The sequence below is a fragment of the Drosophila hydei genome, unplaced genomic scaffold (assembly GCF_003285905.1).
Source record: "Drosophila hydei strain 15085-1641.00,03,60 unplaced genomic scaffold, DhydRS2 tig00000063-arrow-pilon, whole genome shotgun sequence".
NCBI classification, from domain to species: Eukaryota; Metazoa; Arthropoda; class Insecta; order Diptera; family Drosophilidae; genus Drosophila; species Drosophila hydei.
This window is the reverse complement of record NW_022045657.1, coordinates 1123165-1191569: the sequence shown is the minus strand read 5'-3', so window position 1 is coordinate 1191569 and position 68405 is coordinate 1123165. Positions and strand designations below refer to the sequence as shown.

At 42.4% G+C, this 68405-nt stretch overlaps 11 protein-coding genes and 2 non-coding genes across 14 annotated transcripts; 7 read left to right on the top strand and 6 right to left on the bottom strand.

The window, feature by feature from the left end:
- The first annotated feature begins 10571 nt into the window (after nt 1–10571).
- Nucleotides 10572–10643, top strand: Trnat-ugu. Its single transcript has one exon. It is a non-coding gene; the product is annotated as a tRNA-Thr (tRNA).
- A 2866-nt stretch (nt 10644–13509) lies between these two features.
- Nucleotides 13510–15511, bottom strand: LOC111604568 (eukaryotic translation initiation factor 3 subunit D-2). The gene is made up of 2 exons (XM_023322669.2): nt 13930–15511; nt 13510–13875 (listed from the first exon to the last, which is right to left on the bottom strand). The coding sequence occupies exons 1-2, from the start codon at nt 15311–15313 to the stop codon at nt 13607–13609; spliced, it is 1653 nt and encodes a 550-aa protein (XP_023178437.1). The 5' UTR covers nt 15314–15511; the 3' UTR covers nt 13510–13606.
- Nucleotides 15512–18633: 3122 nt separating this feature from the next.
- LOC111604573 (adenosine kinase) lies at nt 18634–20188 on the top strand. The gene has a single exon (XM_023322675.2). It carries the CDS (start codon nt 18781–18783, stop codon nt 19999–20001), a length of 1221 nt encoding a protein of 406 aa, XP_023178443.2. The 5' UTR covers nt 18634–18780; the 3' UTR covers nt 20002–20188.
- An 8419-nt stretch (nt 20189–28607) lies between these two features.
- On the top strand, nt 28608–28679 carry Trnat-ugu. The gene has a single exon. It is a non-coding gene; the product is annotated as a tRNA-Thr (tRNA).
- Nucleotides 28680–33942: 5263 nt separating this feature from the next.
- LOC115482798 (RNA-binding protein cabeza) lies at nt 33943–35071 on the top strand. 2 transcript variants are annotated; one of them, XR_003944137.1, is made up of 2 exons: nt 33943–34154; nt 34919–34996. XR_003944137.1 is itself a non-coding variant. In XM_030222891.1 (2 exons), exons 1-2 carry the CDS (start codon nt 34033–34035, stop codon nt 35054–35056), a joined length of 222 nt encoding a protein of 73 aa, XP_030078751.1. In that variant the 5' UTR covers nt 33953–34032; the 3' UTR covers nt 35057–35071. The 2 variants fall into 2 exon arrangements, 1 of the variants encoding a protein (XP_030078751.1); XM_030222891.1 differs by having other exon boundaries at nt 33953–34116; nt 34919–35071.
- Nucleotides 35072–35460: 389 nt separating this feature from the next.
- Nucleotides 35461–39885, bottom strand: LOC111604580 (conserved oligomeric Golgi complex subunit 1). The gene is made up of 5 exons (XM_023322682.2): nt 39673–39885; nt 38899–39590; nt 37780–38837; nt 37061–37720; nt 35461–35583 (listed from the first exon to the last, which is right to left on the bottom strand). Exons 1-5 carry the CDS (start codon nt 39804–39806, stop codon nt 35473–35475), a joined length of 2655 nt encoding a protein of 884 aa, XP_023178450.2. The 5' UTR covers nt 39807–39885; the 3' UTR covers nt 35461–35472.
- Nucleotides 39886–39992: 107 nt separating this feature from the next.
- LOC111604576 (short-chain specific acyl-CoA dehydrogenase, mitochondrial) lies at nt 39993–41500 on the bottom strand. Its single transcript, XM_023322679.2, has 3 exons — nt 41354–41500; nt 41079–41294; nt 39993–41018 (listed from the first exon to the last, which is right to left on the bottom strand). Exons 1-3 carry the CDS (start codon nt 41385–41387, stop codon nt 40045–40047), a joined length of 1224 nt encoding a protein of 407 aa, XP_023178447.2. The 5' UTR covers nt 41388–41500; the 3' UTR covers nt 39993–40044.
- A 1017-nt stretch (nt 41501–42517) lies between these two features.
- On the top strand, nt 42518–44291 carry LOC111604563 (protein transport protein sec31). The gene is made up of 4 exons (XM_023322662.2): nt 42518–42854; nt 42907–43466; nt 43531–43548; nt 43602–44291. The coding sequence occupies exons 1-4, from the start codon at nt 42671–42673 to the stop codon at nt 44118–44120; spliced, it is 1281 nt and encodes a 426-aa protein (XP_023178430.2). The 5' UTR covers nt 42518–42670; the 3' UTR covers nt 44121–44291.
- Nucleotides 44286–45268, bottom strand: LOC111604564 (chymotrypsin-1). The gene is made up of 3 exons (XM_023322663.2): nt 45197–45268; nt 44538–45130; nt 44286–44476 (listed from the first exon to the last, which is right to left on the bottom strand). The coding sequence occupies exons 1-3, from the start codon at nt 45261–45263 to the stop codon at nt 44312–44314; spliced, it is 825 nt and encodes a 274-aa protein (XP_023178431.2). The 5' UTR covers nt 45264–45268; the 3' UTR covers nt 44286–44311.
- Nucleotides 45269–46242: 974 nt separating this feature from the next.
- LOC115482778 (collagen alpha-1(X) chain-like) lies at nt 46243–48595 on the top strand. Its single transcript, XM_030222761.1, has 3 exons — nt 46243–46273; nt 46329–46856; nt 47892–48595. Exons 1-3 carry the CDS (start codon nt 46243–46245, stop codon nt 48593–48595), a joined length of 1263 nt encoding a protein of 420 aa, XP_030078621.1.
- Nucleotides 48596–51937: 3342 nt separating this feature from the next.
- LOC111604581 (chymotrypsin-1) lies at nt 51938–52918 on the bottom strand. Its single transcript, XM_023322684.2, has 3 exons — nt 52816–52918; nt 52154–52755; nt 51938–52098 (listed from the first exon to the last, which is right to left on the bottom strand). The coding sequence occupies exons 1-3, from the start codon at nt 52904–52906 to the stop codon at nt 51943–51945; spliced, it is 849 nt and encodes a 282-aa protein (XP_023178452.2). The 5' UTR covers nt 52907–52918; the 3' UTR covers nt 51938–51942.
- Nucleotides 52919–57498: 4580 nt separating this feature from the next.
- On the top strand, nt 57499–58666 carry LOC111604560 (phosphoglycerate mutase 2). The gene has a single exon (XM_023322660.2). It carries the CDS (start codon nt 57572–57574, stop codon nt 58442–58444), a length of 873 nt encoding a protein of 290 aa, XP_023178428.1. The 5' UTR covers nt 57499–57571; the 3' UTR covers nt 58445–58666.
- Nucleotides 58667–60499: 1833 nt separating this feature from the next.
- Nucleotides 60500–61438, bottom strand: LOC111604592 (chymotrypsin-2). The gene is made up of 2 exons (XM_023322703.2): nt 60761–61438; nt 60500–60694 (listed from the first exon to the last, which is right to left on the bottom strand). Exons 1-2 carry the CDS (start codon nt 61436–61438, stop codon nt 60500–60502), a joined length of 873 nt encoding a protein of 290 aa, XP_023178471.2.
- Nucleotides 61439–68405: the final 6967 nt, after the last annotated feature.

Below are 68405 nucleotides of genomic sequence, written 5' to 3'. Positions count from 1 at the left end.
ATTTAGTGAGAGCAACCAGGTGACATGAGACAGACACAGACACACATACACACAGCTACATATTGGTATTTTCTATATATGTACATGTATTCAGCTCTACTATGTCCAACATGTTTCTCGCTTGACTTTCCTTTTCGTACTTCTATTTTTATTTTATATAAAGTTTTCTTAGTGCTACAGTCAACTGACCCTCCTCTGGCCAGCCTCTCTTGCAGACACACACCCACTGCTTCGCCCTCCGTCCACTACTTGGCTCATTTTCGTGCGTCAGATTTATCTACTTTGCGCTCTTGTGTTTTTATTTTTTTGTCGCCTCGCACAAGAAGGTATTTAAATTCAAATTAAGCAAATGTCATGTTAAATTCAGTTGACAGGCGTCACCACCGAAACCACCACGACTCCGCAGACAACCACTCATGCCGCCGCAATGCCGTCACTCCCAAGCTCCATGCTCCCACCTGCAGGACGCGGGGTACCCAGGGGTAGCTGTCATTTTTGCTGATTAGCGTAAATTATTTAATGCTACGTCCTGTTCATAGATCCTGTCGCATGTCGTGTGTGAATATTAAATTAATTTGAATACCGAGAGTAGCAAAAAGAAAAAAAAACAAAAAGAATATGCCATATCAAGAGAGAATTCTAATTACTAATATATATATATATAAATAGTTGGATGTGATTTCAATAGCATTTTTCAATTTCATTTTTGATAAAGAATAAAACTTCATATTAGAAAACAATTATTTGATTTAATTAAATTATAATTTTGTCATACTTCTGAGCTCGCTTCGCGTCCTTTTTTAATACAAATTTAAAATTTGGTCTAATGGGCAACTACAGTTAGCTGATGTTCTTATGCAAGGAGAACAACAAGCATTTAACCAACTGCTTAATCAGTTCCGTCTTAATTGAATACTTAAGTATGTCGAGTGTATATAATGTGGTTGCATATGTATGTCACCTACATCTGAGTATGCGTTGCGTATGCGTATTATTTTGTAGTACCCGGACGTCGTGTACTTAGCACGAGTTTTGGCTTTTAATGCGCTTGTGCACATAAAATTTAATTCAAATCAGCTCATTAAACGCCCGCCACTTGACACACTCACTCATGCGTCGACAGAGACATAAATGGGTGGTAAGCTGGAGGATGGCACAGCCAAAGAGGGAGCGAGTCGGGGCATCAGTTTGTTTTGCCAAGGAGCGCAAAGCAGAGTTTATGGTGGACATTAAAGCGCGGAAGTAACTGCCGCAAGACGAAACAACACCAAAAAAAGCAGAAAATAACAAAACTAAACTAAAAATGCAGGAGAAAAGCGTATAAAAAGACGAACGAGTAGACGGAGCAGAAAGAGAATAAGAGCAAAATTCAGACACATTAAATATGATATATTTGCGAGACGGCAGCCAGGGCACAGATAAGTTTTATGGCTGGGGCTCCCGAAATAAATAGCTGCACACTCACAGGTTCATAGGTCGAAAGTATTCATGTTATGCAGGTCTTTTTATGAATTGGAAATTGGTTCAAGTCTAATTGGAGTTTTCGCCACATTAAATGCCAAGCAGCCGGCTGCACTCCGCTGTGGCCAAGATTGAATAAGAAGTAAAAAAAACTCTGCTTAAATTAATATTCCATTTATTAATAGTTTTGTTTATTTATGCCAGAGATTTACGAGCCCAACAAACAATTCTGATTAGCATTTGTTGATAAATAAATCAGGCCAATATCTGCATGAGCAGATCTTGAACTGAGCTTTAAATGGAAAAAGCGGGGACAAAGGTGAACTGGCTCAAAAAATATTAATACAAATATGTATGAGTAAACTTTAATATTCAATTAAAATATTATTTAAATTAGTAAGTTCTTAGTTTAGTTCGCATACCGAACTGTATCCATAGATCTTTATAGCTCACAATATTCAAATGTCTAAATACAGCTAACGTGTCCTGGCACAAGATGTGCAATCTCTCAAAATTGCATTTTATCTTACATAAATGGAACGCATACTCGAAAGAGAGCAAAAAGTAATGCTGAGTGGACAAATTGCAAAAATACTATTACAAGCACCTAGAAACCCTTTTTCCCATTACCAATTGCGGAAAAAACCAAAGAGTAAAGAATAGTGTGTGCCGCCGGAGAGGGGCATGGAGGAGGGTAAAAAATCTGTACAGCTGCCAAGAGCTGTTCACATCGTTCGCGTAACTTTATCAAAATCAACTTGAGATGCATTTTTGTGACGCCAACAAGTGTTGCACTTGATCTTCTTCTTGACACTGGCCAATGGCAACACCATTGAGTGTGCCCACACACATACTCCTCCACAATATATGCACACATTCATGCAGCATACAGTTGCCGTTGCATCTCACACCTTCCCATCTTGGGTCCATTTTGTTGCACTGATGGGGAAATTTGTGCCGGGCAAAGCGACTTGCAACTGCTGCAGATTGCAGTGAGATAAAGATTGAAGATTGGGTCGAATGGAATTTAATTTTGTACGAAACTTTGTGCAAATACGTCGCAAGTGTCCGGCTCCCTCTACTGCGTTAACATTGTGACCGATACGTAGACTTTGGCCAAGAACAACAGCCAACATCTATCCATCCGGGACTTTGTCATTGCATCAGCTGTTTGGCAAGGATGGGGCTCAGACAGTGGGCACGAGGATGTTTCCAAGGGGCCAGGCTGCACGGACATGGCTGGATAAAACCTAATTTGTTACAAAAAAAATAAAAATCAACAATGGCAAATTTAAATGCACTGAAGAAGAGATGCCCTAGCTGAGAGTTATGTTTTAAATAAATAAAAAAAGTATTTAATAAGCTTTCAATTTTAGTTTGTGCTCAAGTTCAAGATGTGCCAAATTTAAGAAATATCTATAAAAACTTTTAATCAATTTTAATGAATTTAATACAACATTTTGAAGTACATTTTTGCTAAGCGGACGCTAAGTAGTAAAATAGTAGTAAAATAGTAAAATATTCAATCTTTAGCCAATTGAGCTCCTTTGGACTTATGTTCACACTGAAATTCAATCATATGCTTCATATATGGATACTGATATATATACTTCTAAGATGTAACTCGTTGAAGTTCGTGGCAATTCGAATGTGCTCTTCAGCAGCGTAGAATGGCAATATAAGCCAAGTGGGCAACTGGGCAGCTGGCCAAGATGAAGTGGAAAGACAAAGGACGAGTCGAACGGCAACCAATTGAACAAAATCATTTCAAATTGTCTCCCTGCTAAGACTTTTTTCTTTCGCCCAGTTGCACTTAGAGCCCAATGTCGAAATCAACGAGTTGTATCTGATGGATTGTTGTCGGGCTGCCAGCTGCGAGTGCCGTTATTTATTGTGAGCTGGTAACGTTTGCAATGGAGCTGCCAATTGTTGGCGGTACGAAGAAAGGGAAACAAAATGAAAAAGAAAAGAAATCAAAAGGCATTTAAGCTCTTCCTCGGCCTCTGCCTCTGCCTCTGCTTTCAGTCGCATTTGCATACGCGTCAGACACCTCGAGGCGGGGGCGTAGCAATCGAATGAAATATAAATATATATGTGTATATATAGATATGTATTTTAGTATATTCGTAATTTGAATGTTGTTTTGCTCAAATGTATTCACATATTCGTTTATGCAAAGTCTACTTACTGGAAAAACAATCAGCTTTCTGCCCCCAATAAGCCAGAAACATTTGATGCGCTTCGCCACAAATACACTCGTACACCCATACACCCACGCACACATAAGTCTCCGTACATACCTGAGCATTTACTTGGGTATTTTCCATTTCGTACAGGTAATCGATTTTCATGCTTTTGGCAAAATGCACAAAATAACCGAACAACAAAATAAAAAAGAGGGAAGAGGGCAGACGCAAAGGAAAAGCAAGCAACAGAAAAAAAAACTTAAAGCAACTTTCTTCGGTTTTACCATTCTTACCTCTGCTGAATTTGGTTTTCTTTCTGCTCTTCTCCTGCTGCTGCCTTATGTATTTTTGCTTTATTTGTACTGCGTATACTTAATATTTATGTTGAAAACTTTAAGCAGTTAAGAGCCCGTCGAGCTTAAAATATTCCAACGGTGTGCATTGAAGTTCAGCAACTTGTTGATTTTCTTTTACCTCAATTTGTAGCAGCCAAGAAAAAACACAAGAAAGACCTGCCTGGCATAATCACCATATCAGATGACGTGGAATGTACAAGGTTTGCTTTTTGATCTTCTTCAAGCTAAATGACAAGAGAGGCAAAGCAGAAATTGGTCTTCGCATTTTGCCAGCAGAGTTTCTCTTAGAGTGCCGATAAGTAAAATGATGATAAAAAAAATATAAAAAAATTAGGCCGTAAGCTGAAACTAATGGACCTAAAATCACCAATATTCACTGAAATGAATTGAAAATTCTTTAGCTCTTAGATTAAGACATCAAAGATTCAGCTTTTCTCTGGCTTACTGTGTTCTTTACACTTACACATTTCAAAGATCAATCAAACTAGTTTATATGACTTTTAATTTTGTCACATTGAGTGCAAAACTTCCATCGAAAATGTGTTTGGCTTGAACTTGGCACAGTGTAAGTTCAATTACTTCTGGATTGCAATATTGGCACTCGATGACTTAACGGATTTGCAATTGAAAGAGCGCAACATTACCCCATTCCAACAACAAAAATAGTAGGAAAAAACACTGCTTCGCCCTCCGTCCACTACTTGGCTCATTTTCGTGCGTCAGATTTATCTACTTTGCGCTCTTGTGTTTTTATTTTTTTGTCGCCTCGCACAAGAAGGTATTTAAATTCAAATTAAGCAAATGTCATGTTAAATTCAGTTGACAGGCGTCACCACCGAAACCACCACGACTCCGCAGACAACCACTCATGCCGCCGCAATGCCGTCACTCCCAAGCTCCATGCTCCCACCTGCAGGACGCGGGGTACCCAGGGGTAGCTGTCATTTTTGCTGATTAGCGTAAATTATTTAATGCTACGTCCTGTTCATAGATCCTGTCGCATGTCGTGTGTGAATATTAAATTAATTTGAATACCGAGAGTAGCAAAAAGAAAAAAAAACAAAAAGAATATGCCATATCAAGAGAGAATTCTAATTACTAATATATATATATATAAATAGTTGGATGTGATTTCAATAGCATTTTTCAATTTCATTTTTGATAAAGAATAAAACTTCATATTAGAAAACAATTATTTGATTTAATTAAATTATAATTTTGTCATACTTCTGAGCTCGCTTCGCGTCCTTTTTTAATACAAATTTAAAATTTGGTCTAATGGGCAACTACAGTTAGCTGATGTTCTTATGCAAGGAGAACAACAAGCATTTAACCAACTGCTTAATCAGTTCCGTCTTAATTGAATACTTAAGTATGTCGAGTGTATATAATGTGGTTGCATATGTATGTCACCTACATCTGAGTATGCGTTGCGTATGCGTATTATTTTGTAGTACCCGGACGTCGTGTACTTAGCACGAGTTTTGGCTTTTAATGCGCTTGTGCACATAAAATTTAATTCAAATCAGCTCATTAAACGCCCGCCACTTGACACACTCACTCATGCGTCGACAGAGACATAAATGGGTGGTAAGCTGGAGGATGGCACAGCCAAAGAGGGAGCGAGTCGGGGCATCAGTTTGTTTTGCCAAGGAGCGCAAAGCAGAGTTTATGGTGGACATTAAAGCGCGGAAGTAACTGCCGCAAGACGAAACAACACCAAAAAAAGCAGAAAATAACAAAACTAAACTAAAAATGCAGGAGAAAAGCGTATAAAAAGACGAACGAGTAGACGGAGCAGAAAGAGAATAAGAGCAAAATTCAGACACATTAAATATGATATATTTGCGAGACGGCAGCCAGGGCACAGATAAGTTTTATGGCTGGGGCTCCCGAAATAAATAGCTGCACACTCACAGGTTCATAGGTCGAAAGTATTCATGTTATGCAGGTCTTTTTATGAATTGGAAATTGGTTCAAGTCTAATTGGAGTTTTCGCCACATTAAATGCCAAGCAGCCGGCTGCACTCCGCTGTGGCCAAGATTGAATAAGAAGTAAAAAAAACTCTGCTTAAATTAATATTCCATTTATTAATAGTTTTGTTTATTTATGCCAGAGATTTACGAGCCCAACAAACAATTCTGATTAGCATTTGTTGATAAATAAATCAGGCCAATATCTGCATGAGCAGATCTTGAACTGAGCTTTAAATGGAAAAAGCGGGGACAAAGGTGAACTGGCTCAAAAAATATTAATACAAATATGTATGAGTAAACTTTAATATTCAATTAAAATATTATTTAAATTAGTAAGTTCTTAGTTTAGTTCGCATACCGAACTGTATCCATAGATCTTTATAGCTCACAATATTCAAATGTCTAAATACAGCTAACGTGTCCTGGCACAAGATGTGCAATCTCTCAAAATTGCATTTTATCTTACATAAATGGAACGCATACTCGAAAGAGAGCAAAAAGTAATGCTGAGTGGACAAATTGCAAAAATACTATTACAAGCACCTAGAAACCCTTTTTCCCATTACCAATTGCGGAAAAAACCAAAGAGTAAAGAATAGTGTGTGCCGCCGGAGAGGGGCATGGAGGAGGGTAAAAAATCTGTACAGCTGCCAAGAGCTGTTCACATCGTTCGCGTAACTTTATCAAAATCAACTTGAGATGCATTTTTGTGACGCCAACAAGTGTTGCACTTGATCTTCTTCTTGACACTGGCCAATGGCAACACCATTGAGTGTGCCCACACACATACTCCTCCACAATATATGCACACATTCATGCAGCATACAGTTGCCGTTGCATCTCACACCTTCCCATCTTGGGTCCATTTTGTTGCACTGATGGGGAAATTTGTGCCGGGCAAAGCGACTTGCAACTGCTGCAGATTGCAGTGAGATAAAGATTGAAGATTGGGTCGAATGGAATTTAATTTTGTACGAAACTTTGTGCAAATACGTCGCAAGTGTCCGGCTCCCTCTACTGCGTTAACATTGTGACCGATACGTAGACTTTGGCCAAGAACAACAGCCAACATCTATCCATCCGGGACTTTGTCATTGCATCAGCTGTTTGGCAAGGATGGGGCTCAGACAGTGGGCACGAGGATGTTTCCAAGGGGCCAGGCTGCACGGACATGGCTGGATAAAACCTAATTTGTTACAAAAAAAATAAAAATCAACAATGGCAAATTTAAATGCACTGAAGAAGAGATGCCCTAGCTGAGAGTTATGTTTTAAATAAATAAAAAAAGTATTTAATAAGCTTTCAATTTTAGTTTGTGCTCAAGTTCAAGATGTGCCAAATTTAAGAAATATCTATAAAAACTTTTAATCAATTTTAATGAATTTAATACAACATTTTGAAGTACATTTTTGCTAAGCGGACGCTAAGTAGTAAAATAGTAGTAAAATAGTAAAATATTCAATCTTTAGCCAATTGAGCTCCTTTGGACTTATGTTCACACTGAAATTCAATCATATGCTTCATATATGGATACTGATATATATACTTCTAAGATGTAACTCGTTGAAGTTCGTGGCAATTCGAATGTGCTCTTCAGCAGCGTAGAATGGCAATATAAGCCAAGTGGGCAACTGGGCAGCTGGCCAAGATGAAGTGGAAAGACAAAGGACGAGTCGAACGGCAACCAATTGAACAAAATCATTTCAAATTGTCTCCCTGCTAAGACTTTTTTCTTTCGCCCAGTTGCACTTAGAGCCCAATGTCGAAATCAACGAGTTGTATCTGATGGATTGTTGTCGGGCTGCCAGCTGCGAGTGCCGTTATTTATTGTGAGCTGGTAACGTTTGCAATGGAGCTGCCAATTGTTGGCGGTACGAAGAAAGGGAAACAAAATGAAAAAGAAAAGAAATCAAAAGGCATTTAAGCTCTTCCTCGGCCTCTGCCTCTGCCTCTGCTTTCAGTCGCATTTGCATACGCGTCAGACACCTCGAGGCGGGGGCGTAGCAATCGAATGAAATATAAATATATATGTGTATATATAGATATGTATTTTAGTATATTCGTAATTTGAATGTTGTTTTGCTCAAATGTATTCACATATTCGTTTATGCAAAGTCTACTTACTGGAAAAACAATCAGCTTTCTGCCCCCAATAAGCCAGAAACATTTGATGCGCTTCGCCACAAATACACTCGTACACCCATACACCCACGCACACATAAGTCTCCGTACATACCTGAGCATTTACTTGGGTATTTTCCATTTCGTACAGGTAATCGATTTTCATGCTTTTGGCAAAATGCACAAAATAACCGAACAACAAAATAAAAAAGAGGGAAGAGGGCAGACGCAAAGGAAAAGCAAGCAACAGAAAAAAAAACTTAAAGCAACTTTCTTCGGTTTTACCATTCTTACCTCTGCTGAATTTGGTTTTCTTTCTGCTCTTCTCCTGCTGCTGCCTTATGTATTTTTGCTTTATTTGTACTGCGTATACTTAATATTTATGTTGAAAACTTTAAGCAGTTAAGAGCCCGTCGAGCTTAAAATATTCCAACGGTGTGCATTGAAGTTCAGCAACTTGTTGATTTTCTTTTACCTCAATTTGTAGCAGCCAAGAAAAAACACAAGAAAGACCTGCCTGGCATAATCACCATATCAGATGACGTGGAATGTACAAGGTTTGCTTTTTGATCTTCTTCAAGCTAAATGACAAGAGAGGCAAAGCAGAAATTGGTCTTCGCATTTTGCCAGCAGAGTTTCTCTTAGAGTGCCGATAAGTAAAATGATGATAAAAAAAATATAAAAAAATTAGGCCGTAAGCTGAAACTAATGGACCTAAAATCACCAATATTCACTGAAATGAATTGAAAATTCTTTAGCTCTTAGATTAAGACATCAAAGATTCAGCTTTTCTCTGGCTTACTGTGTTCTTTACACTTACACATTTCAAAGATCAATCAAACTAGTTTATATGACTTTTAATTTTGTCACATTGAGTGCAAAACTTCCATCGAAAATGTGTTTGGCTTGAACTTGGCACAGTGTAAGTTCAATTACTTCTGGATTGCAATATTGGCACTCGATGACTTAACGGATTTGCAATTGAAAGAGCGCAACATTACCCCATTCCAACAACAAAAATAGTAGGAAAAAACACTAAAAGAATCTCTCGAAAATTGCGTGTAAAATTATTCAAAAGTGCAAAGTGCACATGTGGCACGAACAAAAATCCAATTACGAGCATTGAGCGAACTGCGAATGGAATATTTTGACAAGTATTCAATGAATTTCATTTGAGATTTGCGAACGTTCAGGCCATCTGGCTAACAGTCTGACCCCCAGTCAAAACCAGCTGAAAGCCAGTCAATGGGCCAATGCAGACAGGGCCGGAAGGCTGGCCAAATGCAGCCCGAGTGCAGAGCCAGAAGGTGAAGTTGGGGAGGCAGGAAGTTGGGGGAAAAATGAATTAGAAATGTGTAGAACAGAAGTTACTCAATTGCCAGCTGGAGGTCCTAGCAGCAGCAGCAGCAGCAGTGACGGCGGCGGCAGCAGCGACGGCAGCTATGAAAAATGTTTTGTGGCCATAAGAAGCTGCGAACTGCCGTTAGCTGGAAAATCTGTCGGAGACGCAACCGGAAAGCAGGAATGATTTCCTGCCCTGGCGGGTGATAATTCTTAGGCCATCATGCAATGGGCGCCCGCCCATTGGCTGAAAACTTTTTGCAGCCATTGTGCCGAGTGTCAGTGCAATGATTTTGCAGAGGGTGTGACTGAATATGAATGATTTAAGCAGCTGAGCTGGCGCAACCAAGACCCTCCATGCTCCATCCACTGCCACCACCACGCCTTCTGCATGCGCTTGTCGAATTATATTCACATTTTCTTTTTGTTGTAATATTTTTCAACATTTTTCAAAACTTTGCGCGTTGAACATAAAATTTGAGCGTCCCAAAAACTTTGTCAAAATGTTGGGCAAAGTTTTATTTTTCTCCTTTTTTATTTGGGTTGGTTAAGAAAAATTATCACTATTGTTACAGATTTGCAAATGGACGGTAAAAATCGCTTGTCACTTCACTTCATGTGGTTTGACAACCTCATTTTAAAGCCAGCTTCTGCATGAATTTAAGATTGGCATGGCAAATGCTTAAGTGAAGGCTTAAAATGGCTTCATTTATGTTCTGATAAAATATGAAAAGGAATTTTATGGTAAAATTAAAAATATAAATACATATAAGAATTCATTTTGATATCAAGCACACACAAATGTTAATCATTATAATATTTTTCACACGAAATTGCTTTCAGTTAATTTTCAGTTAAAGTCTCAGTCTGGAGTCATTCAACCAATCAATCAGCTTAAGACATAAATGTGATCAACAAATATCACTCGTTATCTTCATTAATTTCTTTAACAGCAAACAGTTGTTTTTGTTTTTTTTTTTTAATGTTGCCAGCTATCTTTGAAAACAACTGTTCAAACAATTGTTTCAGAGCTTGTGTAACACATTTTTTTATCGGCGATCGCAGATCGATTGAGTGAGCTGCAGCGCAGTGCCAATATGTTGAGATATTCGGAACGGTCTTACAAGCAGCCTCTTTAGCTCAGTGGCAGAGCACTGGTCTTGTAAACCAGGGGTCGTGAGTTCAATCCTCACAGGAGGCAGAGGAAAAACGAATTTTTTTACAAATATTTTATAAAGAAAAACATAAATATAAGATAAAATATGTAACTAATTATATCTGTTTAAATGGAGCCAAAGATCTATATTTTCAAGGCTACCTTTACAGATCTAATAATATATTTATTAATATTATTATATAATGCAATATAATAATATATTTAAGGCCTGTCTCTCACTCTCTGTCTCCGACTTGTCGCGGGGGAAGGAAAAACAAAACCACCAAATACCTTAAGCCACTTTTCAAACCATTAAGTGGCCACCTTCTGCCAATATCAATCGACAATTTAGCAAGGCGAACTGCCACGCCCAGCTTTGCTACACCTTCACTTTTGGCGCTAACTTTTGCAAAGGAAATAAGTTTCTTGTGACAAATTATATTGAAATGAGCTGCGTTTGAAAAGTTGCGAGCGCTTGGAAAAATTGACATTACCAATGTCTTGGGCACAAATAAAAAAAAAATAAAATAAGCGAAGCCAAAAGCTGACAGAAGTCGCCAAATTAAATATGCCAAAGGCCAGAGCAAATGCCAGAGCGAGAGAGAGAGAGGGAGATTCAAAAAGTTTACATTCAACTGATGCTAAACTCTTTTTCAAATTTCGTAGAAGCAGCGCACTAAAGGGTCTTTTTTACGAAGCTTTCAGCTTAACAGGAGGCGAGGGAGGTGGCTGCATGCTTGATTTTGACATTTTACAGATTTGTAGCTTAAACGCTTAAATGGCCGCTGGCTTAAATTTTTGTAGTCTGGAGACTTTGTCGTGGGGCTGTTGGCAGAATTGAAATCAAATTCAATTTACAGTTGTGGGCAAAAGTTGTTGTGCGCATTTTTATTTACAACTAGTTTCATGTGTGTAAAATGCAAAAGAGTTTAATTTGCAATTTGTCGCCCTCATTCAACGCTTAACTTTTCATCCCGCACTCCGGCGTCGGCCGTCGGGCGTCGAGCGTGAGCTTGCGGTTCCATATGCAAATGCCGTCGGTTGAGTGCCCCGCCCCAGGATCCCTTTGGATATGCCTGTGCGTTAAAATGCTCACAAAGTTTTGCATTGAGGCGGCACTTGAGCTGGCTTCGGAGTTGCCACAGGCCGCAGTGCCAAGTGCGCAGTTTGTTAAACGCCTTTCAACGGCGTGGTTAGCCAAGCGCAGACCTTGAAATGCAGCAGCCCTACCCTGGCCAAACAGGGAGGCAGCTAACCAAGCGCGCAACTTTTCCATGGGGCAGCCCCACACATACACACACAGATACACACACACACGCCCAACTAAGCTAGCAACCATCAACCAAAGGCATTTTGCAGTTGCCCCGGACATGTTGATTTAGCAAACAAAATGTTTTAATTGAATAACACTTACGTTTTTTACTGCTACGTTTTATATACTTTGTCACAAATACTGAAACTGTATAAAAGGCAACACTGCGTATGCTTAATATAGCTCTGGTCGCTCCCAGAGTCTCATTGGTAGAATAGCTCGAGGTTTATGTCAGAATAGCTCAGAATAGATGCTTTAGCATTTTATCATTTGACATACTTTTGGTTAACACTCGTACATCTCTATGCATGCCTGTTTTAATTGGAATAGTAAATGAGACTTGAAGGTAACATTGCGTTAAGTAAAAGTCGATTAAGCTAGAATCGATCTGCCTACTCACTCACAATAGCTTAACTCTAGCTTTTACAGTTATTGAATATATGCACATCAAAAATCAAACTTAATGCTCCTTTATTTTAAAGCTCAACAATTAATTATAGAAATATTAATTAAAATATCTGACAGCTGGTAAATCTGTTATATAGTTGCGTAAAAATCAAATATGTTTTTGCAATGCCAGTGGGCATTTTCGCAAGCAATTAAGCGTTTTAAATGAAATTAAGTAACAAGCTGTTCACTCAATTAAATGTTTGTGTTTATGTTTTTATGATTATTTTGTTGAAAACCAGTTGAATGTAGCAACTCAGTTGACAGCGCAAGGGCTGCGCTCCCAAGGGCTCGCTATCAATTAGGCTGTTAATTTGAATGCAATTGCATTAGATGCCAAATTAAATTGTAGATTTAATTAAAATTTCAACACAACACGAATTTTTTCTTTCTGTCTAATGAAATTGCTACGGAATTTGCATTGATTGATGTCGTTTTGTGATTTATTGTTGGGCTAGGCAAAGGGGAGCTAAACAACAGTCGAATGTCCTGAGCTCAATTACTCGCTGCGTCTGTGTGTGTGCGCGTATGTGTGTGTGCGACAATGTCAAATGTCATTCTCAAATACACACACACACACTCTCACACATTTGACAATGTACATTTATTTAGCTTGGTTTCATTTCGCATTTCTTTGTATGCAGAACCGCAATGATTGATGCGGACATGTTATCATCAAATAACTGTGACTCTTGTCACATCTCGAGGGGCTTCTGCATGTAGGTGTTGGGGGGTAACGATGAGCATAAGCTAACATATGTTGTGCGTGAGTATGTGCTTGGTCAAAAACTCAATTTAAATTGTATTTATTTTCATTGTTCTGCGCCAGTCGAGCGCAGTTGCCATTTTTGTTGTTTGCTGCTGTCAGGAGCTCATTTATCTGGATTCACAGCTCGAGGGTAACTATCAGTCAAGTACAGCAGTAACAATAACAGCAAAATGAATGTATATACGTTGTATTCAAATGCTGTAAATAATATCCATTGATTAGTTATGTTTCGAGCGCAGAGAGAAATAAAATCAATTGAACTACATGAGTATTGCACATTCTTTATGTTACACTGGTTCGAGCAGCTTCACATGAGCTTAAAGCATTTTACTAAAAACTAGCGGAACTAAAATAAATATAAACATTAAGTTTCAATTTTCCCCGAACAATATTTTTTTTATTTTTCAAACAGAAACTTAGATTATATATATATATATAACCAAAAACGAAACAGATCTTTAAGAGTTAATGGAAATTTAATTATTTTAGGAAAGGTCTATCCTCGCTAGTCTCCTCGTCGTCGTTGCCCTCTGAGTCGAACGCATTTTCAGGTATGTCGTATAGGCGTATCATGGGCTTGTTCGGATCTTTCATGATCAGATATTTGCCGTCCGGCTGCTTGAGCACAATATCAACCAGACAACGCAGCACGCCCCAAGCATTATCCATATTCAGATTGATTTGTGTGGCAAATTCCTGAGGCTTAAACTGCTGCATGCCCAGGATGACGTGGCGCAGATGATCCTTGCCTGCAATCGAGAGTGTTATAGGCTATATCACAATGAAACCCTTTCATGGCTTACGATTCACACGCGAGACGTAGCCCAGCTTTAACTGATCGGAGCCGGCGAGTACCGCCTCCACGGTCCACTTGGCTAGCTTGCAGGCATTGTTGCGAAGCTCAGAGGCGAGCACGGCCCCTCTCTGGCTGTCCAGCTTTTGACGCCATTCGACACTGTTAGCCGCCTTTGAGTCCCACTCGTTGAGCGCCTTGATAGAAACGAACTGCACCTCGCCGCTGGGCGACTTGACCGCGCCGTTGTGCTTGCAGCGAGCAATGAGCACGACATCGTCGCCCAGCTGCCATTGCTTGTAGCGATAGGCAACGGAGGCGAGCTCCACGCCGGGCTCCTCGAAGGGATTTGGCTCGTCAAACTTGTGCTTCGGCTCCTGTTCGCCAATCTTAAGCACCTGCTGGCTGAAATTGTGATTGATCAGTGTGGCCTCCAGCGAAAGGCTCTGCGGCGAATTGATGGAGCCCTCGTCATCTTGCGGCGGCTCCAATGCCGTCTCATTGACCGTCAGCAAGTCGAACTGCGCATTGTCGCGCTTGTCCAGAAAGACCTTCGTGCCCAGCTTCTCGATGACGATGTCCCAGGAGTAATTGGAACGGGTGCAGCACATCAGCGTGGCAATAATGTCGTCCGTGGCAAACACATTGCCCATTGTCTTGGACAGACGCCGTATGATCGGATCGTCGATGGTGCCCGGTACATTGATGATGCGATCGATCTTCTGTAGCGGCCGCTCGTTCTTCACATTTATGCGATCGCATTGCTTGTCGTAGTATTCCAGAGTGCCGCAGGTAACCACGTCGTTGCCATCTCTAATATTTGGCAGCGAGAGCTTGAGCAGCCGAGGAAAATCAATTTCCTCTATGGAAACCCAGTCGGAGCGCACAACCACGGAACTCTCGCGCAGACGAACCGGGGGATTGCGCATGAAGCGGCGGCCCGTAAACCCACGTCGCATGTCTCGCCCTTTACCGTACTTGTTGCTAGTGCCGGCACCACCAGAACCACCTGTGCCACCCTGACCACCACCGGTTGTCGCATTGCCACGCACATTTCGGCCGTGGACCCGCACATTGTTGCGCTGATTGGGCCGATAGCGATTGCGCTGGTAGGGCTTGAGAGCACGCGGGTTGCCCCCGTCGACCAGGTGGAACGTTGCATCGTCGTCCTCGTGGAAGTACGCGTAGTGACTGTTGTTGCTGCCAAACGTCGAGGTATATTTGTTGGTGTACTTCTTGTCCTGCACGGGCAGCATCCAGTCGCTGATCTTGCCCAGGCGATCGCTCTTGCAGAACGGTTGGTAGGGCACCTCCATTTCGGACACATCGCAGGGACCCCAGCCGAACTGATTGTACTCGATGTAAGGTTTGATGAACGGCGCAAATTGCGACATGGTTAGGCAATGTCAACAGACACTTCTGAAATTGCGATCAAGGCCCGAAGTTCTATTCACAATCCTGCCACTAAATGGGCTAGGCGTATCAAAATACTTTTCTTGATTTTTTAACGTCACGGAAATACGTTACCGATGTGTGAAAAGGCGGAAATGAAAATTTACTTTACATTTGAGCAGAGTACAAATGTGATAGGAAAAGCAACGTATGAAAGCTGAAAATAAATTTATATAGACAGAGACATTCCATAATTCAATATTTTCCTTACAGAAATACTTCATATTTTAGATTATTAATACTATGCGAAGATAAATATTAATAAATTAATATTATCATGAGGTATTAATGAAAATTGCATTAGGAATTTACACTTTGAATCTATATTGTGGGCAACTAATCATTTGCGTAGCCGAACTTATGTCTGCTTATATAAGTACTATAGAAGTCAAAGAGTGAAAGAAAAAATTTTATTTTGATTGGAAATCAAAAGACGCCGAAGAAACAATGGTAGATGCACTCAAAATATTTCGTTGGTCGGTAAATGCAATAATTCTTTCAGCAAGTGCCACATTTTTGCTTTTACGTCTTCTCCTCCCTACTGATAACGTTAACCAAAAATTGCCGGTGAGTTGAATGAGTTTTTGAAGAAATCTTAAACTAAGACTTGAACTCTTTTAGCCGTTTTTAACGCCCAACGGACCAGACAGCATATAGATGTCTCGCTGCCGTTCTTATTTTCAATTTCGAATTTGTTACTATAAGAAATTATGATTAGTCGAGTTTCCAGAAGGGACTCTAATAGTTGATTAAGCCATGATAACAAAGGTCTCATTAAATGTATCTGCAGCTTAATCCCTTTTGAAAACGTGAAACCTGAAAATTTGTTATTATAACTTGGCTACTTTGGCTATTGTGTACATAAGAGGAAGTGAGCAGGAGATGCAGCACAATAGAAATCCGACTACAAGTAGTCATATACGCATCCGAGTACTCAAGCTCAGCTGAATGAATGTGAATGTGAATGCGAGTGCGAGGAGTTGTGGCAGGGGCATCCTGCATTTTATGCTTGAATGCGGCACGTTTCAGTTTCAGAGGATGTACTCGTGCTGTCGTGTACGAAAATCTGGCAACAATCTCGTTAAAAGTAAAGGCCAAATTATAGTAAAACTAACAGAAGGTAAAGGTAATCACATAAAAAGCTTGTTACATAACAATCTCAGTTGCCCAGGCAGCGGCGCAGGCGTAAGCGGAAGCGGATATCAAAAAAGCGTCAAGCGTGTGAATGTCTCCCAGAAGACGGCTGGGGAGCTGAAATCATGTGCTGCACATATGCGAATGGACTTGGTCTGATGTTTCCTTTTTCTTTTTCTTTTTTCGTTTTTCTAATTTTTCTTTTTTTTGGGTTGGGGCTGACTGCCACTCAGCTGGCTGCTAAGCTTTTGTCAGGCCGACAGTGTCATGTTGATGTGTTCATTGTGTGCCAGTGGCAGCTGCTGCTTTTGCTTACGGACCCGGCCCCAGACGCTAAGACCCACCCCGCCCGCTTTACACCCTGAGCTACAGTTAACACACTTAAGCCACATACGCTCGGTTGGCTGTGCGTGCTACTGTTTCAGTGTGTGCGAGCGGTTCAGTGGCTGCTCGCGTCTGTTAGTGTGGATTATAATTGCCATGCGGCTGTCAGTGACTGCCTGCACCTCAAAATGCAACAGCTTCCCCACCCGCACGCACTCGTGGCGCGCTCAAGCAGCTGCGGCTCATGTTGCATATCATTTTTAATGCTAACCACATGCCACATTATGCAGCTGCATTGCCGCTGCGGTCGAGCTCCAGCTACAGATCAGCCTCAGCTGCCTCCGCACTCGACTTCTTGAAAAACTGTTGTTGCCCTCTTCTTTGCTTTTCCCACCTCCGTTCCCTTTGCTGCGGCTTACTAAAGGCACACGACGAAGAATAATGTTCACACATAAGCAAGTGCTTACTCAGGAAGCGACAATCTTAGAACAGATATTGTCCGCATTCTCATATCCTAGAAAACTCCACCAATTATAGACTCTTTAAGGTAAGAAGCATACAAATATAGGAGTCTCGGCTGAATATGCTATTCAGATGTTTTGATAATTATTTTAATCGGGTCTGATTGATTTGCTTTTGACTATTTTCTATTACTAAACATATTGGAATATTTAAAGCTGTTTCTGATGAATTTTCAAGCTAACAAGTATTAAATAATATATATTTAAATATAAATAAATTTATAAATATATTAAATAAATCTTTTATAATGTTTCTTTAGATATAAGACAAAATATATATATAAGGAAAATAGTTGTCGGAAATAATTCTTTTGCTAGTTATGGTTATTCATTTTCCCTGGTTAAGCTACGAATCAGGCAAGCACAGCATGCTCCATTCAGACTAGCCAACCATCTACAGGGTATATGCATAGCAGAAATAGCAGCAAAGTGAAAAACCGCTTGCATACTTTGCGGCGCTTGCAGGCGATAAACGACGCTTGTTGCTATTGTTATTTTAGCTGCTGCTGTTGCATTGTTGTTCCTGTTGTTGTTGTTGCTCCATTCGGTTGCATTGCTGCACGGCTGCCGTTGCTGCTGCGGCTGCTTTTGTTGCATAAAAATTAATATTTATGCGAGGCGACTTGTGCAAAGCACTGCAAATGCCATTGTTTTCATGCGCCATGCAACACCCACTCGTGGCAAGGACGTTCCGGGCGGCCGCAACTGCGTCCCCAGCTCGTCAAGCGCAACGCGACGCCAGCAGCTGACAAGACGTACATTTTTATTATGACGCTCAATTCCCTGTCCCACCAGGAATACCTACCACCCACCCCCTACTCTGTGCAAATGGAAATAAAACTGCTCACACCTCGTCGGCAGCCAGAAGTAGGAAAAAAATGGCGAGGCACCATCAGTGCCCCACCCGCTCTTCGTTGCTGGACTACGTGCCCGTTGTAATAGCACTTAAATTACATATAAAAATGCACGACAAGATGCAAATGTAATTAATAGCATATTAAATGGACCGACCATTAATATAACATGATTGATTTATGCGGGTAATTAAAGCTGCCAAGTAGCAGAGCCACGACTAAGACATACCCTGTAGAAAACTTCATGATGAAGAAATGAGTGCAGGAAAATCAATCAATCAATCGAGCGAATATTTGATGACCCTAAATGAGCGTCTCCAATGAGAAATGCAGACTTCGCTAGATGATCTCAGAATAAATATATTTATATATAAATATAAATAAAAAAATAAAAGATATAGTAAGCGTTTAAAAGTATACTTTGGACTTTCCATCAATGCAGGGTTACAACTGAATTAACTCGTTTGTTGGCTAGGCGCTCCCTCGGTAGGTCCAAATTTTGTGTTTTCTTTTTCCCCCTAATTTCGTGAAAACAATGCGCGTTAAATTGGTTTGTTGCTAACATAAGACTAAGTTATGAATTGTTTCCGCGCATACATCTTGAACAAGGTTTGCCAAGTGCTTAAGGGGCCAGCAGCTAAACACTGGACCAGCCGTATACTGAAAGGGGGGAGTAGCTTGGTAGGGACGACCGCTATTGGTAAGAGCTCTAAAGACATTTACGCGAGAATTAGAAGAGGGGAGAAGGAACCAATGGATCTACCGGAGTACGTTCTAGTTGGCTTTGGAAACCCGTTGCTGGACATCACCACCACTGTGGAGGACGCGGCGCTGGTCGAGAAGTATGATCTGAGTGCCAATGCAGCCATCATAGCCGAGGAGAGCCATTTACCGCTCTTCGAGGAACTGACCACTCAAGAGTTCGTGCAGTACTCGGCGGGTGGCGCCTGTCAGAACTCCATGCGCATCTTTCAGTGGATAGTGGGCCAGCCTTTTCGGGCTGCGTTCCTAGGGGCGGTGGGCAGGGATAAATTCGGGGACATCATAGCCAAGAGGGCGCTGTCGGATGGCGTCGAGACCCGCTACCAAATCAAAGAAGATTTGCCCACTGGCACCTGTGCCATCATCATATCGGATACGGATCGCTCTCTGGTCGCCAATCTCGGCGCCGCGGCGCTCTTCAGTGAAGATTGGTTAGATATTGAAGAGAATGTTTGCCTGCTGGATCAGGCTCAGTTCTTCTATGCCACCGGCTTTTTTTTAGCCGTCAGCCCGCAAAGCGTAGTTCGCGTAGCCAAGCTCTCGAGCGATTCGAATCGCTTCTTTGTGTTCAATTTCAGTGCCGTATTTGTGCTCCAGTCACACAAGAATCACGTAGACGATGCATTGCCATACTCTGACTTGATCATTTGCAATAAGCAGGAGGCGTTGGCCTATGCCAATACGCACGATTGGAATACCACGAACATCTTTGAAGTGGGGCGAATGCTGCAACGTTTGCCCAAGTATAATTGTCGTCCACGCATTGTCATGATCACTGATGTCAACTGCCCAGTGATTCTCTTCCAGGAGAACGACAAGCTACTCGAGTATCCGGTGCCACCGATCGACAAGAAATTGATTGTGGACACAAACGGCTGCAGCGATGCCTTTGTGGGCGGCTTCCTCTCACAGCTGGTCCAGCACATGCCGCTCGACTATTGCATACGCACGGGCATTTTCGCCTCGCAGCAGGTCCTTCGCATCGTTGGCGTTGAAATCGAGAAGTTGCCGAAATTCAATGAGTCTTGCATTTGAGGCTGACATCTATTTTCAGTCAGTGTTTCGCCAGCAATCAAATTAATTAATAATCAATCGGAAATGCATTTGCCTTTGACAACTTTCGCATTTGAACAAAAAGTATATTTGTTATAAATCCCAACATTTAAACAATATGTTTGCTGGACACACAACTTGCCTTAAGCGTTAGGGCCAGCAGCTGTAAATATACCTTATATATATATATAAATATATATTTATATATGCGGTGGTTGGGCACAAATAAAACGAAATGAGAAAATGCGAAAACGCTGGCTGGGGCTGGTGTGGGCTCTGTGGTATTGGGTATGTTTGGTCCACTGAGCCGAGCGCAGCAAACAGAAGTGGAGTAAAAATATGCGTTGCATACTTTGCAGCGCCAATGTAAATTTTACCGCCTCTCTTGTTAAACAACCCCTCAACTCCGCTGCTTTACTTGTCGCGCTTTGTCTTCTTTCTGCCACGCAATCCAAGTGCCGACTGTTGACTTTGGCCCGGACAAAATATTACGAGTCGCAACTGAGGCAGGAGCGGAAAACTGGAAAGGACTAGCAGGTTGAGAAGGAAGGGGAAGGTTGTGGCTGTCGCCCACTGATTAAAACGATGCGTCCAGCATCTGCGTGACAGCGATTTTTTCTCGTTAAATCCTTAAACATTGCTTCATTCTGCTCTATTGCTCGCTCTCTCTCCGTCTCTCGCCTTGTCTTTCTCTCTCTTTCTCCCACTCTGTTTTGTTTTCACAACCCTTTTTTGTCCAATTTGATTTCTTGCTAGAGGAGCACAGCGCCAGCTCTCGTGCGCCGGGCTATAATTTATGCATGTATCCATTGTGATTTATGGCTTGATGCGCGCTTCCCTTCTTTGTGCATTTCTTCAGCTTTGTGTGCTCGATGGCTTAGCCATTTCTTGACGCATCCTTCCACTTGGCCCGGACACACACAATTAGCTGGCAAAAATGTGCAGCGGCATAAAAGAAATGCCTAAGCCACAATCAAACAATGCAGCCTCAAGTCACAAGTTCATGTCTTCGTCCGCACTTTGCACACCAAAAAGATTGCCACGCCCACACGCACACACAGCATACTCATACACAGAAACTGCAAAAGTTTCTTGTGGGAAACAAATTTAAATAAAACTTTATTTGCACCAAGTGGCTGCAAAACTTTTCAGATTTGTCATATGCATATCTTCAAGCTAATATTCCTTCACACTTAAATCCAACAAGTCGTTGCAAGTAATGTGAACTGTGCATTCCACAGATACTAAGGTTCTCTATAGCAAGCTGCGCCAATTGCTCAACAGAATTTCCGGACATACAACATGCGATTTATTATCATCTATATACATATGTAGGTTGTATCTATATACTCTTAGATTCCAGAGATCCCAGAGCTACATCGCAAGACCAAGCCTATTTCACATCGGGCTACATTTTATATTCAAAATGACTTAAAGATTAGATTCAGTAAAGTAATGAAATCAAGCACATCGCAGTATCATCTAGTAGAAACGGCCCCAAGTCCAATTTGTGTCTTAAAGTGGACGCATAATTCAATTAATTTCAGGGGCAGACACAAATGCAAAAGTTGAGAGCAAAAAAAACGGGTCAGAGGCAAATGAGGCCTTTGAACGCTGCAGACAAATATAAATGGTCGTAATGGAAGGAAATATGTAATGAAAATGTTGGCACTAAATTGTTTGAGGCAGACCGAAGCATAGAGCCAGCAATTGCATTCAGGTTGAGTTCATAAAAATTACTCATACGCACTGGCGACCGTAGCGCCGGCTGCGGCGACTTTGACTTTGACGACGATAAGTTTCAAATGCTGCTTGTAACTTTGTTCCAACAACAACAACATCAACAACAATAACGTCAATTGACAGTAGATGTTAAAAGTTCTGTGTGTGAGTGTGCGTGTGTGTTTTACAAGAAATGGCGAAAGTTTTCTACTTACTTTGTGAGCCGACGCCCTTGGCCTCGCAATGCCAATGCTCACACAAGCAGGCAGCACAGTTTCTCCCATTTTATAGTCCCCTTTGTCAGTCGTCTCTAATGTCGCACTGACATTAACCCAGTGCAAGCAGCGCGTCGTCTATACATACAGTTGCTCATTCAGTCAAGTTCGCAGCAGATCCTGCGCGGACCCACAAAGACCGCAGACACTTTATGTCCTTGGCTTCCGCTTGTTGTTCTCGTTTTTGTTGTTGCTTGTTGCTTGTCTGTGGCGCTGATTGTCTGAGACATTGCCGCGGGCCCAGCATTGAATCAGCACTTCCATTCAAGCTTCAGCTCTGTGTCTGTGTGTGGATTATTTGAAATTATCGAAGATTTCCGGCAGAATGGCAAATCGTGTTTCCATTGTTTTTTCATTGTTGGAAATTTGTTAGTGGCTCGACACTGATGACATCCAGGATTCTAAATACATTAGACGCTTCTCCTCGAAACCAACGACATTCAAAACGACCTGCCATACACACACACTCGGTCGGAACCTCAGCTGCTTGTCAGACGCCATCAAATTGGATTAACTTAATTCGATTGGCATGTTCCAAATGTGATATTCGTATTATTTAAGTACTTTAACTTGATTGCTGCAGTCATAACAATGTTTCAATTATAAATGTCTCTGCGTGTGAGTCAGGGGTAATGAAGCTAATTGATTATATATAATAGAAAATTAAGTGTGGAATGCGGGCGGCTCTGTCATGAGGAGTTTGAATCGTAATTAGTTTTAATTAAATAATTATGACAGCAACGAACTGCTTTCTCTGCAGGCAACGAGACTATGAGTTACCCTCTAAGTGACTCTTGATGCTTACAAGCATGAACACGGTATTGAGGACCACCTCTGATGCTGTCAAGTGAGTCGCGGGAGAGCAAATTACACGTCGTGGGAGCCTCAGGCAATAGATATAAGTTTTTATATAAGAATTTGGAAATTAAGGGGGGAGCGGCTCACTCATCTGAAACTGAAACAAAATGATTTATGATAAAATTACATGATATTATAATTCTGACTAAAATCTAAAGCTTTTAAATAAATGTAAGCAAAATATTAATATCAAGTGCTGCTAAATAAAATTTCTTAAAATTAGTATATACAATTTTTTCAGTTATATATATTTAATATATATAATATGCATACATGGCACATTTAAATATTCTCCACAATGTATATTATTTTTAAATATTTTTCTATGCTCTGCAAATGGAGTTCTGCAAGCTGCAATTAAAAACTAATCAAAAGAATCTGCCGCAGTCATTACTATTTGCAATTCATTGTCAAGACTTTCTTTTATTTTACTAAAATCTTTGAATAATTCTTTATCTCTGCTCTTTAATAATAAATTATGAATTTATTGCAAAGAGAGCATCTATGTCGTAGAAAAACCGTAAAAACGTTCCATAAGCAATGTAGTGTGATAATTTGCAGCAATATTATATTTCTTGGATATCTTTTTGCCATCTCCCCGTCTCGTCTGTGCCCATAAAAAGCAAACAACATTCGGAGCCATAAAAGAGATGAACAAAAATGTTTTTTGCTTCGTTGGGAAAGGGTTGCGGAATGGGTTGTTACTTTTGACAAGTTTTTGCAACTCCATTTTGTTTATACTTTTGGTTGACAAGCGAAGAATGAAAATTCGATGTCAGTCGATTGACACAAAGCGCATAATATACACAAAATAGGATCTTCTTGCTTCACTGGCTGCAACAAAAATAAAATAAAATAATACTCGTAAAATGGAAATGCAAATAAAAACAGCAATATCAACGGCGTTCGTATGTGTGCTAAATATATGTGTGCTTATATGTATACAAATGTATTGACAGATTGAGCTGCATTTGCGGGGTAAGAGCATGACTCAAATCAAATTGCAAATTGCAAATTGCAAATTGCGCATACGCCTCGTGTTTCGCTTTCAAGTGTAGCTGCTTTACTGCTTGTCCAGCCACTCGACGCTAATGGACTTTAAAGTGTGTTCTGAAGCGTTCAATGCCAGCTTCTTAGCAGGCAGTTGCCAAAGTTTAGAGTGCTCCACACATTGTTGTCGCACACACACACACACACACACGTTGCGCATACGCCCCGTTGCAGCGGCAGCTGCCAAAACTCCCCTGACACTCATATAAAAAGCAGGCAATCGCTTGCGCATGTAGCTACTACAATCATTTTCTGTGCAAATAATAAAATGTCCTAATTCGAAATACGCCAAAGAACAAACACGCACACACACACGAAAAACTACAGAGAGCTCTGCTCAACTGGCGCATTGTCTAGTTTTTTTTTCTAATTTTGCAAATTGCTTTTATTGCCACATGCACAGCATCAATTGGTCTGTGTGTGTGTGTGTGAGTCTGTATTAATTAGGAATATCAACAGCACTTAAATTTGATGCCGTTTATAAGGCTCAAGCTTTCTGGTCTGAGTCTTGAGGTCAGCTCGCACGCTTGTCCTCTGCTCTTAGCTCATTGTTTCTGCTCTCAGGACAGTCGTTTGCCATTTCTCCTTTAGCTTCTGGGGCTTTTAGCTTTAGTTGGTTAAGCGTCTGGCCAACTGCTTAAGTTAAATGAGTGTAAATAGTTGGAAAAAAATGCATACAATGTATAAAATTTAAGGCAACGAGTTTAAGCATAATTTTTGGGCATTTTCGAGCACATGTATATAAAGGAATAAAAAGTATAGAAGTACACAAATCAAACAGAAGTATAATAAACTAAACTGTAGTATCAAGACGTTGCTGAATAATTAGTCTGAGAGTTCTTTGGTTTGGCTTAAAGTGAAGTGCAACAATCAAGCTAGATGTCAGTTATTAACTAGGATATTGTGTAGCAAACTAAGCAGGGGGTAGAAATAATTGGACAACAATTCATAACTGCACAACTAACTGCAATTTCCCAGTACTCGGAATTAGCTTCGGTTCCCTTTAGCAGTTGCAGGAATCAAAAACACATTTGCGCGCATTAAAGTGTGGGCCAAAGAAAAGCGAAGGAAAGAAGGAAAATGGCAGGAAAAGAAAACCAAATGCGCATTTAGCAGAAATGAGCTGCGTTTTCGGAAAATTAACTTTCAACAACATGTGTTGAAATGCATTTATCTTCCGGACTCATAACGACCATGCCTCCACCCTAGTCTACCCCTCTCCGCCGAGGCAACCGGACACTAAAACTTCGCTTAACAACTGGGAAAAAAGGTGGAAATTAATTTCTGGCCAGAGCAGGAGCAGCAACGGGCAAAGAACGGAGCAAAACCTGCCAAATTGTACTAAATGAGCGCCAAGTTGAAATTAAAAACTGAAACGGGTACAAAGCGCCGGAGTTGAGGGGCAGACGCTGGATAACCGGCTATCCCGGGGAGTTGCAGCAATTGCCTGCAGCAAGTAGCGCCGCATTATGATTGCATCATTTGGGGCTAATTTGCATTTAAATACTTGCCTCTGTTATTGTTCGAGTGCAGCAAGGCAACTTTTGCCTCCACTTTGTGTGTTGCAAGTGCCGCCAGCGGTATGTGGCAGGCAGGCGCTCAGAGTCGCCCTCCCGACTTGGCGCAAAAGTTATGCCAAGTCAAGGATATCATGAGATTGTCGTGCACTCGTTCCGGCCAACTTCAGCTTCAGTTAATGCGTTTGAATAATGAATGCAAGACTACTTTTAGCCGGCGCGCACCTTGCTACCATCCTCAAACTGCTCCTACCCCTCCCTCCCCTTCTCTCTCTCTCTGCTTCTCTCAAGCTCGCCCTGCGCAGATAACAATGTACAAACTGGCGCCGTCGCGCGGTCATTATTTAGGGGGCCGCCTGTAGCAGAGCTCGAGGCTTGCAGCTGGCAACTGGCGGCCATCTGCCAGCAAAAACGCGTTAAGATTTATTGAATGCCAGATGAGTCATTTTTTCTTCCTTCTTTCTGATACCCTGTATAAGCCATGAATGGGTGAACAAAGCGCAGATTGTAGTTAATGTAAATAACAAGTAGACCCCATAGAGAGATATGCATAAATCAGAAAATTAGTCTAAAGATAGAAAAGTAAAGACATAATTTACGCTACCGTATCAGCACAGTCATGTCTGCCTATATAGTCCTTACCTCTAATAACTAATTTCAATACTGAACTTCTTCAATAGTTTTAGATCATTTTGGCATTGTTCGGCATCTTCTTGCTCACAAAAAAACTTGATGATATTTATTGATATTTAGAGGTATATGTAGATGTATATCTACTTTGGATGTCATATTAAGGAGCTGATAATGAGTAATGACAAGGAATGTCCTGGCTGGTTGCACCTGATACCCTTACAGAAGGTATGCTAGTTTTGTCAGTCAGGCATCTCTGAAACCATAAAGTAAATATTAAAAAGCCAAGTCAATAGGTACTGTAATAAGTGCATATAAAGATCTGTCCTTCTATTGCGGATAGTATACAATTTCTATTGCTCTCTGATGAATCGAAGTGACTGGCATCACCTTTCATATAGCTTAGCGTGGGCTTTATTGCACGAAATAATCGAAAAAAGAGCTTTTATGCGGCAATTCTAAGACAATCGTCTACAAGGGCATTTAAACTTCGGCTGAAGCTTTAATCGGGCTTCTGGCCTTTTTTTGTTCCTGCTGCGCCACACCAACTCTTTTGGCGTTGAAGCCCAGCATCAGTGCCTCTGTTTGCCTCTTGCTAGCCCACGAACATTGCACTTTTAATAACTTGCATAAAAGTTTTATGTCTCTCGCTGCATGTTCTGAAAAACTTTGCGTGTGTTTGGCACTTGAAAAGTTTGGAGCGTGCCCCCAGGCACTGTTCGCCGCGTACCATTCGGGGTGTATGCAAAGCAAAATCGCTGGAAAAATAATCGCATCAAGTATTTAAACTGACATTAAAAATATTGAAAAACACGATAAATACTTGTTAAGTCTGGCTACGGGCAATGTGGCCTCCAGCAACCCCTCTCTCTCTCTCTCTTTCTCCCTCTCTGCCACCCTCTCTACAAGCTTTCTCTGTAGCTGCTGCTGCTGCTACTGCTGATTATCTGCCGCACTTATGCAAGGTAACAACTTTCAATGGAGCTGCGCAATCTTTACTTGGCTTTGTATTCTTAACTGAATTCGAAATCATTTTCAAGTCTTTGATTGTTCTCAATGCTTAATGTTCTCAGCTGTTCGGTAGTAAATGATTTCAGTTTGGGCGGAATAAAAAGTTTTTTATAGATACCAATCGTTAGCAATGAACTATGAAGTGTTCATTCAAGTCCATCTCTCATAGCTGAATAGACTGTAGCTATTCACATCTGAAAAGTATTGTATAATTATATTTGCTGATGCTATGCCCGTCAGAGTCAGAGTAATCAAAATATGATTATAGGGCAAACTCCTTGAACGTATTAAACAACCAGTTTAATATATGCTTAGCTTCAGGGAATATTATCAAAAAATCAAGGCAAAAGCTTGTTATGCTTAAGTATACATTATCCAATTCCCTTTCCCGCCCATCTAAACGAATACACTGTATCAAAGCTAACATTAATTTTCCTAATGGTGCCCAGTAATTATCGACTTCAATAGACAGAAAATCTCTTTCGAATGCTTAAGACCAGATCTAATTTGGTGTCAGCTGCATTTCAATGGCGGATGTCAGGTGGTTGGTGGGTGCTTAGGAATGCATTTTGGTGCGCTGTTGGGGCAGGTGTATTTACCGTTATCACACAAATTCAATTCAATCAGAGCTGAATTCATTAATAGAATGCCATACTCCAATACGTATGAATGGCACGAGTGGAAAGTGCACGGAAAAGTCGTCTATATATGTTTGCATTCGTGTTAGCAGCCAACTCAGTGCTACCCTTAGCCTCTGCTACCCCTAACCTAGCTGCTACCCTTCAGTCACATGCAACAGGCGAAATTGATATGCCGCAATTGGGAAAATGCTTTACACCTCGACAGTTAGCTAATGAAAAGCTCTGGCTGTTGAAATACACAGGTGCCATTATTGGCTTCATATGGGGTATTCCCTCACAGGCAATTGATTTGGCAATTTACTAAACCAACGCAAATGCATACGCACACGGCTGAGTGGCGCACGCAATTACACATCGATTGAGACGCACAATACGAGCTGCAAGATACGTTTATAGCGGGATTCGTGTAAGTGCCGCTCGGACAAAGCCATAGACAACACCGGCAATGCAGCGAAGAAAGCAATTAATTTAACCGTCAGTCAAATGATTCAATTAGAGTAAGGCAGAGCTAAAGATATAGCTAATTTAATTGACTGGAGACGAGAGAATGGTATTTGGAAATTTATTAAATATTTATTAGAAAAACCTCGAGTGCGTTCTTTAATTTATAATAGAGCATAGGGATAAAATAATAGATGAAACTGGTATATATATATGATACTTTTGCATATAAGATCTTTTGCTAGTCAAACCATTCTCCATCTTCTCTTATCAAATATCTCATATCAAATAGTTTTCGTAGGGCTTGCACTGAAAACTTTGATATGCTACACTCTTATCAACAACTTTCACTTAGCTAATTAATATGTAAAAAGATCCGTGGAACTATTTAGCTAATGATTCGCTTTCATTCTTTAACTCAAACTGTGCTGTCTCAGTCGTCAGCCTCCTTAGCTCAGTGGCAGAGCACTGGTCTTGTAAACCAGGGGTCGTGAGTTCAATTCTCACAAGAGGCAGTCAAGTATGCGAGTATTAATTTTTTTAAAATTAATTTCTGTGAATTGAATGCTTGGAATAAAAGCTCTAAGAATTTTTTCTATTTTTTTAAATTAGATTTTTATTATTATTAAATTTACAGAAATCGCGTTGCAGAGAAATGGGCACATCCTTCTATTTAAATCGAATCATCATTGGCTTGTCAAGCCACCCGAAACCAAAAATTAGATCAAGAGGCAGCTTAAGAAATTTGTCGTTCAGTGGAATTTCTCGATAAATCTGAATAGCGGTAAGCAGCGAGGCCTTCGGTGGGACATGACAAGTCAATTGGCAGACAACAACATCGCTTAAGGTAATGCCAAGCAACGAGCGGATGCAATAATTTGTGATGCCGAATGCCATTGGTGACGCACTTGGAGCACGGCACAAATGCACCACTACAACACATGCAGCGCCCCAAGCAGAAATCCAGCAGGCAACATCCTTTGCGGCAGAGCATCCTGCTACCTGCTGCCACATCCTGCTACCAGACTGTCAGGCTGTCAGAGCAAAAGGTCCTTCCGTAACGTCCATATTCACAGTTCATAAAATTGAACCACTGGGCGGAACTGGGCGTGGCGTGGGGCGGCTGCGGGGGCGTTGGCGGCTCAGCAAATCGAAATAAAAATTTATGTGCACATGTTTGAATTTATTGCCCATCTTTGGCAAAGAAGCAAGCGCCAGGCTATACGGACACACACATATACACGCGTGTGTGTATGTATGTATATAGCTGCGATAGCAGCACTCTGGATTTGGCGTTAGCGTGTGTAAATGTTATTCAATCAAATGTGAAATCATATGAACGATTGCTTTCCACTCATAAACATTTTATTTACCTTTAATTTCGTGCGAAGCGCCTTTTATGATTCCCTGTCGTGATTTAATGTGATTTTCCCTACGACCCACCCTCGCCACTCGCCATGCCCTACAGCATTTCCAGCTTAACATGTGTCAGAATTGTGGGCGTGGCAGTCTCTGCCGTGCAATTGTTGAATTAAACGCACGCGAGTTTATGACTAAATAAAATGTTTTGATGCGCTGCCCCGACACCTCTCACTCCCCAGCTCCACGTGAATGATATGTGGGCATTCCCACTTCGGTTTACATGGCCCGAAATGCCAATTTCTATTTACCCAACATCGACACGCACACACACCCACACAGACATGAGCTTGAAGGTCTTTAACCATAAATAAACACATACAAATTTTTCGGTTGGGCTTTTGATTTATGAAACTTTACGTCTTTTTTATTGCAAACGTTAATCAAATCTTGTGTCGCTATTGTTTCTTAGGCACATTATTTGTTTGTTATTTGAAAACAGTTCATATTTAGTTCATTTACTTAGCTATGAAGTGAGTATCGAACAGCAGCTTACCTTCGAATAAAGAACAAGGCGCTTACGTGAAAAGCACAACTGGTCGCCATTTGGAGATATGACATACAAGTTACCTAAACAGAATAAAAAATAGACAAAACTCAAGAGGATAAACCCAGTAAATCTACTAAGTCGCTTCAATGAAATTTCATATTGAAATCAGCTCTCACATCGTCTACGCCAACAAGACTCTAGTTGCACTTCCTATCATTAAATAATTTAATTTTTAATAATTTAAAAATATACAAAAATATTTTCATTTTATATAAATAAAGAAGCGAGTGTAAAAGTTGCAATGACTTCACATTTGATGTGAAAATAAATAAATAAAGCTGAAGTCGTTGAACATTGAATATAAATATAAATAGTAGTAGTCGAATATCAAATATTTTAATTTATAAATAATTACTTGAAGTTGCTTTAATCTAAGTGCTCGAGCCTCGTAATCCTCCTCCGATTTCTGCAGTTTTCACATTTAGTTTCACTTCAACAAATTCATTTATCGCAGAGCTTTGGACAGTTATAGCATGCCCAATTGCATTGTCCATTTAGATAAGAACTGATACTATATATATATATATATATATATATATATATATATTTATATATATAAGACAGCCGTTAAGAGCTCAGATCTCGACTGGCATATCCTCTGAATGTTCATTACAGCAAAGTTGCTGCCTTGGAATAATCTGGCAATTCAATGATGCAATTGAATAGCTTTGGTTTCGCCTTCTGCATTCCCCCACATTTTCCACTTTTCTTCCTTTTTCTTTTGCTGCGCATTTTGTATTTTTTCTTTTCCGTTTTTTTTTTTTCGTTTTGTTGATTTTGCGGCTGTCGAAAAAGTTGTTGAAGCGCACCTTTATTTAAATACCTCAGCCAAAACTTTTCTGAAGATATTTGCAAACATCTGTTTCCCGGTTGCCTGCACCGGGCGCTCTTCCCCAACGCTCGCCCAATGGTAGAAATCAAGCTGCAGTTGGAAAACGAAATGCAGCGCCAGCTGCCAGCTGCCAGCTGCCAGTGAAATCGCTGATGATGAAGTTCCAATGCGGTCTCTCCAATGGCTAAGCCCAGCGACAATCCTCAATCAGTCATTTGACAAGTTAGTCAGCTAAAAATACCCTGCAATTGTACTGTAAGTCAGTTAGTTGCCATAAAGTCCATTCAATAATTTATTACAAATTCTTTCAATTGCAATATTCCACAAATATTACATATGAAAATCAAAACATGATTGTTGGTAAAGATAAGTCGTTCCACTTGATTAGAGATTTTAAGAACGTTTATTATGACGTTTCACTGCTCAGATCTTAACGTAGGTAGGGTATCTTCCAGCTGACTACTGGGCACAGCAAAAGGCTCAGCTATAATCATTTCCTTGCGGCATGAATATAAAATTGTCCTTTCAGCTGGCTACTGTTGTAGGTTTGTTCAATTCACGGCATTTCCCTTAACTCTATATACCTACTGTGATTTTTGTCACAGTGTACGGCGACATCATTGAGTTCATGATGCTTTCCTTTCGGCTTGTATCTGTTAGCTGCTTTTATAATAGCTAACTAGCTGGGGCGATGCTACTATGTATTTTGGTCTGCTTAGGTTCTCAGTGATTCTCTCTGTCCAGCTCACCCGCTCTCTCTCTCTCTGGCTGCCACTGTCTCTCTTCATCTTGCTGGCAGTCTGTTTGTCCGTCCAAATGCAAGTTATTCGCATTCTTGTCCGCTGCTGTCCCACCTTTAGCTCGGTGTGTTATTATGCTGCCAGTTTTTCCTTTTAGGTTTTCCTTGCTGCTGTATTTTTCCTTTACTTGTTCCTTTTCGGTTTCCTGTAGTTTGCACACAAGTTTTTCATTTGTAATTCAAGATGTCAGTCAGCTGGGAGAACCAAAACTTAATTAAAGTTCCGCACTTTTCCGGTGGCCGGCCCAAGCGCTGGCTGCTGCACTCGCTGCAGCTGCAGCAGCTTTTACGTATGTATTTAGTTAGCCCAGCTACGCCCACTGGACACGCCCACTTTCCCACAGTTTGTCTGTCTGTCGTTTCTATATAGCTGGGTTACATTTATTTTTTGCTTTTCGCTCGAGTGGGAGGCTCTGAGTTTATCTTGCAGCTGCACTTTCTGCAAATGGCCAACTCCCCCTCAGTCCCCTTCCCGCTCCTTCATGTATGTAATTTTATGAGCTTATTTTATACTTTTCACTTTTAATTTGGTTTTATGTTCATTGCTTATAAGCCATGAACAGATTCCAACTTGTTGAATTAACAAAATGTACAGCGAGCCAGACGAAGCGGGGCGACACGAGTTGGGTCGAGTTGCGTCCAGCTCGGTCAAGTGAAATTCCCCTTTGGCCAGCTCGAAAGAGCGTGGCGTCGGCTCCATTAATTGGCACAGTTTTCTCAACATGCTGCAGATCAGTTTCACTTAGCTGCTGACCAGCTTAAGCATCGCACTTAATTAGCCAACATGGAGCATGCTCCAAGTGAGTCGACCACCCGGAATGTGCTGTTCGTTCATTAGCTATGCATTGAGTTTGGGGTATCCTTAGTCAGGCGTCAGCTGCTGGCGTCGACGTCAAGCAACTTGATAACTCGCATACAATTAGCATATGAAGAAATCCGACTAGGCCAACGCTTTGTCCTTTTCAATGCTCCTATTGTTGCTGGGCTGTCCAGGCATGCAGGCACGTGGAAAATTTATTAAATTGGTCACCTTCTGCTTCCCTATGCTGGCTCTCTTTTTCTCCCACGCACTTCCTGTGGAGCATCTGGCTGTGCGCATGCATGTAAATTTAATTGAATTACTTGTAGAGGCGAACGGCTCCTGTGGCCAGGACCTTTACAGGTTCAAGTCAAAGTATATCTCACAAAGTCATTAAAATGCCGACTGCAGACAACAGTTATGCAGATGGCTAAGCAATTTATTATGCCGACATGTTTCAAGACATTTTTCCTTAGTATTTTTCGTTACATCAAACTTTTTCTTTTTATCTTGAAGGAATAGCAAGAAGAATACAACAAAATTATTGCTAAAATTATATTTCAATTAATGATAGCCACAAGCCAAGCAATTAATGTAGATTTGAATTGCTGATGCTTGTCCAATTGTGACGAGCATTCAGAGAAGAGCCCAAAATACCAAAATATGCAAATATTCGAATGATATTGATAAGTTACGTCGTTGAAACTACATAATGTCAGTATCTGCACTAAAATGACTGGATTACATAATTGAAACTATTAATGAACTTTCTTATATATTTACATATTACGTATACGCAGCACGAGCCAAATCTACATAGTAAGTATACGCAATAGTCGACGAAAGTTTTGCCTTCATCCGTTTCGCATGCGAAACTTTCGCTGCATTTTTATTAGGCCCCCAAGGTGCGAGCGGGTGCGAGGAAGTGCCCAATGTCAATGTCATTGTCGCCATCGAGGGGCTCATAGGGGAAGGAAGGAAAAACACAAAATGCCAAATAGAAAGAACTACAAAATAATCCACTCGTTTCGCCGAGCGCAAGCACAAACACAAGCAATGTCCCCGGGGGCGTGGCTGTAGGGGGTCGATAACTAAATCAGCTAAGCGAAAGGGAGCGAGAGAGAGGGAGAGAGAGCTGCTGGCTATTGTTGCTTTTCTGGCTGCATTGGCGTCCATCGGAGGTCGAGGAGGGTCTGCCTCATTGCCCCTTCCCCTCTCCCGCTCGCCTTTGGCTCTTCAATGATTCGCATTTCTCTTGAGTTTTATTTTGTTTTTATTTTTGCGCTTTTCCATTTTGTTTTGCTTTCATGGTTTAGTTTTTATTTCACTTGCCTGCAAAATTATTTATGCATTTTGCACTTGGTCTTTTTTTGCGTCGAGCGCTTATTAGTTGCAATTTGCTTGCGGCGAAAGTTGTTCGCCAACAAGTCGAACAAATTAAATAATTTAACACAAAGAAAGTTGCAAAAATGGGCAAAAACAAGGGTGGAGGCGGAGGCGGTGGCGGTGGTGGTGGTGGTGGTGGTGGCTCTGGTGGTGGCGGCGGCGGCAATGTAAGCAATATTTGTGTTATGCAACTCTCGTTTTAATTGTGAGTCTAAGTGTCCTCAATTCAACTAGTTATAGACACAATCTACCATCCGAAAATCCCAAATACCAAAAAGATAAATCTTTTAGTATATGTTCATTTGATGCTCAAGAAATGCGCCCATTAAATGCACAGCAAAATATTTTAGGAATATTATTCATGGCATTTATTTTGTACATTACTTTGCCGAAATTTCTGAAATTTAATCGCAAGGGAGATATTTTAGGAATTCTATAGTTAGTCGGACCACATGAGAAAACAAAAATAAACAGTTTGTCAAATTTTAAGCCATAAATAGTTGACTGAAAGCCAAATTGAAGTCAGTTATAGATAGTTGGACAGCAAATTTATTTGACTAAGCTATAACTATGAAGTTTCATAGTAAAAAATATTTTAATTTCCAATCTCAAATACTTAAACCTAAATAGATAGTTTAATTGCCACTGGAACTGTGAACTCAAAGAAGTTTTTCTATAATTTCTTAAGATCTCATAGCATTACTCTGCTCATTTACTCTATTCACAATGGCCTATTACAGATGATTAAGAACATAATATAATAAATATGTATATTATATTATATTTACATTTGAATGACTACAACCTGAGAACTCTTTGCATGCATTTGATTAACCTTCGCTCAGTCGCAGCTTACTTATCATGTAATTTATATACTTACCCGTTAGCAATTCTTTTTAAGTCTTGAATTTTATTTGCTCTATTATTACTTTTTATTTTTGCAATCCGTTTTATGCTTTTCGTTAACAGAAAAAAGGCGGCGCTGGCGGCGGCGGCGGAGGTGGTAAAAACAAACCACCTACTCCACCGGCTGACAAAGGTGGCGGCAAGAAAGGAGCTGATCAAAAGGCAGCTGGCGGTGGCGGTAAAAAGGGCGGCAAGAAATAGCTCTTGAGGGTGTGCCAAAATACAAAGCGCATTAAATTACAATATAAGAATAAATACGCCACTATATTTTTAAGAGATATTAAAAGAGGAGCTTATAAATGAAGAAACTGTAGTTGAGTAACGATATTTGGCTGCATAATGAACATTGCTTGGATCTTAAACGCTTGGAATGGAACAGTTAACACACACTCGAACACACACACACAAGCACAAACACGCTCACACACCAAACACACAGTCATTACACAACTGAATAGACAGCAATGACAGTTGCTGCTGCTGGTCCTGGTGCTGCGGCTGTGGCTGCTGCAGTGGATTTCCGGTTGGATGAGCGCGTTTCGTGCACTCCACTTGGCCACTTCATTAGGCTCATCTGCTGCTGTGAGCATTCGCTGTGGCATTGATGGCAAACGGCTCTAACGGAACCACTCCTGGGACATGCCAAAGAAGGAGGCGGCGCCCGACTTGGATTTGCTGCTCGCATCGTTTTTGCGTGTGCCTGGCTTGCGCGTTGGTGTCGTTGCCCCCTATGGAGAGATATGTACGTAATATGGGTTATTAATGTGTTGTGGCAATTTTTGGTTGATTAATCTATTAATTTGCGGCACAGTGCAAAGATTTATGGGCCAGAGCAATAAACATGGACATAATTAGAGTTCAATTTATATGGTGAAACATGCGACTAACTGCGCCCACATTACCAGCAAAGTCAGCGCGGCTATAAATTAACGTTTGCCCAACGATTTGATTTCAATAATGGACCAATTCATTAATTAGCATTTAAGTTGTAGACAGACACACGCGCTCACAAACGAAAAAAGGTGTGTGGGAGGTGCAAGTTTTGGATTTCAGTTTCTGATTTCTGTTATTTGGAAATTGGCAAAACTTTTGCCAAGCATTTGCAATTGCGGGCAGCAATTTTGCTTCTATAACATCTGTAGATACTGCATTTAATTCTAATTTATTTAATGACACTTTTGCTATATTTATTGTTAATTGCAGAAATTCAGTGAGAAATAGCACTTTACCAGCTGCGCAAATTGGTTGACTAATTGTCTAATTAAAGTCCATTTTAATTAAGATGCATATTTGGAAATAAAACTGATTTAAGTTAACAAAAAGCACAGCAATAACCATATTATAATATAATAATAGAAATTAATAATAAAAAGTTTGCATAGGAGCAGCTGGTTTGTGTCTTGGCTATGCTGAAAGCAGTGCACAGCAAGCAGTTTATACAGCAATTCTCATGCAAAGCAGTTAGCACAGGAACTCGGAATAATTTAACTTTAATTTAGGGATTTATCGTGAATCTCGTAATTTAAAAATTCATAAAGCCATTTAAAAATCAACAACAATCATGCAAAAGATATAGAATAAACACAACTTAGCACACAATGCCTACCCAAAATGAATAAACGACGATAAATTTCGAAAGTAAACTACAATTCAAAGAGCACCTAAAAACAAAATATAGATATATATATAACAAGTATATTCATATAATAATAGAGTATTGGTTAAATACAAGGTAACAGTTATCTTCGAAGTACCAGAGATTATATACCCTTGCAGACATATAAGAAAGGAGATCTATATATACACAGATAACGATCTATATGATGTATCACAGGATTTTATTTGAATAAGGCTCTTACGAAAAACTGGAAAGGCAAGAGTTTGAATAGGTTTGGGAACATTTCGATTTCAAATTCGAGTATTTCAATTGTGTGACTTCCAGCACTGGAATGCTATTTAATATCAAACCAAACGTTACGCTGTCTAGTTAAGAGAAGGTAGTGTCGATCGACACAGATAATGTGCAATGCAATGCAAGGGTATAGAAAAGATAGAAATGCATAGTCTTCAGACCAGTGCATCGACTTAAAAAGAAAACTAAATACTGTTAGACGAATTAAAACAAATTATTATATGTGAAGAGAATGCATTTGCCATATTTCACATGTAAGAGTTGTAGAAAAGCAAGGTCATTGAAAAACTCACCTTGTCTGATTCCGTGGCATTGGATTTGCGTTCGACAGGAAGAGTTGCTGATGCTGCCGCCTGCGGCATGACAATAGGCAGCAATGGGAACCAGAGCGAAGTGGAGCCGGATGAACTTAGACAGAGCACATTGGGATCAGCCTCATGTGACAGCGAACTAGCATTTGCTACTTGCGTGCTATCATGAGGCGGCGTAAGGACACCAAGTTCGCCATGCAGACGCGCCGCAGAACGAGAAACATGCGTGGTTATGTGCTCGGCGAACAGCTCAAAATCAAATGGATCGATGCAGTCGCGTAGACTGCGCTGCAGCCCATGGAATCGTTCATAGAGACTGCGGTCCTCGCGATTCACGGCAAACACACGCTCCAGAAACTTAAGATCGAAGTACAGCTGCAGCGCAATGTTTTGACTGTCTTTGGTGCACTGCGCTGCTGACAGTTGCTCGTAGTGGGCCAAGAGCTGGGCGAGTAGCTTTTGATTAAAGGCCTGAAGCACTTTAGATGGCAGCGTTTGTGGTACAGCATTATTTAGCACGTGAATCAATTGGTGCAAATACGTTTGGAGCGAGAGACGTGGCTGGCTGGGTATACGTATGGTGGACTGCACACTCTGATCATGCTCCTCATCGCGCTGCTCCAAAGTCAATGTTTGCCAGAGCTGTTTAATAAAATATATTAGATTGGATTTCAGGATTAGCAAAGACAAGCTTAACATACAGCAAAGTCGCGCAGGACAACATCGTGTGTAATGGTCTGTGGCAGCTTCTCCGTGCAGCTGTGAGAGGCCAGTATATCATCGACAATGAGCTGCCAGAATTGAAGCAGCTCCTCCTCGATCAGTGCACACAAACGCTGCCAATGCTCAGCACCAGCAACTGTCAAATTTCCCGCCCATTGACGCCAGCTGCTGGGCTGGCAGAAACACAGTTTAAGATGAGGGCACAGCTCGATCAAGGCCAGCGTATTGCGCAGCGCCTGCAAAAGAGCTTGACGTTCCTGCAGACGCAGCGTCTTCAGTTGAGTCAGATAGCTCGTCATCTGCTGCTCCGCTGTCTCGCGCAGAAAATTTATCAACGCCAATTTATCCTCGGCGCGTGTTGTTTGTTCCTGTAGCAGCACATTCAGCTCCTGAACAATGGATGCTAACTGCGTGTCGAATTGAGCACAAAGTGTAATGGTGGCCGCTTCGTAGCCCTTGGTGCGGTTGGCCAAACGTTTTGGCTGATCACTAAGCGCGGCAGCTAGACTCAACGGTAGATCATCACTCTGCTCTCGCCAGATTTGCATTGGTGTGGGTTGGCTAATGTTCTCGACGAGCTTGACCACGTCTTTGTAGGTCTGCTGCATTGCTGCTACCCAGCTACTGCGTATGATCTCCCGAACGCGTGCATTGATCAACGGCATATACTTCAGTGTGTAAAAATCCAACTGAGCTTGCGGCAGCGTTAACTGCTGCTCCAGATGGGCATAGTCACGCTTGACCGTGGTGCCCGCTGCCAACTTGATATCCTGTATGGTCTGCATGCTGCTGACCAGCCCAAAGATGGGCTGTAGCTGCTTGTCCGCCAAGCTGTTAATTTTGGACATCCACTTTAACAGTGCATCGCACATCTGCTCTGGCAATAATTTTGGCTTCTCAAACTGCGGCTTATAGCCAGCTATAATGTCGGGTAGCAGATGCGCTAACTGCCGATCGCTGCTATCCATGCGATTAATACTGGGCGCCGCAGTCGGCGCCACACACTCCGCCAAACGTTTGAAAAGCAGACCATTAGCTGAAACCAAAAAGTAATATGTCTTATAAATATTCACGTATTTAATGTAGCAATCACTAACCTAACAAACAGGTGTCAAGGAGCTCAATGGTGCCGTTTAGTATATGCAAGCTGGCCAAAATGCGTTCCTTGACTCGCCTCGGTTTGTCCTTTTCGGCATCGCTTCCCTGGCTCTGCAGGCAGTTAAAATAGGCTGTGGACCGTAGCTGCAGAAACGTTTGCAGCACCTGGTCCAAATCGCATTTGTCCAGCAGCAGCAGGCTCAACATGCAATCGACCGCTATGTCGGCGGTGAGTAGCTCACGCTCCAGCACTCCGAGCACCGCCTGTTTGATGGTTATATGAAATGGACGTAGGATTTCCCATTGCTTCAGTGCCACAGGCAGCCGCTGCATCAGCGTATTCTTCGCATCGAGCTGTAGACCCGTGCTTATGTGTCTACTGAATATGAAGAGTTCTGTGGCTGCATAGAACTGCTCCCGGTCAATGTGCGTCCAAATCAGCTCTGGCAAGCTGCTCAGTAGTTTGATCTGAACCATGGTGCTGTAGTAGTTGCTTAGCTGCTTGCTCACCGCGCGCTTATGGAGCAACACTTCGGTATCGGTGGGCGTGGTCTTGAAGCCCAGCAATTGCTGTTCGTTGAGGCTGCGACAATTGCCCTGGACGCAATGGACCTGCTCGATGAGTGTGCCTGCCGATGTCTGCATGGCTGCTATGGTGTCGGCAGCCTTGAGTAAGTCCCGGTAGCGTTCGCTGCAGTTGCAGGCAAGATATTAATCCACATTTAATTATGTTGCGCTAACGTTCTATGTGCCACATCACACAGATTGCTTACCCGACCATGGTGCGCAGCTCTTCGCGCTTATTTTCCACAACTGTTTGGATTTTCTTCTGCACATCATCGATCTCGGACACGCCGTGCTGTTCGAACAGCGTGTCCACGTCTAATTGCAGTAGATCAGCGCTCATTTATTTCTTATTATCCACAAAGTGTTAAATTCTTTCGGCTTTTCTAATTCGATAACTACGATAACAATTATTGTGCAAGTCACAGCAGTTGAGGTGGTCGTCCGATAGCAACGCTTACGTTAACAGCTGTTTGAGAAACGATTATTTGTGGCGGTCGTGCGATTATTATACACTGGTCACCGATGAGTTTTAAATGCAGTTCGCGTAAAAAAATTGTTTTATTATTTACATATTTAAACTAATTGGAAATGCTTTGCAAAACACAATTGGCAATGACAATACGCTGTATCTCGGAAGTGCCCTCGTAGATTTCCGTGACGCGGGCGTTCCTATAGTACATCTCTGCTGGCAGATCCGTTGTATAACCCATGCCGCCCAGAATCTGGATGCACTGATGCGCGCAATAGGTGGCTGTCTCGGAGGCATGTAGCTTGGCCATGGCAGCTTCCTTGGTAATAGACAGTCCGTTATCCTTAAGCCATGCAGCTCGCCAAGTGAGCAGCCTTGCAGTCTCCACGCGCAGTGCCATATCCGCCAGCTTCTGTTGAATCATTTGCAATCGGGCTAATCGCTGCCCAAAGGCCACTCGTTTCTCCGCATAGTCGATCGCCAGCTCGAGAGCAGCCTGTGCTATACCGGTGGACTGCGCGGCAATGCCTATGCGACCGCAGTCTAGGGATCCCATGGCAATCTTAAAGCCATCTCCAGGCGATCCCAGCAATTGAGATTGTGGCACGCAAACATCGTCGAGCGTTAACTGGCACGTGGAGCTGGCGCACATGCCCAGTTTGCTTTCCTTCTTAGCTATAGACAGCCCAGGCACATTCTTTTCAGTCAGAAAAGCTGTTATACCTTTGTGCTTGAGGCTTTTGTCAATAGTGGCGAAGATGATGCCACCGCTGGCCTCCTTGGAGTTGGATATCCAGGCCTTTGTGCCATTCAACAAATAATCCCCTCCAGCATTCGGCTTCGCAGTGGTACTGGCGGCGCTGGCATCTGAGCCGCTGCCCGGCTCCGAGAGCGCATAGAAGGCAATGTGCTTCCCTTGGGTATAGGGTACCAGAAACTCTTGCTTCTGCGCCTCGGTACCATGTTGCTGCACTGCACCCAGATAGAGATTGTTTACGCCCATCACAATCGACACGGCCGCGTCACCACGCGCAACTTCCTCCATGCCGATAGCATACGCTTGGTAATCTAGACCGGTGCCACCTGGAAGTAGTCGTTACAATCAGGCTCTGTCTGTGCAGAAAGTCTGGGTGCAGTGCTTACCGTACTCCTCTTGCACAGCGACAGACATCAGTCCCAGTTCGCCGAGGCGCCGCACTTGCTCTGCCGGATACAACTGCTCACGATCGTGGCGTCTCGCATGGGGAGCCAGCTCCGCATTGGCAAAGTCGCGGCAGGTCTTTTGCAGGATTTGGTGGGTCTCTGAGAGGGCGGCCAGGCATGCGATGCCTCTGTCACTGCCTCTGGCAGTTCGTTGACCTACAAAATTGCAAAGCTTACACAATTTTCCTTGTTATTGTTTTTAATATATGTATTACCAAGCGCCCATGCAATTCTACCCAGCTTTTGCATGGCGTGAAAGCTTCAGCTGATTTTTGTTTTAGTTATCCGGAAAAGCTTTTCGGCGTCGTCTGCTTGGCGGAAAGGTTCTTCGCACACTGAAATCCGATGAGCAATCGAAAACAATCAGCATGCCATAAAAACTTTTATATGCAATACCAAAAGCTTTGACGTCAGTCCAAACGAACAAAGACGGCGCTGCAACTTTGTACGAGGGGACAGCTAGCAAGCAGTGCCCATTTGGCCGATCAACCGATATTTATTAATTGTTATTGGAACTTCAGCACAATAAATTGTTTATTATAAAGCAAGTTGTTCTTATAGAGACTTTGAGTAAATAAGGATACAAATTGATGAATGTGATAATATAAATTATCTTCTTTACTGCAGTCGGCCATTGCTTACTACTTTTTTGATCTTGCTAAGCAGTTTTTCTCACTGGAGTCATAAACTTTTCATTAGTGACAAAGGCCTTCCATTGCGTGTTGGCAAGCAGTTTTGTCGACAGGAGCAAAGACAACATTTTAGTAAAGAAACAAACCGAACGAAATATATCCACGTTATGGTTTAAGCTGTAGTGAAACCCCTGTTATATGTGAAAACCCTTTTACAACGCCCCTGATCTACTTAAAATACATTAAGCCCACATCAAGTAGATATTCAAGTTTGCATATTTTAGTTCTTAAGGTTCTTCGCGTTGAGCTTTCATGCCGCATACACCACGAGGTATGTACGACGAACTGCACAGTCTGAGCTCAATTAGAAATGTAGCTTGTGCTTAGGGTATCCGCTAGTCGGGCAAGCTTACAAGATCAACTGTGTTGGGTAGAAAGTTCAGCTACTAGCAGAAATGGAAAGCGGTTCAACGATTTAGTGCCATTGTCGCTACCCGCAACTGAGAAAGAAATTTACATTGCAAATCCAAGTGCAATTTAATGACTTACGCTACGCTAGGCGATAAAAAACACACCCACTTTCGCAAGCGCATTATAGTTAAAGAATCTGTCTATATAGTATATAACTTCGAGTCAAGCTACGGTTTATTTAGTTTTTTTTTTTTTGTATCAAAATACCCTTTCCCCAAAGTTCGTCTTTCGTACAATAAAATGATTCACCAGTATCTGCAGATGGAACTTAGTAGACTTTGTTTCCCACTCAACGTAGCTCATATATTATATATAGGTTGAAGTTAAGGACAATCTAGAGATTTGAACACAATTGCCGCCACAAAACAGTTCCAAATTTATTTTGACGGTTTTTTTTTAAGTTTTACCAAAAGACCAACTGATAAGAAAATGAATTATCTGATTCAACGCGGCAAACTGCGCCAGCAGGCAATCAATGTGCCCGAGGGTCTGCCGGAGCTGCTTTCCGACATAACTCGTGAAGTGCTGCGCTGTCAGCCGACCAAGGAGTGCCTGTGCCAATTCATCATCGACTATTTGCACTCGGTGATTGTCACACGAGAGAAGGCCTTGGGTAAGCTCCAGCTCCAACATATATATAAATGCTAACGAGAGTTATTTCACAGTGGCCAAAAGCATTTTGGATCGCGCTCTTCGCCAGGTGGACAGCATTATATCCGACTTGTGCGTTTGCGATCTGACCAAGGAGAAATCGGATGAGATGGCTCAGGTTATGGAGGATTGCTTCCGCAACTTCCTGGAGAAACGTCGCTGTGAGATGCGCCGCGGCAAGGAGACCATTAAGTTCGTCGACATTGACATGCTCGAGGAGCTCATACGTAAGTGTAAATTCTCCGAGGAAGAACTTGACGCCTCGCGGCCGGCAATTGCGAGCGCCTACAAGCGTTTCGTGGACGCCTACATGGCCGCAGGCAAAGAGTCCCAGGGGACTGAGCTGCTCTATCAATACTTCCGCGATCGCGAGCTCAAGCGCCTTGATGAGCTGATGCGCAATAATGCGGCCACCACCATACAATCCGCCTTTCGGGGCTATGTCGTGCGCCGCATGATGGACCAACACGTCTGCCTGTGCACCTGCATGCTCCAGGATAAGGATGACGACGAATACATGCGCCTGGACAGAGCTGCCCGCGTGCTACAGCGCTTCTTCCGCTACGTTCTAACGGTGGGTTTTCCTTTCACTATTTTGATCAAAGACAGCAGCCTAATACTCGAACTCTGAATTACAGCGCCAGGCGATTAAGCCGGTAAGTTTTGTCAAGCTCACAATATGGTCTAGTCATAACCTCTATATTGTTAGATTGGAGATCCTTGCCAGGAGCAGGAAACGCCAGATGACAAAGATGATGCCACAGCTGGAGCCACAGCTGTAAGCACAGCTTTAAGCACAGCTGCAACCACAGCTGCAACCACGGCTGCAACCACGGCTGCAACCACGGCTGCACCAACGGCTGCACCAACGGCTGCACCCACGGCTGCACCCACGGCTGCACCCACTGCCGCACCCACTGCCGCACCCACTGCCGCACCCACTGCTGTCACTTCAGCCGTTCCATCCCAAACGGACTTGGCCCAACCTGAAGCTAAGCCAGAAGAATCTGCTCCAGACGCAGCACCAGCAGCTGAAGAGCCACCAGCACCAGAGCCAGAGCCAGAAGCAGCACCAGCTCCAGCGCCAGAGCCAGAACCAGAGCCAGCTCCAGCACCGGCGGAAGAGGCGCCACCACCAGCCGCTGAAGAACCAGCACCACCCGCTGCAGAGGAAGCACCGCCAGCCGAGGAGGCACCGCCAGCCGAGGAAGCACCACCTGCTGAATAGCATTAGGTGCCCTTTTCTTTCGTTTATGTTCTCTTGTTTAAAAACGGACAGATGCTTCGCGCGTCCTTTGAAATTGATGGATTCGTGATCTTTAAGCTTGTAAATTAGTTCAACGTGAATTGCATATATTTGAAATGTCTTGAGCATATTAAATAAAAAAGCTGCTCAGACGACGTGATCGTGTTATGGAGTTAGTTGGTCGCCTCTATGCCCTGCTGTATCCAGTTCCTGAAGGTGGAAACTCTTGTGTAGACATCGGGCGAAACGAAGAGACCGCAGACGACCAAGCCATAGGACACGACTCCGACCTGCTTCAATCCGTTGTCATTGCGAACCAGCGGGCCACCCGAGTCGCCCTGTAGTTAGATGCTTTAGCTTCAAATGTCCTCAAGTACTTCGAGCGTTCTATTTTCTTACCGAGCAGGCGCCCCTGAAGATGCCTCTAGCACATATCTCCGTGTCCGTCACATATTCCATGCCACGTTGTTGACACTCCCGATTCGTGATCGTTCTGTAGCTCATGCGCTGCAGTGTATTCGGGAAGTTTAAGTTGTCCAGAAAGGGAAAGGGAGCGGGGAAACGCAAACCCCATCCGGTTAGGGTCACAGGGACTCCGCTGCCCACAAACTCATCCGAGGAAAACTCAATGGGCGCCACGCTGACATTGTTGTAGACCAGCGGCGGGTCGATCGTTAGCACTGCAATATCGCTTGTCTTCAGCGCCTTGTATGCGGGATGTATGACGAAGGACACCACCCGAGAGCGCGAGCCGCCCTTTTCATCCAGATTGCGTATGCCCGCGACGATGGACATGCGCGTTACATTCATACCATCGCAGCAGTGAGCCGCTGTGAGTATGCGATCGGGAGCTATGATTGAGCCGCCGCAGAAGTGCGCCTGTCCCTCTCCCGTTTGGTACTGCAGCGACACTTGGTAGGGCACATACTCACCCTGTGGCACATTGGAGCCGCCCACAATGCGAGTGGGAGCGTGGCCAGTGGGCTGACGTGCTGCTTATGGGAATGTCGGAAAGTGTCTGAAATTTACATTCGGCTCTTTCCATTATCCCTACTTACAATTGTGACGTGCCGTGGCGCTGCCTAGGGACAGAGCTATCCACAAAATGAGTTCGATAAGAGCCATGTTTGCTTGGGTTATGCACATCTCTTGTTCTACGGCTCAGCCTATTTATGGGATTCGACGCGAAGCACATTGCGCTAAAAATTTGCATAGATAATGCAGAAGTTATGCCATTAGTTTTGATCTTGAAATTCAAAATTGCGTCAGCCTTCATGCCGGTAATTGGCATATGCTTCATATGCATCACCCTAACCCAGAAAGCTACAATTAGTTGATAAGCTTTGGAGGCTAACAAGTTGGCTCGTTAGGGAATAGAAAGAGTATCTGAAAAAGAAAACTATAAGTGAATACTTGATTGATTAATATTTAATATATCCACAGCCTGACTTTAGAGTAAAGAGCGAGAGCCGCTCTTAGAGTATTAAGCCAGAGCTGATCTGAATCGCCTTAAAATTCTTCAATTTATTTCATCCATTACTTTCGCTCAGCTTTTGAATTTTTATTTTTATTTGCGAGTCTCTTAAGTGGGTCAACGATTATCTTAGTTCCCGATTGGCGAATCTTAAGCAATAACATGTCATTGGAGAATAGCAAAAGTCGCTAATCTAACCGACTTTATGCAAAACTCAAAATAGCCCATTCAAGTGGGCACAGTTCAATGCTCAAATGTTGCCACTTGAATTAACATATTTTTTAAATTAAATTTAGAGAAGTCACAACTCTAATAATTTAATATTTATTCAGTTTTCTCAGCTTAGATATTTTACAATTTATTTAATTATTTTGCGACGCCATTCACAAACGTGTGCATAGAGACGTGCTAATCTATGCACATATTTATTTACCTGGATCCAGATCAATAAAAAAAACATTTAGCTCATAACGGTCTCACAGAATTTTGTCTCTGGAATCTTGTCTTTAAAAACTTTAGCATAAAATTTCATTGACATGAATATTCGTTATAAAATTAACGTGTCATGTTGGAGGCGCTGCTTATAAAGGGCATTCGGTAAATGGCCATCGAAACATTTGTGGTTTGGAGATGAATCTGCTCGTAACGTTTTCTTGGCTATGTGAGAAGGATTTCGTATAAAGTGAATTTGTATTCAAATTCATTCTATTTCCTAGGCCTCATCCTCTTGGACAGCAACAACAGCAGCAGCTTTGCAGATAAGTACAACAATATCGATGTTGGTCGGACAATTTCTATAGAGATTCCAAATAGTGGCTCGTCTAGTGGACGTCAGAAAATCGAACAGAAATTCTTTCCGTCATCTTATTTCTATTCACATTTTCCACCCTATCCACCAAGTGGCTGTTTCTGTCCGCCGGGTCCGCCGGGACCACCTGGGCCGCCAAGCCGTCCTGGCGCTCCCGGTAGACCGGGTATTCCCGGCCAACCGGGCATCCAAGGTCCGATTGGACCCGCGGGTCCACCCGGTCCTAAAGGCGAACCGGGAGCTATGGGAGATCCTGGAGAAAAAGGTGAAATGGGACCGCCTGGGCTCAGTCTTATCAGACGGCGCAGAGACGGCATTCCTCAAACTGCAAACAAAGGCATTAGATCGATTGAGGAAGCAGAGAAGTTTTCAGTATTAAAAGGTGATCCAGGAGATATGTGGGAACCAGGTATGAACGGAGAAAAGAAACAGCCAGGTGAGCCTGATACTCGTCGACAGCCCAGAGATGACAATTCTCAAGTGGACAAAGACGTAGGATCAATTGACGAGCCAGACAAACCAGATCTAAAAGAAAGTAAAGCAACATGCTTCAAGTTGTGCGAACAAAAACATGTAACTGTGTAACTTTCAGGATGAATTTATGAACTGCTTGCTAATAAAGGTACATCACTGCTTGTTTTGAAATATGAACTGCTTTAAGGAAATTAACAAACCTAGCTTGAAATCCGTTAAAGAATTTTTGTATGGAAATTGTTATATTAAAAATGGGAATTCGGGGTCGACGAGCTGAGTCGATCTAACCCTCTTCGTTTGTCTTTCTGTATGCTTGTTTGTCTAACTGTATATTTGAATAAGTTAATCTCAGAACCTTTAAGAGCTATAGACGATGGCTGCACTTTGGGTTTTCATATGGGAACTTAATTGTCAAATAACTGTTGTAGACATACTTTCTTAGTCGACTTTCAGAGTGTATCTAGTATTTTCAATACAACAGGAGACATGACGGCACAGTTCAATGTGGGCACAGCTTAATGCTCAAATGTTGCCTATTGATTGGCTTAACATATTTTTTAAATTAAATTTAAAGAAGTCACAACTCTGATAGTTTAATATTTATTCAATTTTCTCAGCTTAGATATTTTACAATTTATTTAATTATTTTGTGACGCCATTCACAAACGTGTGCATAGAGACGTGCTAATTTATGCACATATTTATTTACCTATTTTCCAAATCCATAAAAAGAACATTAAGCTCATAACGGTCTCACAGAATCTTGTCTCTGGAATCTTGTCTTTAAACACTTTAGCATAAAAGCGATTCCATTGACATGAATATTCGTTATAAAATTAACGTGTCATGTTGGAGGCGCTGCTTATAAAGGGCATTCGGTAAATGGCCATCGAAACATTTGTGGTTTGGAGATGAATCTGCTCGTAACGTTTTCTTGGCTATGTGAGAAGGATTTCGTATAAAGTGAATTTGTATTCAAATACATTCTATTTCCTAGGCCTCATCCTCTTGGACAGCAACAACAGCAGAAGCTTTGCAGATAAGTACAACAATAACGATGTTGGTCGGACAATTTCTATAGAGATTCCAAATAGTGGCTCGTCTAGTGGACGTCAGAAAATCGAACAGAAATTCTTTCCACCATCTTCTTATTTCTATTCACCTTATCCACCCTATCCACCCTATCCACCAAGTGGCTGTTTCTGTCCGCCGGGTCCGCCAGGACCACCTGGACCGCCAAGTCGTCCTGGCGTTCCCGGTAGCCCGGGCATTCCCGGTCAACCGGGTATCCAAGGTCCGATTGGACCCGCGGGTCCACCCGGTCCTAAAGGCGAACCGGGTGCTATGGGAGATCCTGGAGAAAAAGGTGAAATGGGACCGCCTGGGCTCAGTCCTATCAGACGGCGCAGAGACGGCATTCCTCAAACTGCAAAGAAAGGCATTAGATCGATTGAGGAAGCAGAGAAGTTCTCAGTATTAAAAGGTGATCCAGGAGATATGTGGGAACCAGGTATGAACGGAGAAAAGGAACAGCCAGGTGAGCTCGATACTCGTCGACAGCCCAGAGATGACAATTCTCAAGTGGACTTTGTGTCTGAGGACAAAGACGCTGGATCAATTGATGAGCCAGACAAACCAGATCTAAAAGAAAGTAAAGCAACATGCTTGAAGTTGTGCGAACAAAAACATGTAACTGTGTAACTTTCAGGATGAATTTATGAACTGCTTGCTAATAAAGGTACATAACTGCTTGTATTGAAATATGAACTGCTTTAATGAAATAAACCTAGCTTGAAATCCGCTAAAAATTATTTGTATGGAAATTGTTATATTAAAAATGGGAATTCGGCGTCGACGAGCTGAGTCGATCTAACCCTCTTCGTTTGTCTTTCTGTCTTTTTTGTCTAACTGTATGCTTGAATAAATTAATCACAGAGCCTATATGAGCTACAGACGAAGGCTGCAGTTTGGGCTTTAATATAGGAACTTAATTGTCGAATAATTGTTCTTGTAGACATACTTTCTTAGTCGACTTTCAGAGTGTATCTATTATTTTAAATACATTTTTATTCAAATTTTTGGGGTAGAGACGGAGGTATCCAAAATCGGAAATATTCAAATTGTATAACAACGCAGATCGGATCCACGACTATAGCTATTTTACTTATTATTGTTATTGTACCCTGAATCATTTGACAGCAAGAGACGTGACGGAACGGCGAGATTTAGTTGATTTAGCCATGTCCACCATGTCCACACGACTTTGTTCTAAATATGACTATTTATTATTGTAACTAACATTATTATTATTATAATTTTTGAAGACGTCACATAATAAAGTGAGCTCTTCATTAGCTTAAAATCATAACTTTTTAGCCGATAAACCCAATTAGCTTATTGTTCTCAAAGGCGAACCGAACAACAACAACTACGCGCTCCGCCCAATGATATTTAAATCAATTATCAATTTTAAATGCTTCCATTCTTTCGCAGTCGGAATGATGCTCAGCCAATTTCTGTTCAGCATAATCCGAAAATATATTTTTGATTGTGGACAGATATGCAGCATAGCCTAGCATACGGTGCCTATATGCCTAGGCATATGACAATAATTTGATTCTAATTTCTTGCACGAGAGCTAAAAACGAGTTTGTAAGATCATAAAAAGAACTGTTAAATAAAAACGATTTGATCTGCATTACAGTTAACGGTTTGATCAGGTTTCGATATTCGAAAGGGATTTTATTAGAATACTGTGGCAGCGTTCTGTTGCTATAAAAGACATCAATTACATGTTGTTCTTGGCAAATAAGTTTCAGTCATGATGCAGGTTGTAGCGCTCATCGGTCTATGTAAGTGTTGCACAGCTGAATCCTTCATATACAAATTGCTTTACAATCTTATGCCTTTCCAGATTTTGCTATCGTTGGGGGATCTAGCTTATCTTCCCGAAATCAGAACGACGAAGGTGCTGGAAGACTTCTGTCAGTTCAGTTGCCAGCAGCCGCTCCCGCTCCACCGCCTCCTCCACCAAATGTGATTATCAAGCGGCCAATCCACTACCATCCGCCGCCGCCGCCGCCGCCGCCGCAGCCACCGCAATTGCCACCTTTTTACCCGCCACCGCCGCCAACTCCACATCATCATCATCATCATCCGCCTTCGAAATGTATTTGCCCACCTGGGCCACCCGGACCCCCAGGTCCCCCCGGACTCACAGGTATATGTGCTCAATTCGACAATCTCAACGTTATTAAATAGCAATGTAATTACACAGGCATGACCGGAAAGCCTGGGCATCCCGGCGGCAAGGGTGATAAGGGCAATGATGGCCAGAAGGGCGATAAAGGAGACACAGGAGAGAGGGGTGAGAAAGGTCACCCTGGTGCGCAAGGAGTTCAGGGACCACAAGGTGCTCAAGGGCTGCAAGGCCTGCCCGGAGCGCCAGGCTCGCAAGGTTCTCAAGGACTGCCAGGCTCTCAAGGCTCCCAAGGATCTCAAGGCAGCCCAGGTACACCAGGCATACCAGGACCTCAGGGACCGCTAGGACCACCCGGTTCATCTGGATCAACAGGCTCGCCAGGATCTCCAGGCGCTCAGGGACCACCAGGAGCCCCAGGACGACCAGGACTGCCATCGTCACCTACGTGGCCCATACCACCACCTCCGCACCATCACCAGCCCCCACCAATAATCTATCCATATCCTCTACCTCCGCACAAGGGAGATCATTACCATCATCATCACCATCATAAAGACGGACATCGGCCAAAGCCGCATAAGCCCACAAAGCCCCATAAGCCTCATAAGCCCACAAAGCCCCATAAGCCTCATAAGCCACACAAGCCTCATATAAAGCCCCACCCAACTTGGAAGCCTCCCATGCCAACTCATAGACCACCGACAACAACAACGGAGACACCTGAGGAAACCACTAATAAGCCAATGGCCACAAGATATTTAAATGGTGAAGAATCTGTTCAATCTCCCGAAAATGATTTAGAAGATGATCAGCAAACTGAGAAGCCAATGCTCGAAGAGGATAACAACAGCGAAGAAGTTGAAGATGACCTTATTGAGGAGCATGCTAAAGAATCAATGAGCCACGAGTCCACTAAAATAAAAGCAGATGTAGGCGAAGTAGATACTGGAAAAAATAGCGACGAACATGAAGATAACGAAGATCGGGATGAAAACGAGAGCGAAGATAACAGCGACTTAGAAACGGACAACGTTAAGCAAGCAGTCGACGACTATATAGCTCAGGCAAGAAATAGAAATAGGCCGATTATCTTATCAATAAGCAGACGGCGTAATCCATTTCACATATATAGAGACTACATAGATTATTAAACGTATCATTAACTAAGGTTTTATAATAAAAAGAACAAATGAAAAACATTTTAAGACATTACGAAAGTTTGGAAATCCCATTCAAACTAAAATGTTGACTGTTTGGCAAGATTTTACTTCCAGCCTGAAAGTATGCAACAAAAATGCGACTGCTTGGTAAGTATGACATGAACTGCTTGCGGCTGATCTTAACTGCTTGATATGCCCACAACTTCAGTCGATCAGTATGTACATCGACGAAAATGTCGAGGGTGAAGAAGACAGAGATGAAATCGAGAGCGAAGAGACCAACGACCTAGAAACGGACAGCAGTCGAAGACTATACATATATAGCTCATGCAAGAAGCGGAAACAAGCTAATTATCTTATCAATAAGCAGACGGCGTAATCTATTTCACATATATAGAGACTACATTATTATACGTTATCAAATTTATCATTAGCTAATTTATTATTATAAAAATAGCTTGGAAATCCAATTTATCAAAATATCCTAATCTTGATTGCTTGGCAAGAATTACACTTTCAGCCTGTGAATATGCAACAAAGGAGGCAACTGCTTGCCAGTATGCCAGTGACTGCTTGCAGCTGTTTTCAACTGCTTTATGAAGCTCTCAGCTCTCATTTAATGAATTTGAATTTATTTTAAGATTTTTAAAATAATTTTATATTGTATCTGGATTTCGTTTTCTTCTCTAGGCCATGCGTTCCTTTATCCAGGTATTAAACATCGAGACGCGCGTGTAAACATCGGGACTGTTAGAGGCGCAGAATGCAGTGCCATATGAGACGACGCCCACCTGCTTCAGGGACTCGCCGTTAGCCATAACCAAAGGACCACCCGAATCGCCCTGAACAGAAAGAGATATGCATAATTCAGTTGGATAATCATCAGCAACAGCTCACATTGCAGGCACCCTTGCCAAAACTTTCAAGCGCACAAATCTCTGTATCCGTCAGCTGCGTCATAGTCTGCTTGCACTTGTTATTATCCAGAGTCTTGTAGGATAGCTTCTGAAGAATGGTTGGATACTTGGCAAAGGGCCCGGTGCCAAAGTGAAAAACAGAACCCCAACCAGTTAGCAACACCTCCTGATCAGCTCCGACCAGATCATCGCTGCTCACATCGATGGTGCTAACGCGTTTGTCATCTATTTCGAAGGGTGGATCGATTTTCAGTATAGCTATATCGCTGGTGACCAACTCCTCGTAGTGCTCGTTCATCTCGTACGATTGCACCTGGGCGCGTTTTCCGCTGTCGTCGTTCAGATCCCGTATGCCTGCCACCACGCTAATCCGGCTCGCATTTTGCCCATTGACGCAGTGAGCCGCGGTTAGAACTCTGTTCGGGGCGATCAGGGAACCACCGCAAAAGTGTCGCATTTTGCCGCTCTTCGTGAGAAATTGCATAGAAATCTGGTAGGGCACATACTCATCCTCGGGCACATCGTAGCCGCCGACAACACGCTCCTGCGAATTGCTATCCGCATCCTCAAAGTAGGCATCCACTTGGGTTTACAATGTGGATTAGGCAACACTTTCTCTCTAGGCTATTCACGGCTACTTACAATCTATAACTGTGCCCGTGGGCTTTCCAAATGAGGACTGCAACGATGCCAGCGAAACGAGGAGCACGACACAGCTCCATTGATTGACCATGTTGAGGCTTTGCATTAGAACACTGCACTGTTTGACTGCGATGAAGAATTGTTGGGCTTTTATATGCTGCACTTGGCGCTCATTAGAATTTTAATCGAATGCTAAACGAGGCGTTAGCTGTGGGCGGTCTGATCACATATGAATAGGTAACAAGGTCGTTCCATCCAAAACGATAAGCCAATCAAATGTGGCACATTGCGTGCTAGGTAAAACCAGCTGGTATAGTCCGCATATGGAAATCTCAACTCCAAAGAGTTACAGCTGAGAATTTCCCAGCCTAATGAGCTAACATGTGGATTAATCTGTCAAGACAGAGCTGCTAAGGCCTCGCATGCAAATTGAACTTGGCAGCTAAAAATAATGCAAATCCTGTCACGTCAGGCGGCTTTGGGGCAGGGTGGTCCAATTAACAAACGCCAGGCACATCCTGGCCCGAACAGAAGAAAAAGAAGGCATAATAAAGCCATTTCGGGTTCAAATCGGTTCGTAGTGAGCGCCAAGAACCAGAGCCAACAATTAACACAGTAGTCCAAAGATCAAGACCTCAACATGCGACTACCCAGAAAACGAAGAGGTGTGCATAATTAATTCCCGCCACACACACGCCGACAGCTGGCTGGACGGACGTTGTGCAGAGCCGTGCAAAATGATTCATTAGCTGGCTTGCAATCAGGCCGGAACTGACATTTGGCAGGCATCGGGATCGACAGAGAGATAGCCCCAGTCTGTGTCCTGTGCCCGCCCAGACGTTGCCAACTTGATTTGCATCGAACATGTGAGCCATAAAAAGAAGATAGTCTGCAGCCAAAAAGGTGTTGATTGGCCAACTGGGCTCCAAGTGGGCTCCAACGGCTCTCCAATTGCTGCCCTTCTCGCTTGCAACAATGAATTAAAAGAAATGTCCGCTGCCAAACCAGCAGCTTGTTTAATCGGAATATTTAAATTATTCATTGATTAAAACTGCAACCAGATCAAGCTGCAGCCACACACACAGGTAGCTACCTCCCTCCCTCCCCCTCTCATTCTCTCTTTGTAGCTCTCGTGGCACTTGTGTCTTTTTGTGCTTGTGGTTTCAATTTGGTTGTAGGTGTTGCCTCTTGGCCACAGACCAGAGTCTCTGTAGGTGCCATTCCCAGGAATTGAGGAAACCGCTTCAACTGCCTGCCGCCCTCTACTCCTCTGCGCAATGCCACCCAAAATAAGACACACAAGCAGCTGCAGCCACAAAGCGCAAATGGCATGATTAATGCATTCGCTAAGCGACTCGCAATCAGAACTGCAATTGAGTTGCCTCAACAGCCATTTCAAATGTTCTTCAATTGTTTGCAAACAAAGAATGTTGGCGATTTATGCACCAGCCCAGGTCCCAAATATACTTTATGCCATTGAAGAACTGCAAGTTCATGTGTGAATAACATGAAAGAAAATTGACTTTACTTTATGTGCAACGGGGAGTTCGAGAAATTGCAAATTTATATTATAATCTCATTCATTTCGTTGTTTGTGCGTGTAGTGGAGATAACTCGCTCTGAAAGCTATTTCTCACGGTGTAGCTTGCTTCATAAGTTTCATATATATATATATATATATTTTTTTTATTTATTTATTTGTTTGACAATGTCTTGATGCACCCAAGCGCCTTCGACATCTATGTGGATTTCCTGTTGGATGCCATTGACTTATCTATTAATTCCTATCAAAAGTATTTCCAACTATATATTTTGCAATTATCATACCTTAGGCTGAGACATACTATATGAAATAATGCAAACTTGCATTAGGCATCCTATGCCGTCTGCATTTCACTTTATAAGCCAACCTCAGGTTCTGGTTCTGGGCGCACGCAGTGGGACAACTGTTGCCGCCTGCTGTTTTGGGTGTGCGTGCCAGATAATCATAAGAGATATCTTGCAGATGAGCTGCTGCAATCATATTCTCTCGCCGGGTTGACAGAAGCGCCTACCTGTTGTCATCAATTAGGTAACAAGCACACGCAGCCGATAAATATCCTCTGTCCGTATGCATATCTACAAATGGTTCAAGCTGCTCGCTCTGATCCAAGATCTCTTATCTGACTCGCAAATAAAAATGTATTTCATGTGGCCCCATCGCCGGCAGAGCGAGAGAGGGAGAGAGCGACGGAGTCTGTGTATTCCACTGCACTCATAATTTATAGTGTTTGCATATGGCAAAGATTTGGCGGGGAGTTACCTGGGCGAGTGGCTGGCAAATTAGGTACTAAAATAAACGACCAATTTACTGATTATGCAAAACATGCAATTAATTTATTCCACTCCACATTTATTCCAAAACTTCCATGCGATGGCATTAACTGCAACTTGTTGTTGTTATTGCCGTTGTCTCGCGAAATTGTCGTAGCGAGTGGGGAAAATTAATTGCTGCAACAAGTGGAAAATTTATTTGGAATCGCGCTGACAAACCGACAAGTAGAAAAAGCTTCGACTACTGCTGCAGGCCAAGCATAGGCCTAATTTATTATCTATAATCGTAGCTGCAATAATTTGCATATTGCGATTACTAATTGGCTTAAGTATAAACTATTTGCTGTGCTGATTGCTTGATTGAAGTGAGTCCGATATTGCCAAAAACTGAAAGCGGCTTCAAGCTTAGCTCTGGGTTAATCGCTCCTCCTCCTGGGCAGTCGAAAGCTAGACTGAAGTGGGAACAAAGCTCAGCTTTTGCTTTAAAAAAAGGTCAAAGGCTTTGAATTATATTTGCATATGCACTAAATGTCCATAAAGGCTCCACTCGGCCGTGCAATGTCTTTTGTTTTTTAGGTAAGGCAAAGACCTGTTCGGAGCACACGTGCAGTTCACAATTCCATGTTCAAACTTCGAAGGGACTACTGTATTTTGAAGGCCCAGTTGCTAGCTGCCAAGTGGAGTCATAAAACGAGCGGCGTTGCTTTCAGAAGCCGCATATAAATCACATTGAGGCAAGCGGTCGGGCAATAAAAATTGCAGTTGCTGAATATTTTCGTGTATTTCTTAGCCCGGCCACACGCACAATTCCGTAGAAGTTGGCCGACAAACAAGGCCGCGCGAATGAGCCGGGCCAATCAACCAAAATGTCATAATAATGATGGCGTTCCGGGCGGATCCGACTGGAAAGGATGCTTATCTTGTTAACACCGCGTACCTTTTGCCCGGCTGGCGTTAACTGCGACAAGTCCAATAAAAAATATCGGGAAACGATCTAAAGAAGCGAATATGAAGTGCATTTCGTTTCTCTTCTTTTAGCAGGAATTTCGTCAAGGGAATTGGCAGCAAATTAATTAAGTTCTCAGTGGGAATACGAATTCATACAAACATAAATATATACATATAAATATATTTGTAGCTTTGTGTCCTAAGTACAGAGCTTGCAGCTTGTTTCAATAATAGATGTGATAACGCTCAACAGTCGCTCGATCAATCATTTTGTAAAAGCAATTAAGCCGCGTTTCAAGTCAACTGGCAACGCGTTTAAGGCCCTGCTTAGAAGGCTTAGCCTCGGCCGGGGCGCAGGTGTCGCCAGCGACAAGAAGCTGGAGGACAAGTTCTTAACGTCTATAAGCAATTAAAGCCACAAATAAAGCGCGAGGCGATAAATTTTGTTAAGTGCGTTCACATGAAAGTTGTCAAAAAGCGTTTGAGAAATTTTCACCGCTAGCGACACACACACACACGCGCTCAGAAAAAAGCCCACAAAAATCTTAAGACATGACTTTGGATGTTTATCAAACACCTCTGCCAATGCGTGAGGCCTCGAGGTGTGGCACCAAGCATGCCGCACGGCTCCATGCTACACGCAAGCCCCAGACCTCAAAGCGACTGAGCCCAAACTTGGGAGACGTCGACGACGACATCGCCTGATAGCCAGGCGATAAGCAACATTACCGTACAATTTTCAATTAACACGAGGCAACTGTAAAGAGCTGCGGAGCAGCTATGCCGCATGCCATTCCACATAGCCCGATGGCCCGTGCTTGCCTCTGCCACCAGTGTGGCGCTTGCAGGCAAAAGCGAACAGACTGCAGCTCCTCTACAAATTGTCTAATCTCCGACTGCGCCGCAGCTCTGGTCAGTCGGTTGGCTATTTTGCTGTTGGTGCATCGATCTCTGGTAGCCAGAGCACCACCAGAGCTGACCACTGTAGACAATTTATCATTTGAGCTGCCGCCTAGTGGCGGTCGTAAAAGCGCTTTATGGCTGCTTCTGCTGCTGCTGCTCCTGCACCGGCACTGGTACCGTCTGCGGCTCCTGCTCCGACCATATCCAGCCAGATCCACATACTCTTGGCCAATTGCTTTTCTACTCGCGTTTCACTTTGACAGTTTGCATTGAGCTGTCATTCGTTTTTATGCACAAAATGATTTACTTTAACTCTTCTATACGCTACGCTATGCTCAGCAGTTCTGTCGACTTATGTACCAAGAAATCTACAAAATTTCAGTTAGTGAACAAAGCTCCCATCAGGCTCTCCGAAAAGGCATAATAAGCAAACCAAATTTCTATCGTATTCAAGCCAAATATTTTCATTTGTCTATTTCGTTTACTTGACGTGAAAGTACGTTGGGATTATTCAGTCATTCAGTTTTTGGTTAAGCTTTCCAAAAGCTTGTATTTTCTCAAAGCATTTTAGTTTTTTACAAATTTTGAGGCAATGATTGTTCTGCAACGATTTGGTCGCGCCAATCCCTCACTAAGCCAATGTTCCGGTGGTCATCAGCAGGGCTGCAACTTATCGGCGCTGCAACAACGCTCGTCAAGTAGTAAGAAATTCCTAGTAGTTATGTTGCGGCACGGCGAGTCCGAGTGGAATCAGAAGAATCTATTTTGCGGCTGGTACGATGCTCCGCTGACCGAGAAGGGAGCCAAGGAGGCGACTTTGGCAGGCAAGGCCATCAAGGATGCCAAAATTAATTTCGATATAGCGCACACGTCGCTGCTCTCACGAGCGCAAGATACGCTCAAACACATACTGAAGGAAATTGGACAAGAGTGCATCCCAGTCCACAAGACTTGGCGTCTCAACGAGCGCCACTATGGCAATCTGACGGGACTCAACAAGGCGGAGACGGCCAAGAAGTATGGCGAGAAACAGGTGAAGATCTGGCGTCGCAGCTACGACACGCCACCGCCGCCCATTAAGAAGGATAACAAGTACTATGAGTGCATAACCAAGGATCCCCGATACTGCGAGGGACCTCCGCCCGAGGAGTTTCCCAAGTCCGAGTCGCTGAAGATGACAATTAAGCGTACCTTGCCCTACTGGGACAATGTAATTGTGCCCCAGATAAGAGACGGCAAGAAGCTGATCATTACCGCACACGGTAATAGCCTACGAGGCATAATCAAGCACCTGGACAAGATTTCCGACGAGGCCATCATGCAGCTGAATCTGCCGACGGCTGTGCCCTTCTTCTATGAGCTAGACGAGTGCATGGTGCCTCTAGCACCCATGAAATTTCTGGGTGATCCCGAAACCGTTAAGAAGGCAATGGAGTCTGTGGCCAACCAGGGCAAAGCTAAGTAGATTTCCCTTATCGGGGGCTTGGGGAGCCGAGGTTTAGCTATGTTTGTGGCAGAACGCAGCCAAATAAATTGCCATAATTACGAAAAGAAGGTCAAAGTAATATATTGCTCAATGCACTTGCAAGTGCCACAATCTGTGTTTGTATCTGAATCCGAATCAGAGTCAGAATCGAAATCGGAATCGGAATTCAGAGAGAGCGAAAAACGCGAATGTCAAGCAGCAAATAAATTTATTTGATTTTAATTGACAATGAAAAGTCAACAAAGGCTGCCAGACCGGAGTCATGCTGAACATATATATCTATATGCATATATAATATATATATATATATATATATATGTATATATATGTATGCATGTGTGTGTGTACATGGCTCTCTGAGATATCTGGCTTCAGTCTGCAGTCTCTCGACCCAATCCCAGTCTTATTTCGACGTCAATTTTAATTGTTGTTGCCCGGGCTCAGTTGGAATTTCTGTTGCGCGACATTCAAATGGGTCGAATTTTAATTTGTTTAAATGAAATACTCATTTAGGCTTTATTGACAAACAAATTGAATTGATTGATCTAAATGAATTTATGCGGTCAGCGACGAGCGTCTAACAAATACACACATTTCCAATCTCTCTCGAGCGCTCTCTTTCTCTTAACCTTTCTTTACCCCTGAGTCTCGACTCACACTCAGAATAACTGAGACTTGTATTCATATTCATACTCATAGTCGTATTAGTCAACTATAATACTTGAGTCACTGCCTATTTGTACTGGGCATTACGAGCAAAGGCGAATCGTGTTGAAGTTTAGTTTAGCTAATTGGGTTGGAATACACACTAGGAATACTTAAGACAAGCTTAAAGTGAATTGGGTTATTCCAATTAATGTCGAGAAGCATAGAAACCGAAATTTATTATTACTAAGTTATGCGATTGGCATGAGTGTGCAGCAGCTGGTTTAGTATAAATATTAGTTCTAGTCAACTAGGCTGATCAAGGGGACAGCTTTTGACAAGAGTAGTCGATGAGCCTAGCCTGTTAGGCTTATTCTAAATTTCAATTCAAATGCAGCAAGTGGAAAACATTCGTTAAAGGAACATTTTTAAATTATGCTCAAAATTTGTTAGCCTCTTTTATAGCCTACTACAACCTGGGTCTATTGATAACTTCAGCTAAAGCAAACCCATTCGCACATTCAATCAACTATAGTTCTTAAAGTCTCCTTATTGTCATGTTTTCTTAAAGACTTGGACAAAAGAATACTAAAGTAAGCTCTCGAATACTTTATCAAGTCTGTAGCTTTAAGAGAAATCAAAGACGTATTTAAATAATTAGAATTGAAATTTCAGCAACGATAAGCTCAATCGCAGTTTTAAATGAATTGAGTTGACTATTTCGGCTGTTGAAATATCGCAGAAACTAGTTTCAGTTCTTAGGTCTGTTGCGGGCAAATCGAAAAGCGTGAGCTCCATATTATTTGGAAGTTAATTATGTAACTGGAGAGACGAGCTCTTCCGAGTTGGTTCCACTACAAATACGAATGCAGCATAGAAATTGAGGGAACATAAAAATGTTTGCACTTCGTATTTGTCGCACATAAAATCTAATATCGAATTACAAGAGCCGCGCCACAGTTCCATGCAGCATGGTGCATGCAACCGGTGCAAGGGGGCAACCGACTGCAGTCTGTGAAGCGTGCGTGTTAGCGAAACTTTGTCTGTCTGACTAGTTGGCTGGCCGCCTGTCTGGATGGCTGACAGTCTGCCTGGCCGCCTGGCAGGCGTGCCCCCAGCTACAAAGCTGCGGCCCCTCGCCTGCTCTTTGGCTGCCCATAAAGAAACTGAATTGAGTTAAATGTGCGATAAATTGCTTTTTGCATTTATCATGGTCCACAAGCTGGAGCCGAGCCAGAGCCGACCCTGAGCCAGGGCTGGGCCTAAGGCCGTGCAGAAGATGCTGCCAGCCCAACGACTGTGGCGAATATTGAACAAGATTTTTAATTAGCCGCCAAAAAAAAAAGCAAAAAACGAAGAACTTAAAGAAAATGTAAGTCTTAGCAGAATTTATTGTTTAGGCGTTGCGACTGGGCCCAGATCCTGGTTAAGGATCGTGCTGATGTAGGGCAAAAAGCTGGAGACACGCGTATAGACATCAGGCCTGCCCTGGGCACAGGTGGCGCTGCCATATGACACAATGCCCACCAACTGGTGTTGCCGGTTGCCGCCGCTTGCCAAGATCAGCGGACCACCCGAGTCACCCTGAAAGTGCCAGCAGATGATGCAGATTAGCTTGGCAAATCCCTGTGGAACGAGTCAGTTACTCACCATGCAGGCGCCCCGGCCCGGTGCGGACAGCGCGCAAATCTCGTTGGGCGTGACGCGAAAGCCCCTCTTGACGCATTCCTCATTCGAGATGGTCTGATAGTTAAGCACCTGCAGGCGATCCGGCAACTGAGTGCCCGTGCTGCTGGCCGTTGTAGAGCCCCAGCCGGTGAGCCGGACAGGCACATGGCGACCGATTCGCTCCGTGCCACCCAAATGTATCGTGGATACCTCGGCCCGCTGCAGCTCAAATGGCGGACTGACCTTCAGCAGGGCAATGTCATTGATGATGCGTGGACTCATAGCATATTGCGGATGCACATGCTTGGCCACAATCTTGTGCCTCTGGCCGGCCTGCTTCCAGTTGAGTACGCCAGCGAGCACACTAAGGCTGCTCACCTCCAGCTTGTCCACACAGTGAGCGGCGGTGAGCACATGCTGCTCGCTGACTATGGAGCCGCTGCAGAAGTGACGCCAGCCACCGCGTCGCAGCATCTGCATGGAGATCTGATAGGGCACCGACTGATTCATCTGCTGGCCACCATTGATGCGCAAGATGCTCTGCTCTGCAGCTAGAAGTGTTGTCACTTCCTCGCCAGCCTCTGCCATGGACATCAGGCAGAGACTAACAATGAGGCAAGAGCTCAAGCTCAAGAGCTGTTGAAATTTAGCAGTTGGCATTTTGTCAGTCAACGCTCTACGAATATCTGGCAATCCATAGCATCTTATCTTTTATACCAAATGAATGAATGGATGCGTCGCCTGCAGCTGCAGCTGCAGCTCCGTCTTCATAAATTTGCCTAAGATAAGGCTGACTCAAATACACATAGATAACTGTTGCATATAGATACTTTTTGAGGTCAGTGTCGCAGCCTTAAGCAGATATTGCACTTAAGTCAAGTTGATCGAAATGAGATCAAGTTTGAATGTTGATTAAGCTAGATCTGACAGCTTTATACTCTATAGGAAGCCTAGTTATGTCGCTTCACATTACCTTTTCAGTTCGAATAGAGTTCAGTTAAGAACTATCCATAGCAATCGATCAGCTTTGCGAGCTTTAATCACGTTCCGCTGCGCCTAACTCCATAATCATATTTCATATTCAGCTTTTCGCTTGCCCAAAAAAAGAAGGAAAATAAATGAAATGGCGCTTACAATTATGAACATTTTTGCAGACGCGTGAGAAGGTCAAAAGTGCCTAAAAGAAAAAAGACTGGAACTGAGACTGCGGACTGGAGACTGGAATGGGGACTGGAAGCGGCAGCAGCAGCAGCCACGCAGAGACCGCGACCGAGACCCCAAATAGGAGCTCGCGTTGGGGCTACTGCACAGCTGCAGTTGAAATTGAGATGCAGTTGCAGCTAACACACACACACACACGCACACTCACACACACTCATGCGCCACGTTCATGAACTTTGCTCGCTTAACCTCTTGTGGTTCCTGTTGCAGTTGCAATCGCAGCTGAATTTCGGCTCGCAGCGACTTATTTCTACCTGTGGCAATCTGAGCACCTGGCTTCAACACATATGCGCTGCCGCATCTGAGCTAATTTTCCGTTTTCCTTTGACTAATTTGATTAGTCTTTGCGTAAATTGAAAATGAGCCTCTCAAGGATTTCTTGCACACACCTGCAATCACTTAAATCATTCAGGTGCTCCACTTCGGCCTCAATGCGAAATCAATTCAAATTATGAAAATTGCATTTGCAAATTAAATTAGAGATGCAAATTATAACGAAAATTATATTTATATATATACATAAACATATATATAAACATGTTATCAATAGAGAAGAAGTCTAGGTCCAAAGTTAAGTCCATAAAATTATTGTTGATGCAGTAAAAAAAACATACTTAATTTAATATTTACTGCATTATCTGTTCCCTAAAAGTAAAGCAAATATGAATGGACTTTAGCTCAAATCATTGGAGTAGCTGCAATAGAAGATAGAACAGCTAGAAATACATTAAATGAAAAATGCTCTATGTAAAATATGTGCTTTGCAGATACAGATAAGGACAGACACTTGCTTATAAATATACGTATCTGTGAGTAAGCGTATCTATGAATATGAGCTGAGGTCTAGAAGTGGGCGTGGCTAGGTTTAAATATATCTAGTGATGTATATATATGATATATATATATGATGTATATATATGATATTTATACATGTATGTGAGTATCTGTAGCCCTGCGTCTCCATGTATCCGTGTATCCAAGCAGATGCTTATCTATGTAAGCATCTGCGAGTCTAGATCAAGAAGTGGGCGTAGCTATGACTAAGTCTATCTATATCTATGGAATCTTTTGGGTATGCGTATCTGCAACTATGAATAGCTATATCTATGTGTATATATTTATATTTATAATATTTATTATATTTATATACCATATTATATATAATATTTATATATTAAAATGAGTATCTATTGCTCAGCATCTCTGTGTATCTGTGTATCCAAGCACATGCGTATCTATCTATCTATCTGCCAGTGGGCGTATCTAACTATCTGTACTGTGTACTGTCTGTATTGTAAATCTACAAAGAGTCTTCAAGTATATATATAGTATATCAATATCTTTGTATTCGTTAAGGTAGGCGTGCCTCTGAGTATGCGGACTTTTGAATATATAAACAATTAGAAGATCTTTAGTTGATTTCAAACTTTGTCTTTTTGGCTTGATCTAGGCTTAGTCCCTCATACTCCATAAAGAACACAACAAATTCTGGCCATTGCTCAATTACTTATGCTCCCATGGAAGCCACCCAAGAAATTAGTCGAGCTGGGCAGAGGCAACGTTCAGCTAGTGCCTCACATAACCGAATCCAAATTTAAGAAAGCAATTTCAGCTTTAGTCTGGCTAACATTCCCTTACCTGTTCGCCTGCACACCTGGAGCTGGAGCTGGAGCTGGAGCTGAGCAAGTGGAGGTAGCGCTGCAGACGAGCATCGTTCGCGTGGGTGTGTGAAATAGGGCTCGGAGCTAGTGAGCTATGGGAGCTACAGAATGCTGGGGAGCTGCGTGCTGGACATGAACATGGACTTTGGAAACGGCTGGTGCAGGGCGATGCAGGGCGTGGTGTGGGTCGCATTGCACTCAGCATGCGATTTCATTTTGATAATAATGCCAAAGTCAAATAATTATAATGATCATGATTACAATCATCGATGCGGGCAGCGCCTGTCGAGTCTGTGAGGCTGAGACCCAGGCTACGGCTACGGCTACGGTTAAGGCATTGGCTGTGGCTGTGACTGTGGCTGGGGCTGCGGCTGTTAGTTGTGGCATCATCAACGCAGCAACTTGGCCAAATGACTAAGCAATTTACCGTTTTGTATAGATTTCAAAGCCTCGCATCCATCTACAATAACAACAACTACGCCCAAGCTCCTTCCACTCCGCCCAGCTCTAACTGTGCCTCGGACCATGGCCCTGGCTGCAGACCGCGCGCATCTTCAATGAAATTTCAGGTCAATTGTGTTCTGCGGCTGCGGCTGCGTCTGAGTCTCAATGCCCGCCTGCAACTATGCGCGCCGAAGACCCAAGTCACAGCGAGTGCGAGTCAACCGCAGACTCAAATCCAGACGCAGACGCAGACGCAGACGCAGACGCAGCTCTTGCCAATTTCTATTTTCGTGCAGAATTCTAGCCTCTTTCTTTTGGTGTGTGTGAACTGAGCAGCTGAATACCCTAGCTATAGACTATTCCGATCATTTTGCCAAGCAACTTGCAGCACTCCTGTCTATATGGTCTGTGATTGATTCTCAAATATTTTCATATATTTTACATGTATGTCTAGGCGAATTCGTTTGGAATATAAATTAATATAAAATATATAAAATGTATATAGAAATAAATTAAATATATATATATATAAAGTGTGTATATTTGCATTGTATTTATTAATATAAAATATCAAAAATGTTTTTGTATTTTATTGCAGCACAAGATGCGACAGCTGAATAGGTACAGTGAGGCATTTATAACGAATCATACTTTGTTTTCGTTGAATGTCTCTTATAGTAACTGATATAAAAAAAACTTATCCCAATATATAATAAGTTTGTTTCACAACTTTTACTACTACAGCTTTATGACATCAGCACGTCTAGTTATTTTTTTATCAGCTTAAAAGTAGTTTAAGCTATACTTAAAGGAAACAGCGAACATATTTGCATTAGCTTTGCCATCTCTAGCTCGTTTATACCATGTAAAAGTTTTAGAGATTAATATATATTTCTTATATTTTGGGTGCGATATAATAAAAGTTCGCTATGATTGCATTATTGTTCAAGCTTCGCCTCTCTTAAAGCTTAGTTACTTTGAGCTAAGCCTTTTCCATATAAGAACTTCTGAGCATATTAAAGTAAATTAGAAATATGGAAACTTGAATTCATAAACAGCTCAACATCGCCCACACATCTACTCTCATATCACATCAGTTGCCAATGCCAGCTTTTCCTATATAAGCGAGTTGCCAGAGAGGCAGATCTGCTGAATATTTGGTAAGGGTATTTATGCTGCGACTCTTTGCTCCTCTTCACCTACCCCCGCCCGTTTTTTACTCTCATAGGCCGCATCGCGTAGGCGCTTTCCACAGATTAATTGAAGTCATAAGCAATTGTAAACTTATCGCTTTGGTCTCGGGACGCTGGCAGACGGCGGCTGTGGGGGGCACTCGGATAACTTATTTCGCGTCTCTTAACTATTTTTCAGTTTCGTCTTCTTCTTTAAGTTGCGTTGTATATTTTTGCGGCTTTGTCGATTTATCGATTTGCAGGCAGAAGCAAACCGCATTGACAGTTAGTTTTTTCTGCTGATGCTGCTGCTGCTGCTGTTGTTGTTGCACTTGGTGTTGGCGTTCCTTAATTTGTTGCTATATTTGATTGTGGCACACTTTGCGCAATTATTTGATTGCGTTTCCATTAAGTACCGATACAGTTCAAGAGTTCAACAATCAGTAGCCAATAGCAGCTCATTTATTTCATTCCCCGTTCGAGGTTAAATTCCATTTGCACTCACCCTCCCCTCCCACATGGATTGGCTCGATTCGCACTAATAGCTGAGGCCCGCTGCAAACTGATCAAACAACTACAAAACAAAAACTGTCCAATTGAGTCGTTCACTTAGTTCGTTATCTTTTGTTGAGCTCGATTTGGAGACTTCTCATGCCTCATGAGCTGCACAGCAGTCGAAATGCGCTTACGTAGCTTTAAGATGGATCTGAATACTTCTGGTTAGACTTAAGTTCAATATGAATATAAATAAATGTCATTTTCAATTGGTAATCTTGGACTTGACTCACCCCGCATATGCTCAATTTGTCTTCTCATTTGCACATCAAGTAAGCAACGCTCTTCTATGCACTTCTCATAAGTTCTACTTTAATTTATGAACATCTTCTTTCCTATAAGCAAAAAGTTGTTTTATAACTACCTACATATGCGTATACATTAAAATTAGGCAAAGCGGAGAGCTGGAAACTCAGCTCCAAGAGACAGTTGCAATTAATTTTCAATTAAAGCGGCAGCCACATTTTAATTGTTTGTTTCCCAGCGACAACAGCCAGTCGAATGAATAAACAAACATATGTTCCTGGCAATTGCTATTCATATTTACACGCCAGTTAGGCGGATCCGTCCCAAGGCACCAAATTCTAAATTCTCCCCTTTAGAGAAAGCAAAGCGACGCAGATTTAGATTAAGGCACGAGTGGCAAGTTGGCTTTGCGGCACGTTTAGTTGGCACACACCAGGCACACACAATAAAACACAAAACACACACAGCACACACACGCACACTCACCTCCTGTTGGGTGGCTTTCAGCATGAATTTGAATTCGCGTCTTTTCATTTATGCTCGCAAGCGTAAGCAAACTTTCAAGACGGCAATAAAACTCGCTCTCAAATGCCATCAAGTTTCCGGAACCACTAAATTCCCATGCCGTGTGTGCGTGTATGAGTGGGTGGGTGCACGCTATAAAGCGCTGCCTGTCTTCAGGCAGCTGCTGCCTTCTGCCTGTCACATTTCCATTAGCATTTGCCATTTAACTCATCAGCCCAGCATGTGTGTGCGTGTGTGTGTGAGTGTATCATCTTGTTGCGCCTGCTTAGCACATATATTGCCCATATTTTGACTTCCGGCTTTTATCCTTTTGCTTCTTTACGCGCTTCGCCTCCCAGCTTAGCTCTCTCCCCTCGTCTTCCAGCCATAATTGTTGCCTTTGGCAACAGGCGCAACACAACGATATGCATATATCCCAGCATATTACCATTCAAAACATGGTAAAAGTTTATTATGGCCATTGTTGTTGTTGTCGCTGTTATTATCCTGCTTACATATGTCCTGCGTTTTAATTATTCAACCGCGTCAAGCGAGCGCTAAGAAGCGTTTAAAAAGTTTTTATGCTTGCAATAAGAAAATATATAGATCGAGTTGTATTATATTATTTAAAATAGTTAGGATTTGCTTTCTATAACTAAAGATATACGTCAACTTGGAAAAGTTATTTGGAGCAGCTCTTCTTTGCGATTCTCATGCTTTCAATTATCAGTCAAAAATATTTCTAATCAAATATAGAAACTAAAATTTGCACTTCATACCTTTAATCGCGATGACTAAATATATATAAGGTAAATAATTTGAAGCTGTAATAAACTTAATTATTTTTATAGTAATTATTTGTTTATAGTAGTCAGGACTTCTAATGATATAGATATATATTTGGGTATCCTATATTCCAAAACAGTTTATATATATTTATAGATTGCAATTGCCTTTAGTAGTTCAAGCTGCAGCTCTTCTTTGCAATTCTCACAAGTATATATATATATATATATATATATGTCAGCCTTTAGAATCAGTTCTTTCGGTCGCCTAGCCTAACTTCAGCGATTTTGAGTCAACATTATATATTATATATATATATTATATATATATTATATATAGTTAAGTTTTTGTTTTTTTTTTTATAAATCAGAGTCCTTAGAGTCCCTCATTCCTTGTAATTGATCAAATGCCTTTGATGCAATCGACAATCATTAGCAGCTTTTGATAAATTGATTTCTTGTGGCAAATTTGACAAATTTGCTAATCAAACAAAATGACAGGAGGAGAGGCAGAAAGAGAGAGAAGCTGTTGAAAATGTGGAACATCTTCTAGCTTGAGCTCATCTGAACTGAGCTGAGCTGAAAGGTGTTTTTAATTACTCGAAGTAGCTGACAGGAGGAACAATTAAAGGCCGACGACAGAGCCTTGGCTCCGGGTTGACATTTAACCAAACGGAAAAGTGCAAATATTGTCAGCTAGTCCCGGGCCTGGCTGAATGAATGGATGGATGGATGCTGCCGGCAGCAAGGGCAACGGGTAAGGGTAAATGGAAAATGGAATGGAAAACCCACACAGAAACATCATTAGTGCCCCTTCCCCTCCCACAGGCGGCTGGCATCAGGGGATGCTCGACTTTGTCTTCAGAGTTAAGAAAACTGACAGTAAACAGCGAATGCTGCCGCAGCAGCAGAGCCAGGTTTCATCGACCTCCCTCTACCTACCTCCCTCCATATCTCTCTCTTTCTCAGTGTGCTTGGAGATTGTCTAAAACTAAAATAATTTGCTAATATTTGCACAGCAAGAAAGTTGAGACGCCGC

Bases quoted from the DNA above. Each gene is read 5' to 3' on its own strand.
- LOC111604581 (XM_023322684.2), bottom strand. From the start codon at position 52,906: ATGGTCAATCAATGGAGCTGTGTCGTGCTCCTCGTTTCGCTGGCATCG. The intron at 52,756-52,815 runs GTAAGTAGCCGT...TGTAAACCCAAG, and splicing joins CACGGGCACAGTTATAGATT to TGGATGCCTACTTTGAGGAT. The intron at 52,099-52,153 runs GTGAGCTGTTGC...CTTTCTGTTCAG, and splicing joins TTGGCAAGGGTGCCTGCAAT to GGCGATTCGGGTGGTCCTTT.
- LOC111604564 (XM_023322663.2), bottom strand. From the start codon at position 45,263: ATGGCTCTTATCGAACTCATTTTGTGGATAGCTCTGTCCCTAGGCAGC. The intron at 45,131-45,196 runs GTAAGTAGGGAT...TCCCATAAGCAG, and splicing joins CGCCACGGCACGTCACAATT to CACGTCAGCCCACTGGCCAC. The intron at 44,477-44,537 runs GTAAGAAAATAG...ATCTAACTACAG, and splicing joins TCTTCAGGGGCGCCTGCTCG to GGCGACTCGGGTGGCCCGCT.
- LOC111604560 (XM_023322660.2), top strand. From the start codon at position 57,572: ATGATTGTTCTGCAACGATTTGGTCGCGCCAATCCCTCACTAAGCCAA.
- LOC111604573 (XM_023322675.2), top strand. From the start codon at position 18,781: ATGAATTGTTTCCGCGCATACATCTTGAACAAGGTTTGCCAAGTGCTT.
- LOC111604576 (XM_023322679.2), bottom strand. From the start codon at position 41,387: ATGCAAAAGCTGGGTAGAATTGCATGGGCGCTTG. The intron at 41,295-41,353 runs GTAATACATATA...GCAATTTTGTAG, and splicing joins TAGAATTGCATGGGCGCTTG to GTCAACGAACTGCCAGAGGC. The intron at 41,019-41,078 runs GTAAGCACTGCA...GACTACTTCCAG, and splicing joins CGCTGTGCAAGAGGAGTACG to GTGGCACCGGTCTAGATTAC.
- LOC111604580 (XM_023322682.2), bottom strand. From the start codon at position 39,806: ATGAGCGCTGATCTACTGCAATTAGACGTGGACACGCTGTTCGAACAG. The intron at 38,838-38,898 runs GTTAGTGATTGC...TTTTGGTTTCAG, and splicing joins CCTTGACACCTGTTTGTTAG to CTAATGGTCTGCTTTTCAAA. The intron at 37,721-37,779 runs GTATGTTAAGCT...TTTATTAAACAG, and splicing joins TTGTCCTGCGCGACTTTGCT to CTCTGGCAAACATTGACTTT.
- LOC111604563 (XM_023322662.2), top strand. From the start codon at position 42,671: ATGAATTATCTGATTCAACGCGGCAAACTGCGCCAGCAGGCAATCAAT. The intron at 42,855-42,906 runs GTAAGCTCCAGC...GTTATTTCACAG, and splicing joins CACACGAGAGAAGGCCTTGG to TGGCCAAAAGCATTTTGGAT.
- LOC111604568 (XM_023322669.2), bottom strand. From the start codon at position 15,313: ATGTCGCAATTTGCGCCGTTCATCAAACCTTACATCGAGTACAATCAG. The intron at 13,876-13,929 runs GTAAGCCATGAA...TCTCGATTGCAG, and splicing joins CTACGTCTCGCGTGTGAATC to GCAAGGATCATCTGCGCCAC.
- LOC115482778 (XM_030222761.1), top strand. From the start codon at position 46,243: ATGAATCTGCTCGTAACGTTTTCTTGGCTAT. The intron at 46,274-46,328 runs GTGAGAAGGATT...TCTATTTCCTAG, and splicing joins CGTAACGTTTTCTTGGCTAT to GCCTCATCCTCTTGGACAGC. The intron at 46,857-47,891 runs GTGAGCCTGATA...TCTATTTCCTAG, and splicing joins CGGAGAAAAGAAACAGCCAG to GCCTCATCCTCTTGGACAGC.
- LOC111604592 (XM_023322703.2), bottom strand. From the start codon at position 61,438: ATGCCAACTGCTAAATTTCAACAGCTCTTGAGCTTGAGCTCTTGCCTC. The intron at 60,695-60,760 runs GTGAGTAACTGA...TGGCACTTTCAG, and splicing joins CGGGCCGGGGCGCCTGCATG to GGTGACTCGGGTGGTCCGCT.
- LOC115482798 (XM_030222891.1), top strand. From the start codon at position 34,033: ATGGGCAAAAACAAGGGTGGAGGCGGAGGCGGTGGCGGTGGTGGTGGT. The intron at 34,117-34,918 runs GTAAGCAATATT...TTTCGTTAACAG, and splicing joins GTGGTGGCGGCGGCGGCAAT to AAAAAAGGCGGCGCTGGCGG.